At 37.1% G+C, this 72089-nt stretch overlaps 1 pseudogene; it reads right to left on the reverse strand.

Annotated features, from left to right (window-relative positions):
- Positions 1 to 32452: 32452 nt before the first annotated feature.
- Positions 32453 to 33078, reverse strand: LOC102900404 (annotated as a pseudogene).
- Between the last annotated feature and the right edge of the window lie 39011 nt (positions 33079 to 72089).

The raw sequence follows: 72089 nt of genomic DNA on the forward strand, positions 1-72089 counted from the left end.
GATGCATGGTATGACTTATCATTTTGAATTTATTGAGACTTGTTTTATTTTTATTTTTTTAATATATCAAATTTATTGTTAAATTAGTTTCCATACAACACCCAGAGCTAATCCCAAAAGATGCCCTCTTCAATACCTACCCTACACTCCCTCCCACCCCCCATAAACCCTCAGTTGGTTCTCAGTTTTTAAGAGTCTCTTATGCTTTGGCTCTCTCCAACTCTAATCTCTTTTTTTTTCCTTCCCCTCCCCCCAGGTGTTTCTGTTAAGTTTCTCAGGATCCACATAGGAGTGAAAACATATGGTATCTGTCTTACTCTATATGGCTTATTTCACTTAGCATCACACTCTCCATTTCCATCAACATTGCTACAAAGGGCCATATTTCATTCTTTCTCATTGCCACGTAGCACTCCATTGTGTATATAAGCCACAATTTCTTTACCCATTCATCAGTTGATGGACATTTAGGCTCTTTCCATAATTTGGCTATTGTTAAGAGTGCTGCTATACACATTGGGGTACGAGTGCCCCTATGCATCAGTACTCCTGTATCCTTTGGATTAATTCCTAGCAGTGCTATTGCTGAGTCATAGAGTAGATCTATTTTTTTTTTTTTAGTTTCTGAGGAACCTCCACACTGTTTTACAGAGTATATGCACTAGTTTGCATTCCCACCAACAGTGCAAGAGGGTTCCCGTTTCTCCACATCCTCTCCAGCATCTATAGTCTCATGATTTGTTCATTTTGCCAACTCTGACTGGCGTGAGGTGATATCTGAGTGTGGTTTTGATTTGTATTTCCCTGATAAGGAGAGACGCTGAACATCTTTTCATGTGCCTGTTGGCCATCCGGATGTCTTCTTTACAGAAGTGTCTATTCATATTTTCTAGGGATTTCCTCACTGGATTATTTGTTTTTTGGGTGTGGAGTTTAGTGAGTTCTTTATAGATTTTGGATACTAGCCCTTTGTCCGATATGTCATTTGTAAATATCTTTTCCCATTCCGTTGGTTGCCTTTTAGTTTTGTTGGTTGTTTCCTTTGCTGCACAGAAGCTTTTTATCTTCATGAGATCCCAATAGTTCATTTTTGCTTTTAATTCCCTTGCCTTTGGGGATGTGTCAAGTAAGAAACTGCTGTGGCTGAGGTCAGAGAGGTCTTTTCCTGCTTTCTCCTCTAAGGTTTTGATGGTTTCCTGTCTCACATTCACGTCCTTTATCCATTTTGAGTTTGTTTTTGTGAATGGTGTGAGAAAGTAGTCTAGTTTCATTCTTCTGCATGTTGCTGTCCAGTTCTCCCAGCACCATTTGTTAAAGAGGCTGTCTTTTTTCCATTGGATGTTCTTTCCTGCTTTGTCAAAGATGAGTTGGCCATACTTTTGTGGGTCTAGTTCTGGGGTTTCTATTCTATTCCATTGGTCGATGTGTCTGTTTTTGAGCCAATACCATGCTGTCTTGATGATTACAGCTTTGTAGTAGAGGCTAAAGTCTGGGATTGTGATACCTCCTGCTTTGGTCTTCTTTTTCAAAATTCCTTTGGCTATTTGGGGCCTTTTGTGGTTCCATATGAATTTTAGGATTGCTTGTTCTAGGTTCAAGAAGAATGCTAGTGCAATTTTGATTGGGATTGCATTGAATGTGTAGATAGCTTGGGGTAGTATTGACATTTTAACAATATTTATTCTTCCAACCCATGAGCACAGAATGTTTTTCCATTTCTTTATATATTTTTCAATTTCCTTCATAAGCTTTCTATAGTTTTCAGCATACAGATCTTGTACATCTTTGGTTAGACTTATTGCTAGGTATTTTATGCTTCTTCGTGCAATTGTGCACGGGATCAGTTTCTTTGTCTTTCTGTTGCTTCATTATTAGTGTATAAGAACCCAACTGATTTCTGTACATTGATTTTGTATCCTGCAACTTTGCCGAATTCATGTATCAGTTCCAGCAGACTTTTGGTGGAGTCTATCGGATTTTCCATGTATAATATCATGTCATCTGCAAAAAGTGAAAGCTTGACTGAATCTTTGCCAACTTTGATGCTTTTGATTTCCTTTTGTTGCCTGATTGCTGATCCTAGCACTTCCAACACTATGTTAAACAACAGCAGTGAGAGTGGACATCCCTGTCGTGTTCCTGATCTCAGGGGGAAAGCTCTCAGTTTTTCCCCATTGAGGATGATATTAACTCTGGGCTTTTCATAAATGGCTTTTATGATGTTTAAGTATGTTCCTTCTACCCTCACTTTCTCAAGGGTTTTTATTAAGAAAGGATGCTGAATTTTGTCAGATGCTTTCTCTGCATCGATTGACAGGATCATTTGGTTCTTATCTTTTCTTTTATTACTGTGATGTACCACATTGATTGATTTGCGAATGTTGAACCAGCCCTGCAGCCCAGGAATGAATCCCACATGATCATGATGAATAATTCTTTTTATAAGCTGTTGAATTTGATTTGCTAGTATCTTATTGACAATTTTTTCATCCATATTCATCAGGGATATTGGCCTGTAGTTCTCTTTTTTTACTGGGTCTCTGTCTGGTTTAGGAGTCAAAGTAATACAAAGTAATACTGGCTTCATAGAATGAGTCTGGAAGTTTTCCTTCCCTTTCTATTTTTTGGAATAGCTTGAGAAGGATAGGTATTATCTCTGCTTTAAATGTCTGGTAGAATTCCCCATGGAAGCCTTCTGGTCCTGGACTCTTATTTGTTGGGAGATTTTTGATGACTGATTCAATTTCTTCGCTGGTTATGGGACGGTTCAAGCTTTCTATTTCCTCCAGTTTGAGCTTTGGAAGTGTGTGCGTGTTTATGAATATGTCCTTGGCTTCCAGGTTGTCCAGTTTGTTGGCATATACTTTTTCATAGTATTCCCTGATAATTTTTTGTATTTCTGAGGGATTGGTTGTAATTAGTTAATTTTCATTCATGATTTTATCTTTTTGGATCATCTCCCTTTTCTTTTTGAGAAACCTGGCTAGAGGTTTGTCAATTTTGTTTATTTTTCCAAAAAACCAACTCTTGGTTTCATTGATCTGCTCTACAGTTTTGTAGATTCTACACTGTTTATTTCTGCTCTGATTTTCATTATTTCTCTTCTTCTGCTGGGTTTAGGCTGCCTTTGCTGTTCTGCTTCTATTTCCTCTGGGTGTGCTGTTAGATTTTGTATTTGGGATTTTTCTTGTTTCTTGAGATAGGCCTGGATTGCAATGTATTTTCCTCTCAGGACTGCTTTCACTGCATCCCAAAGCATTTGGATTGTTGCATTTTCATTTTCATTTCTCTCCATATATTTCTTAATTTCTTCTCTAATGCCTGGTTGACCCACTCATTCGTTAGTAGGGTGTTCTTTAACCTCCATGCTTTTGGAGGTTTTCCAGACTTTTTCCTGTGGTTGATTTCAAGCTTCATAGCATTGTGGTCCGAAAGTATGCATGGTATGATCTCAATTCTTGTATACTTATGAAGGGCTGTTTTGTGACCCAGTATGTGATCTATCTAGGCGAATGTTCCATGTGCACTCGAGAAGAAAGTATATTCTGTTGCTTTGGGATGCAGAGTTCTAAATACATCTGTCAAGCCCATCTGATCCAATGTATCATTCAGGGCCCTTGTTCCTTTATTGACCATGTGTCTAGATGATCTATCCATTGTTGTAAGTGAGGTATTAAAATCCCTTGCAATTACAACATTCCTGTCAATAAGTTTGCTTATGTTTGTGAGTAATTGTTTTTTATATTTGGGGGCTCCCATATTTGGCGCATAGACATTTACAATTGTTAGCTCTTCTTGATGGATAGACCCTGTATTTTTTTTTTAATTTTTTATTTATTTATTTTTTTTAATATATGAAATTTATTGAAAATTGGTTTCCATACAACACCCAGTGCTCATCCCAAAAGGTGCCCTCCTCAATACCCATCACCCACCCTCTCCTCCCTCCCACCCCCCATCAACCCTCAGTTTGTTCTCAGTTTTTAACAGTCTCTTATGCTTTGGCTCTCTCCCACTCTAACCTCTTTTTTTTTTCCTTCCCCTCCCCCATGGGTTCCTGTTAAGTTTCTCAGGATCCACATAAGAGTGAAACCATATGGTATCTGTCTTTCTCTGTATGGCTTATTTCACTTAGCATCACACTCTCCAGTTCCATCCACGTTGCTACAAAAGGCCATATTTCATTTTTTCTCATTGCCACGTAGTATTCCATTGTGTATATAAACCACAATTTCTTTATCCATTCATCAGTTGATGGACATTTAGGCTCTTTCCATAATTTGGCTATTGTTGAGAGTGCTGCTATGAACATTGGGGTACAAGTGGCCCTATGCATCAGTACTCCTGTATCCCTTGGATAAATTCCTAGCAGTGCTATTGCTGGGTCATAGGGTAGGTCTATTCTTAATTTTCTGAGGAACCTCCACACTGCTTTCCAGAGCGGCTGCACCAATTTGCATTCCCACCAACAGTGCAAGAGGGTTCCCGTTTCTCCACATCCTCTCCAGCATCTATAGTCTCCTGATTTGTTCATTTTGGCCACTATGACTGGCGTGAGGTAATACCTGAGTGTGGTTTTGATTTGTATTTCCCTGATAAGGAGCGATGCTGAACATCTTTTCATGTGCCTGTTGGCCATCCGGATGTCTTCTTTAGAGAAGTGTCTATTCATTTTTTCTGCCCATTTCTTCACTGGGTTATTTGTTTTTCGGGTGTGGAGTTTGGTGAGCTCTTTATAGATTTTGGATACTAGCCCTTTGTCCAATATGTCATTTGCGAATATCTTTTCCCGTTCCGTTGGTTGCCTTTTAGTTTTGTTGGTTGTTTCCTTTGCTGTGCAGAAGCTTTTTATCTTCATAAGGTCCCAGTAATTCACTTTTGCTTTTAATTCCCTTGCCTTTGGGGATGTGTCGAGTAGGAGATTGCTACGGCTGAGGTCAGAGAGGTCTTTTCCTGCTTTCTCCTCTAGGGCTTGATGGTTTCCTGTCTCACATTCAGGTCCTTTATCCTTTTTGAGTTTATTTTTGTGAATGGTGTGACAACGTGGTCTAATTTCAACCTTCTGCATGTTGCTGTCCAGTTCTCCCAGCACCATTTGTTAAAGAGGCTGTCTTTTTTCCATTGGATGTTCTTTCCTGCTTTGTCAAAGATGAGTTGGCCATACGTTTGTGGGTCTAGTTCTGGGGTTTCTATTCTATTCCATTGGTCTATGTGTTTGTTGTTGTGCCAATACCATGCTGTCTTGATGATGACAGCTTTGTAGTAGAGGCTAAAGTCTGGGATTGTGATGCCTCCTGCTTTGGTCTTCTTCTTCAAAATTCCTTTGGCTATTCGGGGCCTTTTGTGGTTCCATATGAATTTTAGGATTGCGTGTTCTAGTTTTGAGAAGAATGCTGCTGCAATTTTGATTGGGATTGCATTGAATGTGTAGATAGCTTTGGGTAGTATTGACATTTTGACAATATTTATTTTTCCAATCCATGAGCAGGGAATGTCTTTCCATTTCTTTAAATCTTCTTCAATTTCCTTCATAAGCTTTCTATAGTTTTCAGCATACAGATCTTTTACATCTTTGGTTAGATTTATTCCTAGATATTTTATGCTTCTTGGTGCAATTGTGAATGGGATCAGTTTCTTTATTTGTCTTTCTGTTGCTTCATTGTTAGTGTATAAGAATGCAATTGATTTCTCTACATTGATTTTGTATCCTGCAACTTTGCTGAATTCCTGTATCAGTTCTAGCAGACTTTTGGTGGAGTCTATCGGATTTTCCATGTACAATATCATGTCATCTGCAAAAAGCGAAAGCTTGACTTCATCTTTGCCAATTTGGATGCCTTTGATTTCCTTTTGTTGTCTGATTGCTGATGCTAGAACTTCCAGCACTATGTTAAACAACAGCGGTGAGAGTGGAATCCCTGTCGTGTTCCTGATCTCAGGGGAAAAGCTCTCAGTTTTTCCCCGTTGAGGATGATGTTAGCTGTGGGCTTTTCATAAATGGCTTTTATGATCTTTAAGCATGTTCCTTCTATCCCGAATTTCTCAAGGGTTTTTATTAAGACAGGGTGCTGGATTTTGTCAATGGCCTTTTCTGCATCGATTGACAGGATCATATGGTTCTTCTCTTTTTTTTTTTTTGTTAATATGATGTATCACGTTGATTGATTTGCAAATGTTGAACCAGGCCTGCATCCCAAGAATGAATCCCACTTGGTCATGGTGAATAATTCTTTTTATATGCCGTTGAATTCGATTTGCTAGTATTTTATTGAGAATTTTTGCATCCATATTCATCAGGGATATTGGCCTGTAGTTCTCTTTTTTACTGGGTCTCTGTCTGGTTTAGGAATCAAAGTAATCCTGGCTTCATAGAATGAGTCTGGAAGTTTTCCTTCCTTTTCTATTTCTTGGAATAGCTTGAGAAGGATAGGTATTATCTCTGCTTTAAACGTCTGGTAGAACTCCCCTGGGAAGCCATCTGGTCCTGGGCTCTTATTTGTTGGGAGATTTTTGAGAACCGATTCACTTTCTTCGCTGGTTATGGGTCTGTTCAAGCTTTCTATTTCCTCCTGATTGAGTTTTGGAAGAGTGTGGATGTTCAGGAATTTGTCCATTTCTTCCAGGTTGTCCAATTTGTTGGCATATAATTTTTCATAGTATTCCCTGATAATAGTTTGTATCTCTGAGGGATTGATTGTAATAATTCCATTTTCATTCATGATTTTATCTATTTGGGTCATCTCCCTTTTCTTTTTGAGAAGCCTGGCTAGAGGTTTATCAATTTTATATATTTTTTCAAAAAAACCACTCTTGGTTTCGTTGATCTGCTCTACAGTTTTTTTAGATTCTATATTGTTTATTTCTGCTCTGATCTTTATTATTTCTCTTCTGCTGCTGGGTTTAGGCTGCCTTTGCTGTTCTGCTTCTATTTCCTTTAGGTGTGCTGTTAGATTTTGTATTTGGGATTTTTCTTGTTTCTTGAGATAGGCCTGGATTGCAATGTATTTTCCTCTCAGGACTGCCTTCGCTGCGTCCCAAACGTTTGGATTGTTGTATTTTCATTTTCGTTTGTTTCCATATATATTGTTAATTTCTTCTCTAATTGCCTGGTTGACCCACTCATTCGTTAGTAGGGTGTTCTTTAACCTCCATGCTTTTGGAGGTTTTCCAGACTTTTTCCTGTGGTTGATTTCAAGCTTCATAGCATTGTGGTCTGAAAGTATGCATGGTATAATTTCAATTCTTGTAAACTTATGAAGGGCTGTTTTGTGACCCAGTATATGATCTATCTTGGAGAATGTTCCATGTGCAGTCGAGAAGAAAGTATATTCTGTTGCTTTGGGATGTAGAGTTCTAAATATATCTGTCAAGTCCATCTGATCCAATGTCTCATTCAGGGCCCTTGTTTCTTTATTGACCGTGTGTCTAGATGATCTGTCCATTTCTGTAAGTGGGGTGTTAAAGTCCCCTGCAATTCCCACATTCTTATCAATAAGGTTGCTTATGTTTATGAGTAATTGTTTTATATATTTGGGGGCTCCGGTATTCGGCGCATAGACATTTATAATTGTTAGCCCTTCCTGATGGATAGACCCTATAACTATTATATAATGTCCTTCTTCATCTCTTGTTACAGCCTTTAATTTAAAGTCTAGTTTGTCTGATATAAGTATGGCTACTCCAGCTTTCTTCATTTGGCTTCCAGTCGTATGATAAATAGTTCTCCATCCCCTCACTCTCAATCTAAAGGTGTCCTCAGGACTAAAACGAGTCTCTTGTAGACAGCACATAGATGGGTCTTGTTTTTTTATCCATTCTGATATCGTATGTCTTTTGGTTGGCGCATTTAATCCATTTACATTCAGTGTTATTATAGAAAGATACGGGTTTAGAGTCATTGTGATGTCTGTATGTTTTATGCTTGTAGTGATGTCTCTGGGACTTTGTCTCACAGGGTCCCCCTTAGGATCTCTTGTAGGAATGGTTTAGTGGTGACAAATTCCTTCAGTTTTTGTTTGTTTGGGAAGACCTTTATCTCTCCTTTTATTTTCAATGACAGACTTGCTGGATAAAGGATTCTCGACTGCATATTTTTTCTGTCTAGCACCCTGAAAATCTCGTGCCAATTCTTTCTGGCCTGCCAAGTTTCAAAAGAGAGATCAGTCAAGAGTCTTATAGGTCTCCCTTTATATGTGAGGGCACTTTTATCCCTTGCTGCTTTCAGAATTTTCTCTTTATCCTTGTATTTTGCCAGTTTCACTATGATATGTCGTGCAGAAGATTGATTCAAGTTACGTCTGAAGGGAGTTCTCTGTGCCTCTTGGATTTCAATGCCTTTTTCCTTCCCCAGTTCAGGGAAGTTCTCAGCTATTATTTCTTCAAGTACCCCTTCAGCACTTTTCCCTCTCTCTTCCTCCTCTGGGTTACCAATTATGCGTATATTATTTCTTTTTAGTGTATCACTTAGTTCTCTAATTTTCCCCTCATACTCCTGGATTTTTTTATCTTTTTCTCAGCTTCCTCTTTTTCCATAACTGTATCTTCTAGTTCACCTATTCTCTCCTCTGCCTCTTCAATCCGAGACTTGGTGGTTTCCATTTTGTTTTGCATTTCATTTAAAGCGTTTTTCAGCTCCTGGTGACTGTTCCTTAGTCCCTTGATCTCTGTAGCAAGAGATTCTCTGCTGTCCTCTATACTGTTTTCAAGCCCAGCGATTAATTTTATGACTATTATTCTAAATTCACTTTCTGTTATATTATTTAAATCCTTTTTGATCAGCTCATTAGCTGTTGTTATTTCCTGGAGATTCTTCTGAGGAGAATTCTTCCGCTTGGTGATTTTGGATAGTCCCTGGTGTGGTGAGGACCTGCAGGGCACTTCCCCTGTGCTGTGGTGTATAACCGGAGTTGGTGGGCGGGGCCGCAGTCAGACCTGATGTCTGCCCCCAGCCCACCACTGGGGCCACAGTCAGACTGGTGTGTGCCTTCTCTTCCCCTCTCCTAGGGGCGGGATTCACTGTGGGGTGGTGTGGCCCGTCTGGGCTACTTGCACACTGCCAGGCTTGTGATGCCTGGGATCTGGCGTATTAGCTGGGGTGGGTAGGCAAGGTGCACAGGGGCAGGAGGGGCAGGCTTAGCTCGCTTCTCCTTAGGTGATCCACTTCAGGAGGGGCCCTGTGGCAGCGGGAGGAAGTCAGATGCTGCCGGAGGTTTGGCTCTGCAGAAGCGCAGAGTTGGGTGTTTGCGTGGAGCGAGCAAGTTCCCTGGCAGGAACTGGTTCTCTTTGGGATTTTGGCTGGGGGATGGGCAGGGGAGATGGCGCTGGCGAGCGCCTTTGTTCCCCACCAAACTGAGCTCTGTCATCAGGGGGCTCAGCAGCTCTCCCTCCCTTTGTCCTCCAGCCTTCCCACTTTCTGAGCAGAGGTGTTAACTTATGACCTCCCAGACGCTAAGTTGCGCTTGTTGTTGGAACAGAGTCCTTCAGGCCCCTCCGCCTTTGCAAGCCAGACTCGGGGGCTCTGCTTGGCTGGTGAGCCGCCCCTCAACCCCTGCTCCCTCCTGCCAGTCCATGGAGTGCTCACCGCCTCGCCGCCCTTCCTACCCCCTTCCGTGGGCCTCTCCTCTGTGCTTGGCTCTGGCGACTCTGTTCTGCTAATCCTCTGGAGGTTTTCTGGGTTATTTAGGCAGGTGTAGGTGGAATCTAAGTGGTCAGCAGGACGCGCGGTGAGCCCAGCGTCCTCCTACACCGCCATCTTCTCTTCTCCCCCCTGTAATTATTATATAATGCCCTTCTTCATCTCTTGTTACAGCCTTTAATTTAAAGTCTAGTTTGTCTGATATAAGTATGGCTACTCCAGCTTTATTTTGACTTCCAGTAGCATGAAAAATAATTTTCCATCCCCTCACTTTCAATCTGAAAGTGTCCTTAGGTCTAAAATAAATCTCTTGTAGACAGCAAATAGATGGGTCTTATTTTTTTTTATCCATTCTGATACCCTATGTCTTTTGGTTGGCGCATTTAATCCATTTACATTCAGTGTTATTATAGAAAGATATAGGTTTAGAGTCATTGTGATGTCTGTAAGTTTCATGCTTGCAGCGATGTCTCTGGTACTTTGTCTCACAGGATTCCCCCTTAGGATCTCTTGTAGGGCTAGTTTAGTGGTGGTGAATTCCTTCAGTTTTTGTTTGTTTGGGAAGACCTTTATCTCTCCTTCTATTCTAAATGACAGATTTGCTGGATAGAGGATTCTTGGCTGCATATTTTTTTTTTTGTTCATCATATTGAAGATTTCCTGCCATTTATTTCTGGCCTGCCAAGTTTCAGTAGAGAGATCCATCACTATTCTTATCGGTCTCCCTTTATGTTAGAATACGTTTATCCTTAGGTGCTTTCAGAATTTTCTCTTTATCCTTGCATTTTGTCAGTTTCACTATGATATGTCATGCAGAAGATCGATTCAAGTTACATCTGAAGGGAGTTCTCTGTGCCTCTTGGATTTCAATGCCTTTTTCCTTCCCCAGATCAGGGAAGTCTCAGCTATGATTTCTTCAAGTATACCTTCAGCACCTTTCCCTCTCTCTTCCTCTTCTAGAATACCAATCATGCGTAGATTATTTCTCTTTAGTGCATCACTTAGTTCTCTAATTTTCCCCTCATACTCTTGGATTTTTTTATCTCTTTTTTTCTCAGATTCTTCTTTTTCCATAATTTTATCTTCTAGTTCACCTATTCTCTCCTCTGCCTCCTCAGTCTGAGCTGTGGTCATCTCCATTTTATTTTGCAGCTCATTAATAGCATTTTTTAGCTCCTCCTGGCTGTTCCTTAGTCCCTTGATCTCTGTAGCAAGAGATTCTCTGCTGTCCTTTATACTGTTTTCCAGCCCAGCGATTAGTTTTATGACTATTATTCTAAATTCACTTTCTGTTGTATTGTTTAAATCATTTTTGATCAGTTTGTTAGCTGCCATTATTTCCTGGAGGTTTTTTTGGGTTGAAATCTTCCGTTTGGTCATTTTGGATAGTCCCTGGAGTGGTGCGGAACTGCAGGGCACTTCCCCTGTGCTGTCTTGAATAACTTGTGTTGGTGGGCGGGGCCATAGGCAGACCTGATGTCTGCTCCCAGCCCACCGCTGGGGCCATAGTCACACTGGTGTGTACCTTCTTTTCCCCTCTCCTAGGGGCGGGATTCACTGTGGGGTGGCGTGGCCCTTCTGGGCTACTTGCACATTGCCAGGCTTGTGGTGCTGGGGATCTGGAGTATTAGGTGGGGTGGATCGGCAAGGTGCACAGGGGCGGGAGGGGCAGACTGAGCTCGCTTTTCCTTTGGTGATCTGCTTCGAGAGGGGCCCTGTGGCACCGGGAGGGAGTCAGAGCTGCCACTGGAGGGATGGATCCACAGAAGCACAGCGTTGGGTGTTTGCGCGGTGCAAGCAAGTTTCCTGACAGGAACTGGTTCCCTTTGGGATTTTGGCTGGGGGATGGGTAATGGATATGGTGTTGGCAAGCACCTTTGTTCCCCACCAAGCTGTGCTCTGTTGTCAGGGGCTCAACAACTCCCCCTCTGTTGTCCTCCAGCCCTCCTGCTCTCTGAGCAGAGCTGTTAAGGTTATAAGTTAACCTTATAGCCTTCCGGATGTCAAGTCCAGCTTGCTGTCCAAACACACTCCATCTGGCCACTCTGCTTTTGCAAGCCACACTCAGGGTCTCTGCTTTGCTGGTGGGCTGCTCCTCCTCCAGGCTCCCTCCAGCCAGTCCCTGTGGCTCGCATCGCCTCTCCACCCTTCCTACCCTCTTCTGTGGGCCTCTTGTCTACACTTGCCTCTGGAGAATCCATTCTGTTAGTCTTCTGGTGGTTTTCTGGGTTATTTAGGCAGGTGTGGGTGGAATCTAAGTGATCCGCAGGACGCAGTGAGCCCAGTGTCTTCCTATACCACCATCTTCAAGCCCTGAGATTTGTTTTATTGCCTAATATGTGATCTATGCTGAATAATATTCCATGTGCACTTGAAATCAATATGTAATATGCTGTTTTAGGATAGAATGTTGTGACTATAACTGTTCACTCCACCTGATCCAATATGTTTTTCAAAGCCACAGTTTCCTTGTGGATTTTCTTTCTAGAATATCTGTCCATTGGGCGCCTGGGTGGCGCAGTCGGTTAAGCGTCCAACTTCATCCAGGTCACAATCTCGCAGTCTGTGAGTTCAAGCCCCGCGTCAGGCTCTGGGCTGATGGCTCAGAGCCTGGAGCCTGTTTCCAATTCTGTGTCTCCCTCTCTCTCTGCCCCTCCCCCGTTCATGCTCTGTCTCTCTCTGTCCCAAAAATAAATAAATAAACGTTGAAAAAAAATAGAATATCTGTCCATTGATGTAAATAGGGTATTAAAATCCCATACCATTATTATATTTTTATCAACTATTTCCTTTATTTTTATTATTAACTGATGTATGTATTTTGGTGCTCTCGTGTTGGGTGCATAAATATTTATATTTGTGATATTTTCTTGTTGGATTGTCACTTATAAGATTATACACTGTCCTTCTTTGTCTTTAAGAGTGCTTGTTTTAAAGTTTATTTTGTCCAATATAAGTGTATCTACATTGGCTTTCTTTTGACATCCTTTCACATGATGAATAGTTCACAATCCTTCACTCTCAATTTTCATATATCTTGGTCTTAAATGATTCTCTTCGAGGCAGCATATAGATGGGTTTTGCTTTTATCTTTTCAATCACCCTATGTATTTTTATTGTAACATTTAGTTTATTTACATTCAAAGTAATTATTGATAGGTATTTACTTATTTTCATTTTGTTACTTGTTTCATGGTTGTTTTCATAATTTTTTTCTGTTACTTTCTTCTAGTGCCTTCTTTCCTTATGGTTAGTTGTCTTTTTTTAGTGATATACTTGGATACCTTTCTCTTTATTTTTTGCATATATGTTACTGATTTTTGATTTGTGGCTACCAGTTGGTTTCTAAATAACATCTTCTGCATATAAAAGTCTATATTAATTTGATGGTTGTTTAAATTGGAATCAATTTTTTACTCCCAACCCCATGTTTTAGGTCTATGATATCATACTTTACATCTTTTTATTTTTAGATTCCCTCGACTGATTTTTTTAATTTAATTTTATTTATTTTTTAATTTAATTTTATTTTAAATTTATATGCAAATTAGTTAACATATAGTGCAACAATGATTTTAGGAGTAGATTCCTTAATTCCCCTTACCCATTTAGCCCACCCCCCAAAAATCCCCTCCAGTAGCCCTCTCTTGGTTCTCCATATTTAAGACACTCTTATGTTTTGTGACCCTTCCTGTTTTTATACTCATTTTGCTTCCCTTCCCTTGTATTCATCTGTTTTGTATCCTAAAGTCCTCATATGAGTTTAGTCATAAGATAATTGTCTTTCTCTGACTGACTAATTTCACTTAGCATAATACCCTCTACTTCCATCCACATAGTTGCAAATGACAAGACTTCATTCTTTTTGATTGCCGAGTAATACTCCAATGTATATATGTACCACATCTTCTTTATCCATTCATCTGTCGATGGATATTTGGGCTCTTTCCATACTTTGGCTATTGTTGATAGTGCTGCTATAAACACTGGGGTGCACGTGACCCTTCAGAAGAGCATACCTGTATCCCTTGAAAAAATACCCAGTAGTGCACTGGCTGGGTCATAAGGTAGTTCTATTTTTAATTTTTTGAGGAACGTCCATACTGCTTTCCAGAGGGGCTGCACCAACTTGCATTCCCACCAAATTGCAAAAGAGATCCTATTTCTCCACATCCTCACCTACATCTCTTGTTGCCTGAATTGTTAATGTTAGCCATTCTGACAGGTGTAAGGTGATATCTCATTGTGGTTTTGATTTGTATTTCCATGATGATGAATGATTTGGAGCATTTTTTCATGTATCGGTTGGCCATCTGAATGTCTTCTTTGGAGAAGTGTCTATTCATGTCTTTTGCCCATTTCTTCACTGGATTATTTGTTTTTTGGGTGCTGAGTTTGATAAGTTCTTTATGGATTTTAAATAATAACCCTTTATCTGATATGTTGCTTACAAATATCTTCTCCCATTCTGTCAGTTGCCTTTTAGTTTTGCTGATTGTTTCCTTCGTTGTGCAGAAGCTTTTTATTCTGATGAGGTCCCAGTAGTTCATTTTTGCTTTTGTTTCCCTTGCCTCTGGAGACATGTGGAGTAAGAAGTTACTGTGGCCAAGATCAAAGAGGTTTTTGACTGCTTTCTCCTCAAGGATATTGGTGGCTTCCTGTCTTTCATTGAGGTCTTTCATCCATTTTGAGTTTATTTTTGTGTATAGTGTAAGTAAGTGGTTCAGGTTCATTCTTCTGCATGTCGCTGTCCAGTTTTCCCAGCACCACTTGCTGAAGAGACAGTTTTTACTCGATTGGATATTCTTCCCTGCTTCATCAAAGATTGGTTGGCCATACTTTTGTGGGTCCATTTCTGGGTTCTCTATCCTGTTCCATTGATCTGAGTGTCTGTTCTTATGCCAGTACCATACTGTCTTGATGATTACAGCTTGGTAGTAGAGACTGAAGTCCATTATTGTAATTCCTTCTGCTTTGATTTTCTTTTTCAAGATTCTTTTGACTATTTTGGATCTTTTCTCGTTCCATACAAATTTTAGGAATCTTTGCTCTAGCTCTGTGAAGAATGCTCGTGTTATTTTGATAGTAATTATATTTAATATGTAGATTTATTTGGGTAGTATTGACATTTTAACAATATTTGTTCTTCCTCTCCAGGAGAATGGAAATTTTTTCCATTTTTTGGGTCTTCTTCAATTTCTTTCATAAACTTTCTATAGTTTCAGTGTATAGTTTTTTCACCTCTTTGGTTAGATTTATTCCTAAGTATTTTATGGTTTTTGGTGCAATTATAAATGGCATCAATTCCTTGATTTCTCTTTCTGTTGTTTCATTGTTGGTGAAGAGGAATGCAACCGATTTCTGTGCATTGATTTTATATCCTGAAACTTTTCTGAATTCATGGATCATTTCTATCAGTTTTTGGTGAAATCTTTTGGATTTTCCATGTAGAGTATCATGTCATCTGCGAAGAGTGAAAGTTTGACCTCCACCTGGCTGATTTCGATTCCTTTTATTTCTTTGTGTTGTCTGACTGCAAAGGCTAATGCTTCCAATACTATGTTGAATAACAGTGGTGAGAGTGGACATCCCTGACTTGTTCCTGACCTGAGGGGAAAGCTCTCAGTTTTCCCCATGAGGATGATATTAGTGTTGGGTCTTTTGTGTATATGGTTTGATGATCTCGAGGTATGCTCCTTCTATCCCTACTTTCTGGAGGTTTTTTTTTTTTTTTTTTTTTTTTTTTTTAATCAAGAAAGGATGCTGTATTTTGGCAAATGCTTTATCTGCATCTATTGAGAGGATCATATGGTTCTTGTCCTTTCTTTTATTGACTTGATGAATCACGTTGATTGTTTTCTGGATATTGAACCATCTCTGCATCCCAGGTATAAATCCCACTTGGTCATGGTGAATAATTTTTTTAATGTATTTTTGGAGCTGGTTGGCTAATATCTTGTTGAGGATTTTTGCATCAATGTTCATCATGGAAATTGGTCTATAGTTCTCCTTTTTAGTGGGGTCTCTGTCTGGTTTCAGAATCAAGGAAATGCTAACTTCATAGAAAGAGTTTGGAAGTTTTCCTTTCATTTCTATTTTTTTAACAGCTTCAAGAGAATAGGTGTTAACTCTTTTTAAATGTTTGGCAATATTACCCTGGAAAGCCATCTGGCCCTAGACTCTTGTTTTTTGGGAGGTTTTTTATTACTAATTCGATATCTTACTGGTTATGGGTCTTTTCAAATTTTCTATTTCTTCCTGTTTCAGTTTTGTTAGTGTATATGTTTCTAGGAATTTGTCCATTTCTTCCTGATTGCCATTTTATTGGTGTATAATTGCTCATAATATTCGCTTACTGATGTCTTTATTTCTGCTCTGTTGGTTGTGATCTGTCCTCTTTTATTCTTTTTTTTTAATTTTTTTCAATGTTTATTTATTTTTGGGACAGAGAGAGACAGAGCATGAACGGGGGAGGGGCAGAGAGAGAGGGAGACACAGAATCGGAAACAGGCTCCAGGCTCTGAGCCATCAGCCCAGAGCCTGACGCGGGGCTCGAACTCACAGACCGCGAGATCGTGACCTGGCTGAAGTCGGACGCTTAACCGACTGGGCCACCCAGGCGCCCCTGTCCTCTTTTATTCTTGATTTTTTTTATTTGGGTCCTTTCCTTTTCCTTTTTGACCAAACTGGCTAGTAGTTTATCAGGTGTGTTAATTCTTTCAAAGAACCAGCTTCTGGCTTCATTGATCTGTTCTACTGTTTTGTCTTGTTTGCTTTGGTTTAGTTTGGTTTGTTTTTGATAGCATTGATTTCTGCTCTAATCTTTATTATTTCCTGTCTTCTGCTGGATTGGGTTTTAATTGCTGTTCTTTTTCCAGCTTTTTAAAGCATAAGGTTTGGTTGTGTATCTGAGATCTTTCTTCCTTCTTTTGGAAGACGTGGATTGCTATATACTTTCCTGTTATGACTGCCTTTGTTGCAAACCAGTGTTCTGGGGTTGTGGTGTTATCATTTTCATTGGCTTCCATGAAATATTTAATTTCCTCTTTAACCTTCTTGGTTAGCCCATTGATTCTTTAGTAGTATATTCTTCAGTCTCCAAGTATTTGTTACCTTTCGATTTTTTTCTTGTGGTTGATTTTGAGTTTCATAGAATTGTGATCTGAAAATTTGCACGGTATGATCTCGATCTTTTTGTACTTTTTGAGGGCTTCTTTGTGTTCCAGTATGTGGTCTATTCTGGAGAATGTTCCTTGTGCACTGGAGAAGAATGTATATTCTGCTGCTTTGGGATAAAATGTTCTGAATATATCTGTTAAGTCCATCTGGTCCAGTGTGTCCTTCAAAGCTATTGTTTCCTTGTTGATTTTCTGATTAGATAATCTGTCCATTGGATTAAGTGGGGTCTTAAAGTCCCCTACTGTTATGGTATCAGTATCAATGAGTTTATGCTTGTGATTGATTTATATATTTGGGTGTTTTCATATTTGGAACATAAATGTTTACAACTGTTTGGTCTTCATGTTGGATAGACCCCTTAATTTTGATATCATGACCTTCTTCATCACTTGTTACAGTCTTTATTTTAAAGTCTAGATTGTCTGATATAAGTGTGGTTACTCCAGCTTTGTTTTGTGGACCATTAGCATTATAGATGGTTCTCCATCCCCTTATTTTCAATCTGAAGGTGACTTTAGGTCTCAACTGTGTCTTTTGTAAACAGCATATAGATCGGTCTTGTTTTCTTACCATTCTGTTACCTTACCTGTGTCTTTTGATTGGATCACTTAGTCCATTGACATTTAGAGTGTGTACTGAACGATATGAATTTATTGCCATTTGTTGATTGTAGAGTTGGAGTTTCTGGTGGTGTTCTCTGGTCCTTTCTGATCTTTGTTGCTTTTGGTCTTTATTTATTTCTGTGTGTGTGTGTGTGTGTGTGTTTTCATCTTTTCTCCCCTCAGAGAGTCATCCTTAAAATTTCTTGCGTGGAAGATTTAGTGGTCACAAACTTCATTAATTTTTGTTTGTCTGGGAAACTTTGTATCTTTCCTTCTATTTTTAATGACAACCTTGATGGATAAAGAATTTTTGGCTGCATATTTTTCTGATTCATCACACTGACTCTATCCTGCCACTCCTTTCTGGCCTGCCAAGTTTCTCTGGATAGGTCTGCTGCAAATTTGATGTGTCTTCCCTTGTATGTTAGGGGCTTTTTTCCCCTTGCTGCTTTCATGATTCTCTCCTTGCCTGAGTATTTTGTGAATTTGACTATGATATGCCTTGTTGATGGTCGGTTTTTCTTGATTGTAATGGGAGTCCTCTGTGTTTCCTAAATTTTGATCTGTGTCTTTCCCCCAGTTAGGAAAGTTTACCACTATGATTTGCTCACATAACACTTCTACACTTATTTCTCTCTCTTCCTCTTCTGGGACCCCTATGATTCTCATGTTGTTCCTTTCTAATAAGTCACAATTTCCCTAATTCTTTATTTAATATGAAATTTATTATCAAACTGGTTTTTATACAACACCCAGTGATCATCGCAACAGGTGCCCTCCTCAATGTCCATAACCCATCCTCACCTCCCTCCCAATCCCCATCAACCCTCAGATTATTCTCAGTTTTTAAGAGTCTCTTATGGTTTGGCTCTCTCCCTCTCTAACATTTATTTTCATTCCCCTACCCATGGTCTTCTGTTAAGTTTCTCAGGATACACATAAGAGTGAAAACATGGAATCTGTACTTCTTTGTATGACTTATTTCACTTAGCATAACACTCTAATGTTCCATCCACGTGGCTACAAAAGGCCATACTTCAATCTTTCACATTGCCACGTAGTATTCCATTGTGTATATACACCACAATTTCTTTATCCATTCATCAGTTGGTGGACATTTATGCTCTTTTCATAATTTGGCTATTGATGAAAGTGCTGTTGTAAACATTGGGGTACAAGTGCGCCTATGCATCAGCACTCTTGTATCCCTTGGGTAAATTCCTAGCAGTGCTATTGCTGGGTCATAGGGTAGATCTATTTTTAACTGTTTTAGGAAGCTCCACACTGTTTTCCAAAACAGCTGAAACAGTTTGCAAACAGCTGAAACAGTTTGCAAGAGGGTTCCCGTTTCTTCACATCCTCACCAGCATCTATAGTCTCTTGATTTGTTTATTTTAGCCACTCTGACTGACGTGAGGTGGTATCTGAGTGCGGTTTTGATTTGTAATTCCCTGATGAGGAGTGAGGTTGAACATCTTTTCATGTGCCTGTTGGCCATCTGGATGTCTTCTTTTTTTTTTTTTCAACGTTTATTTATTTTTGGGACAGAGAGAGACAGAGCATGAATGGGGGAGGGGCAGAGAGAGAGGGAGACACAGAATCAGAAACAGGCTCCAGGCTCCGAGCCATCAGCCCAGAGCCCGATGTGGGGCTCGAACTCACGGACCGCGAGATCGTGACCTGGCTGAAGTCGGACGCTTAACCGACTGCGCCACCCAGGCGCCCCTGGATGTCTTCTTTAGAGAAGTGACTATTCATGTTTTCTTCCCATTTCTTCACTGGATTGTTTTTCAGATGTGGAGTTTGGCGAGTTCTTTATAGATTTTGGATACTAGCCCTTTGTCTGATATGTCGTTTGCAAGTATCTTTTCCCATTATGTCGGTTGCCTTTCAGTTTTGTTGATTGTTTCCTTTGCAGTGCAGAAGATTTTTATCTTCATGAGGTCCCAATAGTTCATTTTTGCTTTTAATTCCCTTGCCTTTGGAGATGTGTGAAGTAAGAAATTGTTACAGCTGAGGTTAGAGAGGTTTTTTCCTGCTTTCTCTTCTAGGGTTTTGATGGTTTCCTGTCTCACATTCAGGTCCTTTATCCATTTTGAGTTTATTTTTGTGAATGGTGTAAAAAATGTTCTATAGTTTTCATTCTTCTGCATGTTGCTGTCCAGTTCTCCCAGCACGATTTGTTAAAGAGACTGTCTTTTTCCCACTGGATATTCTTTCCTGCTTTGTCAAAGATTAGTTGGCCATACTTTTGTTGGTCCAATTCTGGAGTCTCTATTCTCTTCCATTGGTCAATGTGTTTTTGTGCCAATACCATGCTGTCTTGATGATTACAGATTGTAGTTGAGGCTAAAGTCTGAGATTGTGATGCCTCCTGCTTTGGTCATCTTCAATATTACTTTGGCTATTCAGGGTCTTTTGTGGTTCCATAAAAATTTTAGGATTGCTCGTTCTAGCTTCGTGAAGAATGCTAGTGCAATTTTGATTGGGATTGCATTGAATGTGTAGATAGCTTTGGGTAGTATTGACATTTTAACAATATTCATTCTTCAAATCCATGAGCATGGAATGTTTTCCAATTCTTTATATCTTCAATTTCCTTCAAAAGCTTTCTATAGTTTTCAGCATACAGATCTTTTACATCTTTGGTTAGTTTTTTTCCTAGGAATTTTATGATTCTTGGTGCAATTGTGAATGGGATCAGTTTCTCTATTTGTCTTTCTGTTGCTTCATTATTAGTGTATAAGAATGCAACTGATTTCTGTACATTGATTTTGTATCCTCTGACACTGATGATTTCATGTATTAGTACTAGCAGACTTTGGGTGGAGTCTATCGGGTTTTCCATGTATAGTATCATGTCATCAGGAAAAATTGAAAGCTTGACTTCATCTTTGTCAATTCCGATGCTTTTGATTTCCTTTTGTTGCCTGGTTGCTGATGCTAGTACTTCCAACACTGTGTTAAACAACAGCGTTGAGAGTGGACATCCCTGTCATGTTCCTGATCTCAAGGGCAAAGCTGTCAGTTTTTCACCATTGAGGATGATTTTAGCTGTGGGCTTTTCATAAGTGGCTTTTATGATGTTTAAGTATGTTCCTTCTATCCCGACTTTCTCGAAGGTTTTAATTAAGAAAGGATGCTATTTGTCAAATGCTTTTTCTGTATCGATTCACAGGAACATATGATTCTTATCTTTTCTTTTATTAATGTGATGTATAACATTGATTGATTGGTGAATGTTGAACCAGCCTTGCAGCCCAGGAATGAATCCCACCTCATCATGGTGAATAAATCTTTGTATATGCTGTTGAATTCGATTTGCTAGTATCTTGTTGAGAATTTTTGCATCAATATTTATCAGGGATATTGGCCTGTTGTTCTCTTTTTTTGCTGGGTCCTGTCTGGTTTGTCTGGGTCCTGCTGGCTTCCTAGAATCAGTCTGGAAATTTTCCTTCCCTTTCTATTTTTTTGGAACAGCTTGAGAAGAATAGGTATTATATCTGCTTTAAATATCTGGTAGAATTCCCCAGGGAAGCCATCTGGTCCTGGACTCTTATTTGTTGGGAGATTTTTGATAACTGATTCAATTTCTTCGCTGGTTATGGGTCTGTTCAAGTTTTCTATTTCTTCATGTTTGAGTTGGAACTGTATGGGTGCTTAGGAATTTGTCCATTTCTACCAGGTTGTCCAGTTTGTTGGCAAATAATTTTTCATAGTATTCCCTAACAATTGCTTGTCTTTCTGGGTGATTGGTTGTAATAATTCCATTTTCATTCATGATTTTATCTATTTGGGTCATTTCCCTTTTCTTTTTGAGAAGCCTAGCTAGAGATTTGTCAATTTTGTTTATTTTTTCAAAAAAAAACCAACTCTTGGTTTCATTGATCTGCTCTATAGGTTTTTAGATTCTATATATTTCTTTTCTGCTCTGATCTTTATTGTTTCTCTTCTTCTGCTGGGTTTGGGGTGTCTTTGCTGCTCTGCTTGTATTTCCTTTAGTTGTGCAATTATATTTTGTATTTGGGATTTTTCTTATTTCATGAGATAGGCCTGGCTTGCAATGTACTTTCCTCTCAGGACTGCCTTCGCTGCATCCCATAGTGTTTGCATTGTTGTACTTTCAATTTCATTTGTTTCCATATATTTTCAAATTTCTTCTCTGATTGTCTGATTGACCCATTCATTCTTTAGTAGGGTGTTCTTTAACCTCCATGCTTTTGGAAGTTTTCCAGACTTTTTCCTGTGGTTGATTTCAAGTTTCATAGCATTGTGGTCTGAAAGTGTGCATGGTATGATCTTAATTTTTTTGTACTTATGAAGGGCTGTTTTGTGACCCAGTATGTGATCTATCTTGGAGATTGTTCCATGTGCAAACCAGAAGAAAGTATATTCTGTTGCTTTGGGATGCAGAGTTCTAAATATCTCTGTTAGGTCCAACTGATCCAATGTATCTTTCAGGGCCCTTGTTTTTTTATTGATCCTGTGTCTCAATTATCTATCCATTGTTGTTAGTGGAGTATAAAGTCCTCTGCAATTACCACATTCTTATCAATAAAGTTGCTTGTGTTTGTGATTTTTTTTAATATTTCGGGGCTCCTGTATTCAGCACTTAGACATTTATAATTGTTAGCTCTTCCTGATGAATAGACTCTGTAATTATTATATAATACCCTTCTTCATCTCTTGTTACAGACTTCGACTTCGTCTAGTTTGTCTGATATATGTATGGCTACTCCAGCTTTCTTTTGACTTCCATTAGCATGATAGGTAATTCTCCATCGACTCACTTTCAATCTGAAGATGTCCTCATGCCTAAATTGAGTCTTTTGTAGACAGCAGATAGATGGGTCTTGTTTTTCTATCCATTCTGATACCCTATGTCTTTTGGTTGGAGCATTTAGTCCATTTACATTCAGTATTATTTTGGAAATATATGGGTTTAGAGTCATTGTGATGTGTGTATGTTTTATGCTTGCAGTGATGTCTCTGGTACTTTGTGGTCCTTGCAACATTTCACTCACACAATCCCCCTCAGGATCACTTGTAGGGCCAGTTTAGTGGTGATGAAGTCTTTCTGTTTTTGTTTTTTTGGGAAATCTTTATCTTTCCTTGTATTCTGAATGACAGACTTGCTGGATAAAGGATTCTTGGCTGCATATTTTTCCCGTTCATCACACTGAAGATTTCTTGCCATTCTTTTCTGGCATGCCAAGATTCAGTAAATAGGTCTGCAACTACTCTTATGTGTCTACCTTTGTAAGTTAGAGCCTGTTTATCCCTAGCTGCTTTCAGAATTTTCTCTTTATCCTTGTATTCTGCCAGTTTCACTATGATATGTCGAAGATTGAATCCAGTTACCTCTGAAAGGGGTTCTCTGTGCCTCTTGGATTTCAATGCCTTTTTCCTTCCCCAGATCAGGGAAATTCTCAGCTATGATTTGCTCAAGTACACCTTCAGTCCCTTTGTCTCTCTCTTCCTCTTCTGGAATTCCTATGATACAAATATTGATCTGTTTGATTGCATCACTTCGCTCTCTAGTCTCCCCTCATACTCTTGGAGATTTTTAGCTCTCTTTTTCTCAGCTTTCTCTTTTTCCATAATTGTATCTTCTAATTCACCTATTCTCTCCTCTGGCTCTTCAGTCCTTGCTATGGCCACTTCCATTTTATTTTGCCCCTCATTTATAGCATTTTTGTAGCTCCTCATGAGTATTTCTTAGTCTCTTGATCTCTCTAAGCAATAGATTCTCTGCTGCCCTCTATGCTTTTTGATGCCCAGCGATTAATTTTATGACTATGATTCTAAATTCTTGTTCCATTATATTGCTTAAATCATTTTTGATCAATTCGTTATCTGTCACTACTTCCTGGAGTTTCTTTTGAGGAGAATGATTCCATTTTCTCATTTTGGGTAGTCCCTGTGGTGGCTCCAAATTGTAGGGCACTTCCCCTGTGCTGTCTGGAGTAACTTGTGTTGGTTGGAGGGGCCGCAGTCAGATGTGATGTCTGCCCCCAGCCTACAACTGGGGCTGCACAGACTGGTGTGTTCCTTATCTTCCCCTTTCCCAGGGGCCGGACTCACTGTGGAGTGGTGTGGCCCTTGTCTGGGCTACTTGCACAGTGCCAGGCTTGTGGTACTGCTTTGATGGGTTCTGGCATATTAGCCGGGGTGGATCCACAAGGTGCACAGGGGTACAATGGACAGGCTTAGCTGGCTTTGCCATAGGTAGTCACCTGTGGGAGGGGCCCTGAGGCACAGGGAGGGAGGCAGTCCCTTTGGAGGGATGGATCCACAGAAGCACAGCAATGGGCCTTTGTGTGGTGCAAGCATGTTCGGTGACTGGAACTGGTTCCCTTTAGAATTTCTGCTTGGGGATGGGAGAGGGAGATCAGGCTTGCCAGTGCCTTTGTTCCCCTGCCAAGCTGAACTCTGTCCTCCGCTACTCAACAACTCTCTCTCCTGATGTCCTCTCACCCTCCACACTCTCCAAGAGCAGAGATGTTTACTTTAACATTCCAGTTTTTTAGTCCCACTGGCTGTCAGAACTCACGGAGGTCAGCCCCTCTGCTTTTGCAAGCCAGACTTCAGGGGCTCTGCCTTGTTGGGCAGTGTGCCTCTTCACTGCCCCGCTCCCTCCCGCCTGTCCTTGTAGTACACACCATCTCTCCCTCCTTCCTACTCTTTTCCTTGGGCCCCTTATCTATGCTTGGCACTTCAGAATCCATTCTGCTAGTCTTCTGGTGGTTTTCTGGGTTATTTAGGCAGATGTGGGTTGAATCTAAGCAATAAGCAGGATGAGGTGAGCCTAGCTTCCTCCTACACCGCCATTTTCCAAAAATGGTCCTGATTGCTCTAATTCTTAAATTGTGCTCTCTTTCCTTAGGCTCACTCTTTTTTTTCTGTATTTTTTCTGCAAACTCATTCTCCATAAGTTTGCTCTCTATATCACTGATTCTTTTCTGCTTCATCCATCCTTGCCACTGTGGTATCCATTAGAGATCACAGCTCAGTTATAACATTTTTTATTTCATCTTGACTAGATATTACTTCTTTTATCTTCACAGAAAGGCATTCTAATCTATTTTCAACTCCAGCTAGTATTCTTATTCTCGTGATTCTAAATTCTGTTTCAGACATCTTGCTTTTATCTGTGTTGCTTAAGTCCTTGGCAGTCGTTTCTTCCTGCTCTTTCCTTTAGGGTGAATTCCTTCATTTCATAATTTTGAAGGGAGAAAAGGTATTAATGAGGTATTAAAAAATTAAAAGTAAAAAAATTAAAATTAAAAAAATATATTAACATTAAAAAATTAACAACACACACACACACACACACACACAAATCAGATAAATGATGCTAGATCCTAGGTGTGTTTTGGTCAGGTGCTGAAAGTGGATTGATATATTAGAGAAAAAAAAAGTGGGAAAAAACAGGAAATATTTTGAAAATTTGAAAGAATGGATACACTGAAGTAGACCAAAATGAAATGATTGTAGTAAAATAGAATTTGAAAATTTTACACAAAAGTAAAAATATAGTAGACAAAAATTAAAGAAAAATATTTGTAATAAAAATTGAGAATAAAAATTATTTTTTCTCTTCTGTATTCAAGAAAAAGAAAAGAAACAAAAAAGAGAAAAAAGTGAAAAAAAAGAAAACTGAATACATGGACCAGCTAACAGACTGAAATACACCTGAAATTATTTTGTTTTCCACTAGAAGTCAAAGTATGAAGTGCTTTATAGTCCATAAACTAAGCAGGTGGTGAGACTTTTGCTCTTGAAGAGATACGTCTCACCATTGAGTGGGGCTTGGTGTAATGGCTCTGTTCTCCACTAGGTTGCGTTGCTTAGTTTACTGGGGTGGAATGTTGTTGCGCTTGTAGGTGCATACGTTCATGTGCAGGAGCAGTGAAAATGGCATCACCCAGCTACCCAGTCTCTAGTATTGAAACTCTGTTCTCCCCACTCAGCAACTGCACACCTGTCATTTGTGTTCAGCTTCCTTCCACCCCCTGCTTATACAGTCTGTGATCAAGCCCCAAGAAGTACCCCCCTCCCGAATTTTGTCTCAGGTGCGGCTGTTTTTCCTGACCCCTTTCTTCTGAGGGACTGCAGGTTTGACCTGTCCTGCCCCTCTGTGGAAGGTCTTACTGATAAATGGCCGGGTGCCGGCAGTACCCAGGAACATTTGTGGGACCGTGCTGCTGCCGATGCCCAGAGACTGTGGCTGGGTGCCAGCCCACCCCAGAAAAATTTTGCAAGACACTGTAGCAGCAGTGTTTTCAGGGATTATGGACAATCACAACACACATCTGGCACCAGGTTTCATCCTTAATGTCCTTTTTTCAGCACCAACGAATGTGGCTATTCTCTGGGGTATGCTGGAACCAGGATTCTCATAGCCTTTACCAAACGTCCTTCCAGCAGTGGAACCGCTTCTCCCTGTGTGGCTCTAGAGCCTCCTGGCCCTCACTCTGCTTCTGGGAATTGCCCTTCCCACCAAAGCACTGCCAGGTATTGAGCTGTGTGCGAAGTTTCAGATTCTGTGCTCCCCTCTGTTTATATTCTGAATAGAATTTAAACCCTCTCCTTTCTGCTTTTTCCCTTTTTAGTTCTGTCCCTGTGGCTGTTCCCAATTTTCCACTTTCTCTCCAGCTGCTTTTGGGGGGGTGCTTTTCCCATATTCTCCCCCACCATCTCCATCCTCTCTCCACACCCAAAAGTGGCTCCCTGCCCTCTGCAGCTTCTCTCTCCCCAAGTTCACCTCTCCGTGCCATGTACCTGCTGAATTCTGTGGTTCAGGTTGTGCAGATTGTTGTGTTAATCCTCAGGTCAGTTTTCTATGTGTTCAGGATGGTTTAGTGTTGTTCTGGCTGTATTTCATGGATGTGAGACACACAAAAAACTTCCATGGTGTTTGGCCATCTTGGCTCCTCACAGCTCCTTGACTGATTTTTACAGATATACTTATTTTGACTGTTTTTTTTTTAATTCCTTCTCTCATTCTTAGTGATGGTCTTTCCTTTCCATGCAAAATTCCCTTTAACATTTATTGTTGGATAGTTTTAGTGCTTATGCATTCTTTCAACATTTGTTTCTCTGGGATGCTCTTTATGTCTCCTTCTATTTTAATGATAGCCTTGTTGGATTGAGTATTCTTGGCCGTAGATTTTTTTTTCCTTTTCAGAACCCTGAATATATCATGTCACTCCTTTCTGGCATGCAATGTTTCTGTTGAAAACTCAGCTGATAGCCCAATGGGTTTCCCTTGTATGTAGCTGTTTTCTTTTCTCTTGTTTTTTTTTTTTTTTCAACGTTTATTTATTTTTGGGACAGAGAGAGACAGAGCATGAACGGGGGAGGGGCAGAGAGAGAAGGAGACACAGAATCGGAAACAGGCTCCAGGCTCCGAGCCATCAGCCCAGAGCCCGATGCGGGGCTCGAACTCCCAGACCACGAGATCGTGACCTGGCTGAAGTCAGACGCTTAACCGCTTAACAAGCCCCGTCTTGTTGTTTTTTAAAGTCTCTCTTTATAACACCCTTTTGCCATTCTAATTACTATATTTATTGGTTTGGAGCTCTTTGTATTGATTTTGGGGGGAGGGTTGGCTCTCTGTGCCTCCTGCATCTGGATTTCTGTTTTCTTACTCAAATTTGGAAAGTGTTCAGCTATTACTCTTCAAATACATTTTCTGCCCCTTTTCTTTCTTTTCTCCTTTTGTGATCCCTGTCATGCAAATGTTAGTTCACTTAATAGTGTCACAGAATTCCCTAGGTCTATTTTCATTTTGTATTTTTTTTATCTCACCTGCTCAGTTTGATTATTTTACATTACTCTATCCTCCATGTTGCTGAATTTTTCTTCTATTGCTCTAGTCTTCTATTTATTCCATCTATGTATTTTTAATTTTTAATTTTATTTACACTTTTTAATTTTATTTATTATATTATTTATCTCTGATTGGTTCTTTATGTTTTCTATCTCTTTGTTAAGGGTCTCAGTCATGTCCTCCACTTTTTTTCTCAAGACTGGTGAGTATCTTTATGATTATTACTTTAAATTCTCTCAGGCATCTGATCTCTGTTTTGTTTAGGTCTCTTGCTGTAATTTTGTCCTCTTCTTTCATTTGGGATATATTCCTCTGTCTTTTCATTTTATAACTATGTGCATTATTGAACGTTAGGAAAGTCAGCTATGACTCCTGATTTCAACAGTAGTGGCCTTATGAAGAAGTGGACTTATAGTGTCCTGCAGTGCAATGTCCACTGTTCACCAGGACCTGGTGTTTTAGCGGTGTTTCCTATGTGTTTTGTTTGTGCTCTGCTGTTGTGGCTAAGCCACTTTTTCCTTCATTCTAGTCATCTGCAGTGGTTCTTATTGCCTGTTGTGAGCAGTGTTTCTTCCCTGTTGTGTTAGTTGGCCAGTCTGGGGTTGAGTTCTCAGACCAAACATTTTCCAGAGATACAGTAGCAGCAAACTTCAGGGTACTTTCCCTGTGTTTTCCCCTATGGAGCTTTCATTGGTAGCTGGGGCTTGCAATCAGACCAGCTGTCTTCTCCCAGCGCACTGCTGAGAGTGCAGTTTTCTGGTGTGTGTGGTTATCTTCCCTTCTCCCTGGAGCAAGAGTCACTTTGGAGTGGTGCTGACCCTTGTCAGGGTTGCTTGCACACTACCAGGCTTGTGACCTCACTCTGGGTGGGCTCTGGTCAAGAGGGCATTGAAGGGGGTGGATCTGCCAAAGTGTTGGGAGAGGGGAAGGATGCACAATGTTTGCAAGTTAGGTAGTAAGTGTTGGCATGTGCCAGTTCCTACAGGTGGCCATGTGTTTATGCTGGGGGGTCAAGAGAGGGAAATGGTACCTACCAGCTCCTTTGCTCCTGGAGAAGTATCTCAAGGATCTTTGCCCCTCCAGCACACACTCTGAGATTAGTACACAAATCACTCTCCCATAGTCCCTAGTAACTTTTCAAATTGCTCTTTCTATGCTGTATCTCCTCAGGCTGTTTACTGTCCTATCTCTTTAATTGGGAATTCTGTTTCCTCTCACCCTTCCATCTCTTTATGGAGCTGAGTCTGCTGATTTTTAAAGTTCCAGGCTTTTAATACTTCTGCTTATAAAAACTCACATAATTCAGTCCTCTGGTTTTTGAAGACAAATGTTATGGGGATTCATCTTCCCTAGTGGGCTTTCTGGTATGAGGTTCTGTTTCTGTCCCCTCTCCTGACCAATGGTTCCCCTCCCTCCATTTAACTCCTAACCAGATCTTCACCTTTCCTGCCATCTTCAATGTGCCCTCTTCTCTACATTTAGTTGTGGAGTTTGTTTGCCAGTCTTTGGGTCATTTTCTTAGTTATTTATAATGATGTGAATGTTATCTAGTTGTATCTGTGGGATGAGATAAGTTTAGGGTCCTCCTACTTCACCATCTTTCCTAGAAGTCTTCTAAATGCTTAATATTTTTAATCGAAGGAGGATCATACAAGTTATTAAACTTGAGATTAATCAGTCCTATAGTATTTTAGTGGTCTAATCAATGTATCTTACTCCTTTGGCCCATTACTTTGGAAAGTTTAAGTTAGGCTTTAAAGTTGCATTAAGAAACCATCATATGATTACAAAGAAGATTTGATATTATAAGATACAGAACTAATAAAATATAAATTTTAGAGGCTACTTCATAATGCTTTACTAATTTAATTTCTTGAAAGTTTTCATATAACAAAACTACTTTATTATATTAGTACTATAATGCTTTTAGCTAAAAAAGTTTTATCTTTATTCCACTTCAGTTGTCATCTTAGACTTTATCCTTGCATGGAATTTCCTTGTTTCCTTAATTGTGCTCCTTCTAGTTCTATGATTGTTATATTATTACATTTTAATAAATTGCTCAATGCCTTATTGGTCTGGCTATACTAGGATTCTATTCCAAATGTTTCAATTACATTCTTACCAATTCCCTGAGCTTCCTAACTTCTTTGACCTTGCACTATACCTACCGTGCTGAATCCCTACCCTGAATTAATCCAAGAAACAATTTTAAAAATCTCTTTCCTGATTTGTGCATGTTGCTTCAAGAAAGACTTATCAACATTCTGATTTGATAAACTGAGTATCCATGATATAAAATTTCAACTGTGCCCCCACTTTGAATTCTTCCTTTCATTTCTAAATAATTCTCTTTACTGAATCCACTGCAGCGACTATATAAAAACTTTTCTGAACCCTTCAATCCCTTTAATCCTTCACAGTTATTGTCAAATTTCTTCAATAATAAATCTATATTTGCTGCATATTTACATTTTGTTTTTTTCCCAACGCTTTTCATTCGGAGTTCAACATCTAGCATGCTATAAAAAACAAAAAGTCATTACAAAACACCACTTACCATAACCCTCCCAATTATCATCCTAATTGATTATCTGCATAATTAATTATCCTTGAGAACACTTTATTCTTACATTTTATTTTTCAATAATTTCTGTGATGTTCTTCTCATCTTTTTTCTTCTTCTCTTTTCTCCTTGAATATTCTACTGTCTTTTTCAGGGAGTCCTCTTCTGTGCCCTTATTTTATTTATTTAAATTCAACTTATTTAACATACAGTGTAGTCTTGGCTTCAGGAGTTGAAACCAGTGATTCACCTCTTACATATGACACCCAGTGCTCATCCAAAAAAGTCCCCTCCCTAATGCTCTTCACCCATTTAACCCATCCTCCCACCCACCACACTTCCAGCAGCCATCAGTTTTTTTCTCTGTATTTAAGAGTTTCTTATGGGTTGCCTCCCTCTCTTTTTTTATCTTATTTTTCCTTCCTTTCCTCTATGTTAATGTTGTGTTTCTCACATCCCACATATGAGTGAAATCATATGATATCTGTCTTTCTCTGACTGACTTATTTTGTTTAGCATAATACACTCTAGTTCCATCCATGTTGCTGCAAATGGCAAAATTTCATTCTTTTTCATCACTGAGTAGTATTCCATTGTGTGTGTGTTTGTGTGTGTGTGTGTGTGTGTGTGTGTGTGTGTATACCACGTTTTTATCCATTCATCAGTCGATGGACATTTGGGCTCTTTCCATAATTTGGCTATTGTTGATAGCACTGCTATAAACATTGGGGTGTATGTGCCCCTTTGAATCAGCATTTTTGTATCCTTTGGATAAATACTTAGTAGTGCAATTGCTGGGTCATAGGGTAGTTCTATTTTTAATTTTTTGAGGAAACTCCATACTGTTTTCTAGAGTGGCTGCACCAATTTGCATCCCCATCAACAGTGAAAAATGGTTCCCCTTTCTCTGCATCCTTGTCAACATCTATTGTTGCCTAAGTCATTAATTTTAGCCATTCTAACTAGTGTGAGGTGATATCTCATTGTGATTTTGATTTTGATTTCCCTGATGATCAGCAATGTTGAACATTTTTTCATGTGTGTTAGCCATCTGGATATCCTCTTTGGATAAGTGTCTATTCATGTCCTCTGCCCATTTCTTCACTGGATTATTTGTTTTCTGGGTGTTGAGTTTGATAAGTTCTCTATAGATTTTGGATACAAACCATTTATCCAATATGTCATTTGCAAATACTTCCTCCCATTCCGTTGGTTGCCTTTGAGTTTTGTTGATTGTTTCCTTTGCTGTGCAGAAGCTTTTTATCTTGATGAGGTCCCAATAATTCCTTTTTACTTTTATTCCCTTACATCTGGAGACATGTCAAGTAAGAAGTTGCTGTGGTTGAGGTTTTCTCCTATAGGATTTTGATGGTTTCCTGTATCACATTTAGGTCTTACATCCATTTTGAATTTATTTTTGTGCATGGTGTAAGATAGTGGTCCAGGTTCATTCTTATGCCTGTCACTGTCCAGTTATCCTAGCAGCATTTGCTGAAGAGACTGTTTTCTATTGGACATTCTTTCCTGCTTTGTCAAAGATTAGTTGGCCATACAGTTGTGGATCCATTTCTGGGTTCTCTATTCTATTGCACTGGTCTATGTGTCTGTTTTTGTGCCAATACCACACTGTCTTCATGATTACAGCTTTGTAATACTGGCTAAAGTCCAGCATTGTGATGCCTCCAGCGTTGGTTTTCTTCTTCAACATTACTTTGGGTATTTGGGGGTCTTTTATGGTTCCATACAAATTTTAAGATCATTTTCTCTAGTGCTGTGAAGAATACTGGTTTTATTTTGATTAGGATTGCATTTAATATGTAGATTACTTTGGGTAGTATCGACATTTGTTTTTTTTTTTTTAATTTTATGGTTTTCCTTTTTATTTAATCACAGACGGGTGGGGTAAACATAAACACAGCACAATTACTCCAGATAATTCTTCATATTGTGTACACACCCAGACTGGTGAATGCTACTGAAAGAAGCCTGCGGTCAGCAATGAAATGCATACAGCTGTTCCTTCCCTCACTCAAAAAATTCAAAAACACACAAGCTTAGAATCTCATCAGCACACACTATCCTGTGACAAATGATTCAGACATAAATAGTGGGTGCAAAGAAAGTATATGCTAACACAGGTATAACCTTTGTTAATGAAACAACAAAAGCAGCCATAATGAGTAAGATATATTCAGTTACTGGTAACTAGTTGTGTCCTAACGGGCATTATCAAAAGAGAAATCATGTGCAGAGAAAAGTTCTATATACACACACAATGAGAAAAATAAACTACAATATCAACGCATACATGTTTAATACTGGAAAAATCACAGCCCTCCAAAAGGTCTCCACGTTTGTTATAAAAGTCCTCTGTGCTCAACTAAAATTAAAATGATCTTAAAAGGATAATACTTGTAAAGTTCACTTAAGTTTTTTCAGCCACAGAAACTGCAATGGAAATAAATGTTCAGAGTCATTTTCAAAACAAAGCCAAAAATCTATTCTTCTGGTTGACATGCATGATTAAAAGGTCTGTGTAACGCACAATGCTCTATGCTCCCCAGGACTAGGAAAAGAGACCTCAAGTCAACTTTTAGTTTGCAAATGGTCAGAGGAGTTTGTATTCCAGCAGGAGTTCAAATCTTCTGGATCTTTTCACCAACTACTGAGTTTTTCTTTTCTGATTTTCTCCGCAGCATCAGCTTTGTAATTGTACGAGCAATTGTGCACGTCTGAGTAACCGCGTACGCCACAATACACATGTCCACACCGGCATTCAAACCCAGTAAGTCCTACTTTCTTCCTGCACATGAAACAGCCGTTCTTTTTCTATTTTGGTTTTTCACGAGACTTGCTTTGCTCTTCAGATGGCTGCTGTGCCATATCTGATACTGAAGTTTGCAGGTCTTCCGTGTCAGGGATTGCTTTGTCCACAGACATACTGTCCACTTGGGAAGATGCTACAGATTCTGATAAAAGTGACTGATTTGATACAGGGCTTGGCTGCCCGGATGCAGATGTGGAGTCTAGAGGTAACTGCGCGTGTCGGGGACGCTGTCCTCTGCGCACTGGACCGGAAAAGACTGGGACAGAGTACTGACAGAAGCCGAAGGTGGGCTGATTCTACAATTACTACTATTCTATCTTTGAAGATGCCTTTATAGCACACTGAACACATGCCATTTGTACAAGGGTTCCCATAAAATCCGCAGCCAGTAGAACAAAGCATAAGAACTTGTCTGTGATTAGTTTCTTAAGCCATGTTTCTCTGTTGCACACCCACAAAACCTGCACAATTTTCTCAGGTAGTATTGACATTTTAACAATGTTTTCTTCCGATCCATGAGCATGAAATGTTTTTCCATTTATTTATTTGTGCTTCACTTTCTTTCATGAGCTCTCTACAGTTTTCAGTGTACATATTTTTTTATCTCTTTGGTTAAGCTTATTCCTAGGTATCTTATGGTTTTTGGTGCAATTGTCTTCTGCGCACTTCTTGACTAAGGTATACACCAATGTTCTGTTATTAATCCTATTTTCATGCTATTCATTCTATTTTTTAGTTGTATCTACTCCCTTAACTTCAACAACAAATTGCTCAAACCCTAATTCTCTTCTGAAGCACTGTACCAAATTTATATCTGTCTGATTAGTATTTATTAATACCCCAGAAACATCTCAAACATAACATATAGAAAGCATAGCACCTCATCAGACTTCCAACTTTTCCATTCCTTTCGCATTCTCTAAGGACATTTATTTCTCCAGGCACTCGAAATTAAAAATTTAGCATCGATATTTACCATTCCATATTCTTCATCATTACCTATATTTAAGCATGCATTACATTCTGTGACTTCTACTTCTACAATATATTTTTTTGTAATTTATTACCTAGCTCAAGCCTCATTATCACAAGTTTTCACTATTATAACTTCTGAACTAGGGTCCCTAACTTCAGTCCATCACTCTGTTCTCTTAAATCACAGATGTAATTATATCATTTCACTACCCAAAGACTTTTGTGGCCTCTCACTACTCACAGAAATAGTCAAGCCCATAAAAAAAGCTGAAGCCTTCTATAGTCATCTCCTATTCTACACTTCTAATCTTACCTATCACTCATTTGACCCCACAAATATTAAGAAAATTTGGTGGTAGCCTCTGTTTGACTTGTTGAAACTTCTTTCCCATATCATAACCCTAGCCTCTGAATCCCGGGCCTACTAAATGAGTGAAAACTCATTCATTCAATAACCACTTAGGTACTGAACACTATAATGGAAAATTAGGGGGAAATGGAAAAAAGAGTCCTTATTTTCAAAGATTTCATAGTCCAATGAAGAAAGAGATGAATACATCAAATTACAACATAGTGCTATAAGTATGAAGGAATAAAGACCTGCTTGGGTGATCTGGAGATGGCTTCACATTACCTAATATTTGAACAAGGTCACTGAGTTGGCCTATCTCTCAACTCTCTAAATACTTCAAAATCACTTTATTTCTACCTCTATTCTAACAATACAGTCTTTATAGTACTCATTCATCCATTCACTGATTCAACAATTTTTATTTTCTACCGTATTCCAGACACTTTTCTAAGCAGTAAGCACAAAGAAAACAGACAAAAGCTTCCCATCTTCCTGGAGTTATAATTTTAGTGTAGATAGGGAAAAATGTAAATTATATGGAATATAATAATTTAATAAATACTATGAAAAGTGAATCAAGATAGAGAGCCAAGAAGTACTGATGTAAGGCTGCACTTTCATAGAAATTATTTATTTATTTTTGTAATTCTCCTGTTGGGTTTTTAGTTTTTCAGGGGCAAGAATTGTGGCTTATTTGGCTTCCTATTATGAATGTTTGATCATTGTTGAATTGAACAGATTGTGACAAATTTCCTTGAAATTTCTATAGATTTTTTTCTTTTATAGAAATCTCAGAATCAGTATCCCAAACAAAAATTACACTGTTTGCATGGCAATAGGGAAGATGATTGCTGAGACATTCTACATGATCTCTTCAGTTCATATTCTGTCATAAAGGAGCAATTTCCCTATAAATTCCCTTACTTAAATTTCTCAAATTAAATTATAGATTTCAGGAACAATAGCAAAAACAGCAACAACAACAATTGTGGATATTAATGGAGGTGTGTTTTTTTTGTAATAGGACGTGCTTTATGTGTATAGCAACCCAAAAACATAATAAAAAAATTAAATAGTTTGTGCTTCATAACTAGGTCAATTAATTTTAAAAGGGAATTTAGAATGAAAGAATAATGATAACAGTTTCAAAATTACAAGTCTTAATCTGTGAATGCTGAACTATAATTATAAACTACACAACTACAAAAAGAATTTAAAGGTCTTGACAGTTTCTCTGGATAACCATTTTTGACATAACATTCACTATAGAGAATCATCGATACAATTTTTTTCAAATGAGATTTTATTAGCTTGTGCATATTATAACTCAATAAAGATGATGTTTGAGTCTGGGAAAATCTTTAACTCAATTATAAGCTTTCACAATTAACCACCTAACTTTTGTTTAAATAATATCAAATCCATCTGCTTAGTGTCTTTATACTAAAATCAATTATATCAGTTCGTTTAGGATATGAAAAGTGGAGCCAATGCTGAATAACAACCCCCAGTGATTAATTGATGTCAGAGTAATAATCTGCACTGCAGTTTTCCCCAGAATCGTTGAGGCATTAAACCACTCAATGCTTTGGAGAGGGAGGAGACACTATGTAGAACTTCAAGATGAGTTATATAAACTTTACCATTAGTAACACGTTCTGGAAGAACAGCAATGTGTGTCACTTATGGTAGCATGAAAGTAAAGGTCATAGCATTTCTAACTGCAATGATATACAAACAAAAGCCCTCACAACTTTAGAAAGATGGGTTATGTGAAACATTCCTTATTTTCTTCCCACTATAAGTTTGGTTACAATTTGGTAGGCAGAATCTCATAAAGCTTTCAGATTCATATCCCATGTAATTTCAAATTTGCAAAATTTTGTAAAGTAAACTAACTGAAAAATGACCAGGAACTTCCAATGTACCAGTTATTTTTTTTCTTTTTTTAATTTTTTATTCCCTCTTTTCATTTTTACATAGTACATATTATCCCTGTGAAAAGTGAACAAGAGATCAAATGCTCTCTCTGCAACCTTACCAGGAGAAGGAAAGGTATTTTTTTACCTTATTTCCTATTTCATCCAGACAACCCCCAGGACCCCATAAACCCATCAGAAAATTCTCTCTGACAGTTGACAACAAACCAGCCTCTCACCTGAGGTCAGAGAATAGGGTTGGATAAAAAAATTGTCTGGTAATTAACATATACTACTAAATATTGATAACACTTTCCAGAGACAGTTTTGGAATTCATCTCAATAACCCAGAATAAGAACAGGCAAAGTCTGTATCAGTCAGACTGAGCTATTCCTCAGGAGCTGTGCATATTTCAGTTGCTTTGATGATTTCAAAGAACAAATTGTGTGTGTAAGCAGTTTTCCTTGTTGGAATTCTGTATACAGCACATGACAACCTAGTTTCCCCTTTATTTCATTTTTCAGACATGTAATTAGATGTTTCCATCTAATTCATGTATATACTATATAACTGCACATATAGTTACATTCAATTTTCTTACCTTCAGAGTGCCCAGCAACATGTCTCCCACTTGGTATCACCCACCTCATAGATATGTAAAAAGTGTTAACACTGAAAGTAAGCTTAATACAGTCAATGTCTTCCTCCCATTTATTATACATTCACCAGCAAAGTCATTTATTATTAAAATGTTTTTACTGGAAAAATGCCGTCGTATTTGAATGATTGGGGAAAAATAAATTCTTTGTATGAAAAAATAGGTCATTTGAGATTTCACCTGAAAAACAAATTGATGAAGAATATGGAAATGCATTTGAATTAGACTGAAAGGCTCCAAGAGTACACTCTGTAGTGAAATTAGTTTCTTCAACAGACAATATGTCTCATTAGCAATAGGAATCTAACTTTTATTATACTTTTCTTATATTTTTCACTTCATGTTGTAATAGTTAAAATATGCGTTAATGACCAGATGAATGAATCTATTTGCTGTGGCTATTCTGAGCCCCTTGAATGAGCAAAACATCTAGCCTGAACCTTTGAAAGAAGGTAGAATTAACTTGATGATGTATAATCTGGTCTCAGATAATGATCTGATGGGAAGGGTCACCTTTATAGAAAGCACAAAGGATATTAACAATTAGATGAAGGCCCACTACTGTGCATGTTAAGTCATTTAGTATCTTTCAAATGAAGGCATAATGTTGTTTATATTGGTTCTGTGTCTCTGATAGTGATGTGGTTCAGAGTTTATCAGAAATTTTATGGGAAGATCTAGAATTGAAGATCCAAGAACTATACTAAAATTATTTATGGGAAGTAAGTAAACCTGAAGTCTGTTTAATAGCACACCTTTATCATTCTGGAAAGAGGAGCTTAAATAATTACTTTAATTTTAAAACTTAAGAGAAACTGAGGTGTTTTTTAAGAAACTACATATAACGTTCTTACTTGCAAAAGAGTACTTCCTCACTACACTTTATTTTTTATTTTTTAAGACTGACAAGTTTTAAATACAATAAAATAATGAACTAGTGTTTAGAATCTATAATTTTACTATTGTAAGGATTTTAATCTAATTCAAAGTTAGTTCAAAATATTTTAATCTAACTTAAAGTTAGTTCAACTGGTTGGAGACTTGAAGGTGGAGATAAAACAAATTGCGGTCACTGTGTTTTCACTTACTTAATAAGTCCAAGCAAAATGAACAAGGATAATTATAAGGGAAAACAGCCAGGTACAACATGAATTATCTCTTGAAGCAATGGAATGTTTGAATCCAATTTCCAGATGACAAATTTTTACTGTAATAAGATTCTTAAATCCAGGAATAACATTCTGAGGAAAGAGATAAAAATAACACTGTGTACAATTAAGTCAAGAAATATTTTGCTTTGGTAATTCCTAGTTATTTTTAACCAACTTATATGCTCAGTATAAGGCAACTCATTCAGATGTAATGATTCAAACATTATGTCTTTAGAAAATATGGACTAGGCTATAGTCCTGCAAAAGTTTCACAGAGAATGGGCCATGTAGCTTCTCTTACATGTGAGATGAAGTACCTCCTCCAAATCACTCTGGTTGGCTCTCAGTTGTAGGAGGAGGTGGGGAGGGGACAGTTCCATTTGTTAAATGCAATGTTTTGACCTTAAGCGTTGTGCTTGACAAATTGAGCAAAGATAATTAACATTAAAAAAGTCAAACATTCTATAACTAGAGAAATGAAAAAAACATTTGTTTCTAATATATTTTCTGACAACCAATGAATAACAGAGAAAATGTTATTAAACTGAATTATTGTTCATTAGGAAATGAATGGAATAATTTTATCCTAATAAACATCAGGTTGGATAAGGAGCAGGAAGTTACATGAAGGGAAAGTATTATCTGTAATTTTTTCCAGGGTTTTTGTTGCCAAAACCCTACTCCTTGTTAATTCTTTAGTGTTTATTTTATTCCCTGGAGATTCCTTCATATGCATGTGTACAAGGAACTATTTTCTAAGTTAATCTGATGACTTATTTATTTCATTTCAATTTTACAGAATGATTTCAGAACTCAAAAAAAAAATGAAGGGGCACCTGGGTGGCTCAGTAGGTTGAGTGCCCTACTTTGGCTTAGGTCATGATCTCATGGATTGTGAGTTTGAGCCTCACATCAGGCTTGCTGCTGTCAGTGCAGAGCCTGCTTCGGATCCTTTGTCCCCCGCTCTTTCTGCCCCTCCCTGCTCGCTTGCTCTCTCTTTCAAAAATAAATAAACATTATAAAAAAAAGGAAATAGCTGTCCAACATTACTCTGGCTTTTTCCAAATTGCATGAGTTAGAATAAATCATCAAAGCAGAAGGAAGTGAATCAAATTTCAGGAATCATAAAAATTATTTCAACAGAACACAGGCAGCAGTCCATCACAGGCTGAGTACTTTCAACAGTGGGATACTTTGACAATTGCAGGCACCTAAATTATTAGGTGGGAGATGGGGAGATTTAAAGATTTTGACACGGGGTGCCTGGGTGGCTCAGTCAGGGTAGCATTTGACTCTTGGTTTTGGCTCAGGTCATGATCTCACAGTTTTGTGAGTTCAAGGCCCACATTGGACTCCAAGGTGACAGTGCAGAACCTGCTTGGGATTCTCTGTCTCCCTCTCTTCCTCTCTGCCCTCCCCCACTTGCACTGTCTCTGTCTCTTTCAAAATAAATAAGTAAACTTAAAGTATAAAGTTTTTTTGAGACAAGTCAGGCTAAAATGTTATTGTTTCTGAACATCTATATTTCATTTAATACTTATAACCTAATGACCCATGATGATCCATATTTCCAGCCCCAAATTTATCCCTGAGCTGCAGAGTAATAAATAGTAAACATTTATACTTCAATGTCCCAAATGGCACAAAAATTACCAATTTTGATCCTCATGACGTGTTCTTTATTGCAAGTCAGAAGCATCCCCTGCTCAATCCTGAAGCCTGACATCATTGCTTTTAACTCATCACTTCCCAAATTGAAGTGCTCCTCCTCTAAACCAAAACTATCAGAAAAACTTCTAAGTCTATATTTTTTCCCCAGGTTGCATCATGACTATTTGCCCAGTAGCACAAGCAAGAAACTTGACAGTAGTCAAAGATTTCTGCCTCTTCCTGCCTCTGGCCCCTATTCAATGCGTGCACGTGTGTACACACACACACACACACACACACACACACACAGTCACTATGAGAATTCTATCGGAAGATAGAATCCAATCCTTACTTCTTATCTCCACAGCCACTAATCTAGGCCAGACCTTCAATGTCCCTCTCCATAACAGTTTTCAAACTTTACCATTGACATCAGAAATATATTTCTATCACAAAATGTTATATCACTCCTTCCAAAACGAGATGGAAAAAAAAAGGATTGTGAGAAGTAACTGTGAGGGAGAAAGAAACTGTGAAACACTTTCCAATTGTATTAATTGTATTATAACTTTTAGAGTCTGAGTGTCATTGTTGAGTTCTCCCTTTCCCCATCCTCCTACAATTCCTGTTCATTCTAAGTCCAGAATGTCTCTAATATTTACCATTTGTTTTCTGTACCTACTGTCACTACCTTAATTCAGGTTCTTATTTTTATTTTTTTTACATTTTTAATTTATTTTTGAGAGAGAGAGAGACTGAGCACAAGTGGGGGAGGAGCAGAGAGAGAGGGAGACACAGACTCCGAAGCAGGCTCCAGCCTCCGAGCTGTCAGCACAGAGCCCAATGCAGGGCTCAAACTCACAGACCATGAGATCACGACCTGAGCTGAAGTCAGATGCTCAATGGACTGAGCCACCCAGGAGACCCAGGTTCTTCTTATTTTTTATAGCCTTTCCTTTTGTCAAAATATAAATGCTTTGTGGTTTTTTTGTTTTGTTTTGTTTTTGTTTTTGTTTTTGTTTTTGTTTTTGCTTATAAAGATAACACAAAGGCGCCTCAGTGGCTCAGTCAGTTTAAGCTTCTGACTCTTGATCTCAGCTCAGGTCTTAATCCCCGGGTTTTGAGTTCAAGCCCTATTATGGGCTCCATGCTGAGAGTGAAGGCTACTTTAAAAAAAAATAAAAAGTAACACAAACTAATTACATCAAAAACTTTTCAGAAAAAGCAGAGAAGTCTATTGAAAAAAATTAAAATCATCTGCTATCTCACTTTTAAGAAATTGTCATTGTCCGTATTTTGATGTAAATCCAGACTTTTTCCATATGAATTTTCCTTCTTCCCTCTTATGTTCTTCTCTCTTTTCTTTTTTCTTTCCTTTTTTCCCTTCCTTTTACCTCTTAACTTTTTATGAAACTTCTATTATGCACCAGGCACTGTGTTAATTGTTAGGGATACCCGTGAACAAGACAAATTTACTTTCACCAAACTTACCTTCTAGTGGAAGAAATAGGCAACAAAAAATAATTACAGATTGTGATTAGTGCTATGAGAGATATAATAAATATTATACTGTGATGAGGCATGACAGAGGGAACTTAATATAGATGTAATCAGGAAAGGCCTCTCTGAGGAGGTGAAATTTAAACTAAGACCTTAAGTATAAGAAGGAGCCATTTTGGAAAAAAAAATGAAAGTGGCTTCCCACAAAGATCCATTTTCAAAGTCCATGTTCAAGGATCTTGAGGTGAAGCAGAAGGAAACATCAAAGATGGGCTTATCCTAAATATATTTTTCTGTAACCTGTTTTTCTTCATTTAATATATGGTGAATACCAATAAATGTACGTCAACATTTTTCATAACAGTAATAGAGATGTAGATTTTCCCCCATTTTTAAATTTTATTTTCATTTCAATATAGTTAGCATATCATCAGTTTGTTCTCTATAGTTAAGAAACTGTTTCTTGGTTTGTGCCTCTCTCCCTCTCTCTTTCTCTTTTGCATGTTTATTTTCTTTCTTAAATTCCACATATGAGTACAATCTTATGGCATTTGCTTTATTTCACTTAGCATAATATACTCTAGGTATATCCATTTTGTTTTACCTTGGGAAACTGTGGCCACTTGTAAACCATACAACAGTCTTCTTGAATAGCATATGTGCATATCACATTTTATACATATCTGAGAATATTTCTAGGCATAAAATTTCTATTTTGAAATTTACATACAATGTTAAGGATTTTGATATATATTACCACAATTTCTTTCAGAATTGTGGTACCAATTACACTCTCAGGGGTAATTATTGAAAGTTTATCATTTTCTTGTCAACACTGTGTATTATATTTTTTCTTATGACATTCTGGATATGGGGTCTGATATCTTGTTTTAATGTTCATTCCCTTGATAACTATTGACATAAAGTATTTTTAATATGCCAATTTTCCATCCTTCTACTGGGTATTTTTCTTTCTCTTTTTGATTTAAGAATTCCTTACATGTTAATATTATTAACAATCATATATGCAAAGTAGTCTCCTAATTCTTTCTTTTTTAAAGTTTATTTTGATGTACTTTTAATTACTGTACAGTCAAATCTGTCATTCTTTTTCATTATAATTTCTGTGTTTTTTTAAACATTCTTAGAAAGGCTTTCCCCATGGCAGATATTTTATAAACATTGACCTATATTTTCTTATAGTACGATTTTAAATTTTTCCTTTAAATATTTTTCCATCTTCAAGATTTGGATAAGGTGTGATATAGAGATCTATGGCAGAGATAATAGTGATTACCAATACTTCAGCTATTTTCTTGCATTTTACAAACCCTTCACTGTTAGGAAGGAGCATATGACTAGTTATGGTGGGTTATGGAAAAAAAAGAATCAACTCACAGCACTACGGCTATGTCTTTCCCTTCTGCAATGTCTAAAGAAGTCATGTGTTCCAGGAACTACAACCATCAGGTATTTATCCCCCTGTCAACAGCCAGTTGGCATGTATTGAAGTGAGAATTAAGCCTTAGTTTTTCTAAGCCACTGACATCTCAGGGTTGATTTGTGACTGTAGCATCACATAACTTAGTGGTTCCCAAACTTTAACATGCATCATAATTGCTTTGATAGTTTGTTACAACACAGGTTGTAGAGCCCACCCTCAGAATTTCTGATTCTGTGTTTCTAGCATGGGGCCTGATAATTTGCATTGGAACAAATTCTCAAGTGATACTGATGATAATGATCCATGAACCACACCTTGAGAAACACTGCTCTAGCTCACAAATAACTAACATATAGTTGGGCCGGTTTTTATTACTTGATTGATTTTCTCACAGTGACTTACTTTCCTATCAAAACACTAGTTTACACTTTTAATTATTATAACTATATATTTTAGTATGTGGTAGGAAAAGTCCCATCTCTAATTACTCTTATTTCAAATGCTCATCTTCCAAGGGTATTTTTATTTTCAGATAAAGTTCAGAATCATTTTACTAAGATATAAAGTAACAAATTCTACTGGAAATTTCCTGAGTTTGTGTTAAATTTAAATATTAATTTTGAGGGATGCCTGAGTGGTGCTGTCAGTTAGCATCCAACTCTTGACCTTGGCTCAGGTCATGATCTCCTTATTTCTGAGTTCAAGCCCTGCATTGGGCTCTGTGTTGATGGTGAGGAGCCTGCTTGGGATTCTCTCTCTCCCTCTTCCCATCCCCTGCTGGTGCACACACACAAACACACACACAAACACTCTCTCTCTCTCTCAAAATAAATAAAATTAAAAAAATTAAAAATAAAAAAATTAAATATTAATTTAGAGAGAATTATATTTCAAATCATTCAATGCAGGAATATGAGATTTTCACTTATTCAAAACTGCTTATATGTACTTTAGTAAAGTTTGATTATTATCTCTTGCCTGGACTATTGCAATAATCTCTTATAACTCTCCTACCAATTCCAGTCTGATATTACAACCTTCCCAGATCAGTCTGCCAAGAGAAGGGCCCCCCAACATGAAATTCTACTATTTTAACACTCCTGGTGTTATCTCACTCCTAAGCAAATAAGATAAAAACTCCTTAGCCCATGTTCTAGTCTTTAGCTAAAATATCATGATTAAGAGAAATCTAATGCTATTGGTAGTCAATATATATAATGACAAAGACTTTTTAAATTTTGGAATTTAGAGCTAGGTGGAGGGACATAAATGTTAACTTCTGAATTTAATATATCATTTATTAAACAAGTTAAATAATTTTCAGTTTAAATAAATAAAGACTACCCTTCCAAATTACTCAGAATATATTTAGATTCCAGACTTGGGATTTTCTCTAATCTGTTTTACTAATTTATCCAAGTTCAACTGTTGAATTTAGCCAGCTTCAAAATAATTTAAAATGAATAAAAAGACTGAAGGGTTAAGTGGATAATCAGTGTTTCCTCCTTTTTTTTTTGACTCACTTATTATTAAGTAAAAATAAATGGGGGAGGTACTAATGCATTTCCTAATTATATTGAATAATTGAGCATGGGAATCAGTAAGCAATTAAATCCCAGGCTATTGTGAGATGGCTTGTTTGTGAAGACTCTTGTAAAACTTAATGCTGATATTATTTAGGGTAATATTAATTGCTGTAACAACACAACAACAAAACCTGAAAGTTCCAATGGTTCAACAAATAAAAGTTTATTATTAATGAAAATGTAAAATTCAGTTATTATTGGTCAGTGTATATCTTTCTTCCATATGGTGATACAGGGACCTAGGTACCTTTCTAGGTCCTTGGAATGCTTTGTATTCAGCTGGCAGATTGAAGAACTGAGCTCAGCAAAAGCATACCAGCTGTATCAAGATAACCTATTCCCCAAGTGACCTGCATATTTCTGTTGATGTTTCATTAGGGAAAACTAGTCATATGGGCACAACAGAATGCAAAGTTCATGGTAGGGAGGTGTTGTATTTGGCTGGACAGCTATTTTTAGGTGGCAGTTCCACACTATGGAAATGGAAGAGCATAGACTTTTGGTGAAAGATCAGCCATTTCTATTACATGGTGTTTTTCACCATGTTTACAAAGTGATTGAATATCTGGGTAGGATATTATGGCTAATAACTTTTTGCCCCTCACCACCTTCTAACCCATGCCATATTGTAGTATTCATTATCTGACATTCATACTTTCACATTAGATCATCTGTTTTGTGCACTAATTGTTTCATGTGCAGATTTTTTGTCTCCTCAAACATATTATAAATTTATCCAAGACAGATAATATGTAACACAGAATGAGTGTTAAATATTACTAAATTCAACTGAATGCTACCACACTTCTGCAAACTTTGTAAGAGGTTTTCATAATTCTCCACATCAAAATTAAGCTCCTTACCCTTCGCTGTTATTCTTTCAACCACTTGGTAACCTGTCTCTCCCCTCATACAGCCTAAATCAACTTAATCAACTCTCTGAAAATCATTGAAAAGCTTAAGGCTCTTCAAAGGCAACAAATTAAGATAAGCAAAATTCTTCATATGCTTTAATTCAAGGCCTAGATTATAAATTATTCTAAATTTATGTGGAATAGAAACGTATAAATAATTCATGGCTAAAAATAAATGTCCTGGAAAATAATTGACTAAGAGGAAGTAGGAATGGGGACTGGTTTTATTGACTTCTAAGTGCCCATATCAAAAGTTGATATGGTGACAGTACTTGTGTATGATTTAGCCAGACACATATTAAGCCAGCAAAAACCTGGATAATGGCTATAATGTTTGTTCATTCAGAGCCTCAATCCAGAGAAGTTATTTGTCCTCCAATCCAGGAGTATAATATGCTCCAGTTAGCCCAGGAAGTTTTAGTTCATGTCTGTTGTACTGACATAATTATTAATATGCTCCTTCCAGTCTTAAAAAGTACCCCACTTTAAAGAATAAATTATATGGTCATCCTAGCCAAGATTCCTTAAATCTTCTTGATACTGCCTCGATGACTGCTGAAGCTTTTCTGAAGCTTTCCAACTTCCCTATTATTATTATTTCACACTACTTCTCTTGTAGGTGACCTTTTCGGATGCTACATTGTTGGCTATTCCCAAGATAGCTAACAAAATGTGAGCAGTACTACTGCTGATGGAATCTTCATTACATCAAAGATACAGCTCTAGTCATTGGCTACTTTGTCTCCATTTTCAGTGTTCACTATTTCAGGAGACCTTGAAGTTGGGAAAGGTTGTCTCTACAACCAGTAAGTACAATCAGTAGCTTATTTTTATGAATTCTGTGCTCTTGAACAGAGCTAACCCAAAGATTATTTGAATGGACCGCTTATTGTCACATGAAAAAAAATCCTCTCTCCACCATTCATAAGTCCTTCACAAATGATTCTGTACTCCTAAAAACTGAAGATGGTATTTCTCTTCCTGTTTTGTCAGAATTATAAGTCCTAATGCTTTGAGGAATGTAACTTACAGTCTTCAAAATCTGTTCCAACATTTTCCCCAGAAGGCAAGAGATATACATTCAAACAAGTCCCCTTGATTAACTCTTTTGATGTCCCATTGTTGGACAAAGTTGGAATGAAAATTAGAGCCCCATTCAGAAGCAATGTCTTTTTGTAACTATGATTCCATGATGTTTTATAAAAATACTTCTTCTGATCTTTAAATTAGATTATTACAAAAAAAATTTAATGTTTATTTATTTTTGACACACACACAAAGAGAGAGAGAGAGAGAGAGAGAGAGAGAGCACGAGTGGGGGAGGGGCAGAGAGAGAGGGAGACACAGAATCCGAAGCAGGCTCCAGGCTCTAGGCTCCAGGCTCCAGGCTCCGAGCTGACAGCACAGAACCAGACACTGGGCTCGAACTCACAGACCATGAGATCATGACCTGAGTGGAAGTCAGATGCTCAACCAACTGAGCCACCCAGGCGCCCCATTTATTTTTAGAATTGAGATCTTCTTATGTACTTCCCAATATCTTCTTTTTCTTGTTCTGTTGCCATTTTGTTTGTTAGTTTAGGTTTTGTAATATGATGTTAAAAATGGAAATATTTAAGTCTGAATTTGGGGTTAATCTTTAAAATATTTGGTACCACATCTGACAGATGGAAGTCCACCAGGTGGAATTTATAAAGGTGGCTGAATACTGGTTTCAAGATCTTAGTTAAATTCTCTGTTTTCAGCTTATAAAAGAGTTTGGAGAATTTGATAGAAGATTGGGAGTTTAGGGGAGATTTTTGGAAAGAACTGTTGGTGTGCTCTAAGTGCTATTTTCTCAAAGTACGGATAGTGAGAAATGTTCACCCTTAATCACAAGTTGAAGAAAGAATTATCCAACAGAAACAAGTGGAGAGGTTAAAATATGCCCATATCATATATTCAATCTAAAGGGCAAGATTGTTGGCTATTTGCTCTTAGAGCAGAAAAAAATGTTGTATTTGAGTGATGCCTGCACTCCCAGAATTTGTTGTGACAAAGGATACATGAGTGTATCTTCTAAAGAATAGGTAAGCCACAGACAAGAAAGAGCCAGCATGGAGTTCCTTAGAGCCTGACCTAGAAAGGTCATGGGAGAGATGTCCTAAATAGGAGGGTGAATTGTTAGATTCTTATATGATGAAGAAGGAACCATAAAGCAAAAGCCAGAAGAGATACATTCACAAGCATCAGGAGAAATGTGAGTTATTTCCAGCAATAAGGTGTTCTCTGAAGAAGGTAATAAAGTGTTCCATGAAAGAAAGAATCAAGCTCAAACATCTACCAAACCCAGGGAATAACTGTTCCTTCTCATAGCAGTGTAGTAAATTAACTCCTTTACTGTCCTTTTGCTCTTCTCATTATGCTTTTCCCTTACTATGAAGAAGTCAAAAATTAACAAGATAGAAGAAGAAATGGAAAATAAAAGGTACACAAAACATGTCTCCCTTCCTGTTTAAGTTAGTGACCCTGGCAGCAGGCCTGATTTTGGATATGAGTGAGGCTTTGAATAAAGTTTATAGTTTTATTATTACACTGCTGAAGATATATCATTTACTGAAATGAGACTCTTATTACTTAAAAGTAATTGAAAAAGTTATAGAAATTTCCTTGATTTGTATTCAGAGGCAAGAGAAGAACTCATTTCACAGAATAAATTTAAAGAAGTCATAGTAAATTAAAATAAAGCTGCCTTCTCATTATATCTTACAAGTTGTGTTTGATAAATGCATCAGTTACATGGTAATTATCTCCAAGTTGACTTTATTCATTCCTGAATAAAAATAAATCTATCTAGATCCAAAAACTTCTAACAGATTGTGTATGTGGAATTCCCTTGACTTTGTTCTCTATCCATTTGTCAGTTGAACGAATAACTTGTCAACTATTTTATATGAAGTGTTAGAAAGTAGTAGTTAAAAGTGACTTTGAAATAAGAAACACTGGGGCTCATACCCTGGCTCCACCACTTGCCATATGGCCTTGGGAAGTTATTTCAATTTCCTCATCTGTCAGACTAGAATGCTAATACTTAACCTATAAAACTGTGAAGATAAAGTTAGGTGACAAATGTTGCAGAATACACGAGATTCATATACTATTATATACTGAACATGGGTTGCTGTGCCTAATTTCTAGCCCAAATCCAAGAATCTATTTTTTTAAAATTTATGTTCTACTCGACTGAGAGGAGATCTTCTATTGTCCCCACAACTTCATACTCTAAAATTCTTATTATATAGAGTATAGATTTTAGGACCACTACACCAACACATATTACTTAAAAATACCCTAATCTGTCCACCCATGCTCTATTACTTATAGTAGTGCTAGCTTCTGTAACAAACTAAAATTTCAGTGGCTCATGACAGTTTATGTCTTGCTGGAACAGTTGTTCAATGAATATTCCATGTGTAAACTTCTGTGTGGAGATTTAGAAACTCAGTCTCCCTTATTTGATAGCTCTGTCATTTCCTAGGGCCTAAAAGTCCACCTTAAGCTAGAAGATAGAAAAAATCACAGTGGAAAGAAATGCCTACTTTTGAACCACTTCTGCCTGGAAGTGGCACAATTTACTTTCATTCACCTTCTTTAGGCAAAGAACAAAGCTATATCCAGATATGAGGAAGACAGGGAATATAATTTTTAGATGGACAGTTGTTTCCCAAACACAACTCTACAATATAAAAAGATCATGGATTTTCAGAAGATAGCTAGTTGTCTGCCATGCTGGCTAATAGTGTTTTCCTTCAGGAAACTACATACTCCAGAATGAATATATAACTCTTTCACTATATCATCGATTCATTTTGGGAATTTCAGTTTCTAACAAGATTTAGAAATGAGTTACTAATAGAAACTGAATGAACATGGTGGGAAGAGGGATAAAAAATCACTACCCATGCAATAAAAAAAATTGTATCCTATTTTATGGTTAGTACAAAATTTGAAATTCTGGATGAAAGAATAAATGAAAAAAAAAGATAAAAAAATAGTTCTCCCATTTTCCTCAAGTTTAACAAATTTGTTCTATTCCTAGCAACTTAGAATATATTGGCCACCAATTTTGTTTATAGATGCAATTCTAACAGCCTATTAGTAGACATTTCCCCATATTTTTGGCAAGTGACTGATAATTGGTACCAGGTTTCAGTGTTGTTATGAAGTTTTGTGTGTATGTGTGTGTCTCAAAAGATTTTAGCAGGAAGTTGGGAAAGGCTATATCTGGTAAAATTAGTTATATATGAATTAATACTAATAAACTATATTTTAAAGTACTTTATTATCTGACCCCAATTGACCTAACTTATTTCGTGGTATTTCCTCGTTCTCTAGTCAGATATTTATTCTCACTGTACTACAGGTAAACCAAATTAATCCCTACCTATGTGATTCTATTTTATTATCTTCCATTGTTGTTCAAAATGCCATACTGTATCCCTTCCAGCTCTCTAAATATTATTCATTTTTCAAAACCAACTCAACCATAATTTTTCCCATAAGATTATCCCCTGTAACTTCACTTTCACTAATATCGATTTCCTTTGAACTACACAGTGGTAATGTTTGGCACATACGGTATTAAGTTTTCTTTCTTCATCCTCTGTGTTATTGTTGTCTACTAACAAGTTTATAAGTTCTTTGGAGGCAAGAACTATATACTTTCACAGCATCAAAAAAAATTTGAAATGTAATTGTGAAAAACAACGTGAGCTTTGCCTTCAAGGAAATGGATTCTAACATACCAATTTCTGCTTCTATGTAAAATTTATAATGCCAATGTGACATGGAATTTTCTGCTTACTTAGAGAATGCTTGGGAAAACATTTTTTAATTAAAAAATTCTTGGGGTGTCTGGTTGGCTCAGTCATTTGAGCATTTGATTCTTGATTCTGTCTCAGGTCATGATCCCAGGATCATGGGATCGAGCCCCGTATTGGTCCTTGTGCTGAGTGTGGAGCCTGTTTCAGATTCTCTCTCCTTCTCCCTCTGTCCTTTCCCCCACTTGTGATTTCTCTCTCTCTCTCTTTCTCTCTCTCTCTCTCTCTCTCACACACACACACACACACACACATAAAAAATTCTTATCATGGTAAAAAATATATAACATAAAATTTGCCATTTTAACCATTTTTAAGTACACGCTTCAGTCGCATTAAGTACATTCACATTGTTGTGCAGCCATCATCACCATCCATCTACAGACTGTTTCATTATCTCAAACTGAAACTTCATAGTCATTAAATAATAACTCCACATTCCCCCTCTCTTTAGCCACTGGAAAATGCTATATTTATTAATTTGACTGCTCTGCATACTTCATATAAGTGGAACCATACAGTATGTTTCCTCTTGTTTAGCTTATTTCACTTAGCATGTCTTTAAGATTCACCCACATAGTAGCATGTGTAAAAATTTTATATTTTTAATGCTGAGTGATATTCTATTGTATGTACAGTGATACCTCAATTTATCACACTTTGTTTTATTGCACTTCAGACATTGCATTTTTTACAAATTGTAAGTTTGCAACAACTCTGCATTGAATAAGTCAATTGGACCCATTTCCCCAACAGCATGTGCTCAATTTGTGTCTCTGTGACACACTTTGGTAATTCTCAAAATATTTCAAATTTTTAAAATTATTGTTATATTTGTTATGGTGAACTGTGATCTGTAATCTTCAATTTTATTATTATAATAAGGGGCACCATGAAGTGTGCCCATGTAAGATGGTGAACTTAATCAATAAATGTTGTGTGTTCTGATGGTGCCACCAACTGGCTATTTCTCCATCTTTCTTCCTCTACTCAGGCCTGCATATTCCCTGACACACAGAAATACTGAAATTAGGCCAATTAATAACCCTAAAATGGCTTCTAAGTGTTAAAGAGAAAGAAAGAGCCACATGCCTCTCACTTTAAATCAAGAGCTAGAAATTAAGGTTAGTGAAGAAGGCATGTCAAAAGCCAAGATAGACTGAAAGAAACACTTCTTCCACCAGTTATCCAAGTTGTGAATGTAAGGGAAAAACTCTTGAAGGTAATCAAAAGTGCTACTCCAGTGAACATGTGAATGATACAAAAGTGAAAAAGTCTTATTACTGATATGGAGAAAGTTTAGTGGTCTAGATAGAAGATTGAAACTCACAATATTCTCTTAAACCAAACCTAATCCAGGGAAAGCCCCTAACTATCTTCAATTTTATAAAGACAGAGAGGGGAGGAAGCTGCACAAGAAAATTTTGAAGGTAGTTGAGGTTGATTCATGAGGTTTAAAGGGAAAAACCATTTCCAAAACATAAAAGTGCAAGGTAAAGCAGCAAGTGCTGATATAAAGCTTTAGCAAGTTATCCAGAAAATCTAGTTAAGGTAATTAATGAAAGTGGCTACACAAACAACAGATTTTTAATATAGATGAATGAAACAACTTTCTATTGGAAGAAGATGTCATCTAGGACTTTCATAGCTAGTAGGAGAGGTCTTGCTTCAAATCTCAGGTTGCCTTGCTTTTGTGAACCAACACAGTTGGTGACTTTAAATTGAAGCAATGTTTATTTAACAGTCTGAAAATCCTAGGGCCCTTACAAAGTATGCAAAATTTATTCTGCTTGTGCTCTATCAATGGAACAACAAAGCCTGGATAACAGCACATCTGTTTATAATATGGTTACTGAATATTTGAAGCCCACTGTTGAGACCTACTGCTCAGGAAAAAAAAAATTCCTCTCAAAATTTTACTGCAAAAATTGACAATGTACCTATACATCACCCACAAACTCTGACAGAGGTGTACAATGAAATTAACGTTGTTTCCATGCCTGCTAACACAACATCCATTCTGCAGCCCATGAGTCAAGGAGTCATTTCAACTTTCAGGCTTATTATTTTAAAAATACATTATGTAAGGATATAGTGACATAGATCATGATTCCTTTGATGGATCTGGGCAAATTAAATTGAAAACCTCCTGGTAAGGATTTACTATTCTAGATGCCATTAAGAACATTCATGATTCATGTAAAGAGGTCAAAATATCAACATTACCAGGAATTTGGAAGAAGTTGATTCCAGTCTTCATGGGTGACTTGGAGGGGTTCAAGACTTCAGTGGAGGAAGTAACTACCTATGTGGTAGAAACAGCAAGAGAATGATAATTAGAAGTGGAGCCTGAGGATGTGACTAAATTGCTACAATCTCATGATAAAACTTTAACAGGTGAAGACTTGCTTCTTATGGGTGATCACAGAAAGTAGTTTATTGTGATAAAATGTACTCTTGGTGAAGATGCTGTGAAGATTGTTGAAATGACAACAAATGATGTAGAATATTACATAAACTTAGCTGATACAGCAATGGCAGGGTTTGAGAAGATTGACTCTAATTTTGAAAGAAATTCAAGTGTGGGTAAAATCTATCAAACAACATTGCATACCATAGAGAAATTTTTCAAGAAAGGGAGAGTCAATTGATGCAGCAAATTTTGCTGCTGTCTTACTTTTAAAAAATGCCACCAGGACACCTAGGTGGCTCCCTTGCTTGAGCATACAACTCTTGATTTCAGCTCAAGTCATGATACTAGGGTCTTGGGATCAGGCCCCATGTGGGGCTCCTCACTGAGCATGAAGCCTGCTTAAGATTCTCTCTCCCCTCCTCTGCCTCTCTCCTCCACTGTAAATAAATAAATAAATAGGAATTGCCACAGTCACCTCAACTTCAGCAACCACCACCCTCATTAGTCAACAGCCATCAACATCAACACACGACACTCAATCAGCAAAAAATTACAACTAGCTGAAAGATTAGATGATGGTTAATATGTTTAGTACTAAAGTGCTTTTTTAATTAAGGTATATGCATTGTCTTTTACATACAATGTTATTGCATACTTAATGGGCTACAGTATAGTATAAACATAACTTTTATTTACACTGGTAAACCAAAAAGTTTATTTGACTCATTTTATTGTGATATTTGCTTTATTGTCGTGGTCTAGAATTGAACCTGCAATAACTCCACATTTCATTTATCCATCATCTGTTGGTCACCATTTTACTTGTTTCCAATTTTTTGCTATTATAAATAATGCCCCTATGAACATTGGTATACAACTATCTGTTCAAGCCTCTGGTTTTTTTAAGTCATGTACATACCCAAAAGTAGAATTGCTGGATAGTATGGTAATTCTAACTTTTTGAGGAGCCAGCATATTTTTTTTGTCAGAGGATATGCCACATATTTCCATTGGAAACATATTTTTAAGTAGAAGAATTCTAGAGTTTGGTAGAGGTTAGCAGGATGTCCCTGGAATGTAGAATAAATGGAAAGAAATCAAATACAATCCAAATCATATTTAAAGTTTTATTTTCCTACTTCTTTCTCACTAATATCAGTATATACAGCATATTCTTCACTTCATCCACCACCTGGCCTTGTATAAAGTTTATTAGTGAGGCAGAAGTAACAAGAAATATGTGATCATGTGCAACAGCCCTTACAACTAGAGCAAATGCTTGGAAAATTGTAATGTTGTACTGGGGGTTCATTCTCTCTTCATTAGGATAACACACCACACACACACACACACACACACACACACACACACACGAGTGTTACCCTATACCATAATACCGTCCCTCTATTGCCTACTCTCAGCCTTCTCCAAAGAAGTAGTCCATTCAGTCTTATCCATGTTATTGCTCAAGATTATAGTCATAATGTCTGGAGTTATTTTCTCAATTAAGTCCCTTGAGTACTGACATTCTGTCTTTTCTTTTTTAATATGTCTTTCACCCCTACATCAACAAGACATGTACATTACCATATAGTAGGTGTTCCAACATTGCACTGATAAAAGATGAAGAAAGTTAATGTCTTGTAATAACTCACCCTACCCATACGGCATTTGCTTTTGAAAAAAAAAAAAAACTTCTTTAACACTCAACCCAAAAGAATTGCTAAAGAAAACAGTCACCATATCTTGACAAAGAGAGCTATTTAGGCAGAAGAGTTTTAATATCTGTAAAACACATCTGGCATTCAGTTACCTTTACAATGAGTGAGTACTCCCCACAGTAAGAAATGGTAAGGAAGTAGGGACAGGGCAGGAGGTACTATGGTTCTAGCTAAACTGAGAACCAGGTTGAATTATATGGAAATACCCAGGAGTGGAAAGAGGAAGCTTTCAAAACATGAAATGTCTTACTTATTTTTTTTTCATGTTTTACAAAACATCTATCAGGAATAAGAGACAAAATTTTGCTTGGTGATGGATGAAAGCAAATTATGCAGGAAGACATCACCATTTCCTATGTAATCTCTCACAAAAGGAATTTTCATTTCGGCAAGCACAATGCTGTATTGAACAGATAATAATATACCTGAAATAAATCATTTAAGTAAGGACAACATGGCCATAGCTACTTGTTTGCCTTTCTCAGTAGATTTCTAAGAGGCGATAAATTTGTCTATTATTTATTGATCTATTATCTATTTCACAAATAAAAATGACATAGGTCTATGTTGAATAAAAGTGGTGAGAGTGGACATCCTTGTCTTGTTCCTGACCTTAGGGGAAAGGCTTTCAGTTTTTCCCCATTTAGGATGATGTTAACTGTGGGTTTTTCAAATATGGTCTTTATTATGTGGAAGTATATTCCCTGTAAACTACTTTTTTTTTTAATGAACATACAAATTTTACCTTTTGGGTTTTTTTTGAACATACTAATTTTGGAAATGTGAGCAGATATAGCCTTTTGGGGGAGCAGTTTGGCAATATGTTCATACGTTTGATTAGTAATTATTATTTTTTATTTATTAAATATAACTTATGGTCAAATCGGTTTCCATAAGACACCCAGTGCTCATCCCAACAGGTGCCCTCCTCAGTGCCCATCACCCACTTTCCTCCTCTCTCCCCCATTCCCCATCAACCCTCAGTTTGTTCTCAGTATTTAAGAACCTCTTATGGTTTGCCTCCCTCCCTCTCTGTAACTTTTTTTGCCCTTCCCCTCCCCCACGGTCTTCTATTAAGTTTCTCAGGATACACATATGGGAGACCTCTAAATACTTTGTTGAGGGTTTTTTATGATGAATGGATGTTGTACTTTGTCAATTTTTTTTTTTGGCATCTCTTACAATTATCTCTTATAAATGTGATGTATCATGTTGATTGATGGGCGAATATTGAACTACCCTTGTATCCTGGGAATAAATTTCAGTTGATCATGGTGAATGATTTTTTAAATATATTGTTGGATTTGGTTTGCCAAAATTTTATTGAGGACTTTTACATCCATGGTCATCAGGGATTTTGGCCTGTAGATCTCTTTCTTTTGTGGTGTCTTTATGTGATTTTGGTGTCGGGGTAATGCTAGCCTCAAGAGTGATTTTGGAAATTTTTTCTTGCTGAAAATGACAAGTCCAATAAAGGGTTAGTATCCAAAATATATAAAGAACCTATAGGGGCGCCTGGGTGGCGCAGTCGGTTAAGCGTCCGACTTCAGCCAGGTCACGATCTTGCGGTCTGTGAGTTCGAGCCCCGCGTCAGGCTCTGGGCTGATGGCTCGGAGCCTGGAGCCTGTTTCCGATTCTGTGTCTCCCTCTCTCTGTCCCTCCCCCGTTCATGCTCTGTCTCTCTCTGTCCCAAAAATAAATAAAAAACGTTGAAAAAAAAATTAAAAAAAAAAAAGAACCTATACAACTCAACACCACAAAACAAGCAATCCAATTGAAAAATTGTTATAAGACATTATATATAATGGAGACATTCCAAAGAAGATACAGATGGCCAACAGACACATGAAAATGTACTCAACATCACTTACCATCAGGGAAATGTAAATCAAAACCACAGTTAGATATCACCTCACCCTCACACTTGTAAAATGGCTAAAATCAAAAACAGACGAAACAACATTGTTGATGAGGATGTGGAGAAAAAGGAACCCTCATGCATTGTTGGTGGGAATGCAAACTGGTGAAGCCACTGTGCAAGACAATATGGAGGTTTCTCAAAATGTAAAAACAGAACTACCTTATGATCCAGTAATCACACTACTGGGTATTTACCCAAAGAATACAAAATTACTAATTTAAAGGGATTTATGCATACCTGTGTTTATTGCAGAATTATTTATAATAACCAAACTATGGAAGCAGCCCATGTGTCCACCAACAGATGAATAGATAAAGAAGATGTGAAATAATGGAATATTATTCAGCCATAAAAATAATGAAATCTAACCATTTGCAGCAGCATGGATGGAGCTAGAGACTTTTATGCTAAGAAAATAAGTCTATCAGAGAAAGACAAATACCGTATGATTTCACTCATAGGTGAAGTTTAAGAAAAAAAAAATAAGCAAAGGGGAAAGAGAGAGAGAGAAAGACTAAGAAACAGACTCTTAACTATAGGGAACAAACTGATGGTTAACAGAAGGGAGATGGGTTGGGGGATAGGTGAAATAAGTGATGGTGATCAAGGAGTACCCTTGTTGTCATGAGCACTGGGTGTTGTATGGAAGTGTTGAATCACTATGTTGTACACCTGAAGCTAATATTACACTGTATGTTAACTAACTATAATTTAAATAAAAACTTAATGACGAAATTTTTCATTCAAATGAACTTAATGACATATAACAAAATTCCTAGATGTGATACTACAGTCCTTATCTCCTTTTCCCCAATTTCACAATCAAGAGACCACAAAAACGAAACAAGCACAAAAAAATTTTAGTTTATGAAAAATAAACAGTAGTTTTAACTTTGATGATAAATGATTGTTCAGTTTTCAAGGACCAAAGCAGCTAGCTTTCTCAAAGAAAATAACCCAGGCATATGAAGAACACACGTCTTGAATTCTTCGGGACTTTTCTCATTTAATGTAATCTAAGGAGGGGTGCCTGGGTGGCTCAGTCAGATGAGTGTCCAACTTCAACTCAAGTCATGATCTCAGGGCTCATGAGTTTGAGCCCCATATCAAGCTTGCTGCTGTCAGCACAGAGCCCACGCCAGTTTCTCTGTCCTCGTCTCTCTCTGCCCCCAACCCGCTCATGCTCTCTCTTTCAAAAATGAACAGGCATTTAAAAAAATCTAAAGAAGAAATATATGTAATGAAAAAGAGCAGATTTTGGAACCATATATAGCTGAGTTAAAATTCTGGGTCCATTGCATATTATCCATATGAACTTGGATAAATTGCAAAACCTCTAAAAACCTCAATTTTATTACCTTTAAAATAGGTATAATATTTTTCACACAGGCTGCTGTGAGGTTTAGATGACTTATTATTAGGAAATCACCTACAATAGAATAGGCATCCAATAGATAATCACTATTATAATTTTTGCAAAGCTATATGCCACCCTTTTTTGTGTCAAAAGTGTAATAACAAACACAAGAAATATCTCCAATTTATTATTATTTTATAAATGTATATTGTATAACTCAGAGTAAACTATAGATGGGAGAATTGCTCACTGAACTTACATATAACTGAACACTTAATTATTATGGACAGTATCTGTAGATTTTTTACAAAGTATGTTAGTAAAAAAAATATTTTAGTGATGTTACAGACATTGTGTATTTTTAGTTTAGAATGACACTGCTCACGACTCAGGAATCACTGATGTTAGTTCAATAACACTAAGATATCTTATAAACATTCTTTTAAAAAATGCTTATTTTTTGAGAGAGAGAGAGAGAGAGAGTGTGTGTGTGTGAGTAGGGGAGGGGCAGAGAGAGAAGGAGACACAGAATCTGAAGCAGACTTCAGGCTCTGAGGTGTCAGAGCCTGATACAGGGCTCAAACTCATGGACAGTGAGATCATGACCTGTGCTAAAGTTAGACGCTTAACCACCTGAGCCACCCAGGTGCCCCTACACTAAGATATCTTACAAACTGTAGGAAAACTTTTTAAAGCTAAGATAAATTTTGATATTTATAACAAATTAAATATCAAGTGTTAGAAAAAGTAATTCAGACTGACTCAAGTATAGATCAAACATGATTTATCAAAATAATGTATAATATTCAGTTGATTGAATTTCAAACTCAGAGTAAAAGTTGGTGGGTTTTCTTCCTATTTTGTTTTTAGGAAGAGACAACAAAATCTCATCTCACCAAATGTGTATGTGATAATCTTCCTAAGTTTTTAATTCTGAGGATGGAATGGAAATTATATTGATATTGGAACTGTTAAAATTCTGGATTGCCTTCTCGAAACTCCAAACCTGTGGATAATTGACACAACTGCTAGGTGACTCCTATACAAATACTTTCTTTGGAAAAACAAGATGGTAGTCTATTGAGGCTACCACTAATTTTGAACATTTTTATATTTATCTTCTTGATTTCAAAGAACCTAACAATGTAGACTCAAAGAACAGTTTCAAAAATAACCACAACACTACACTTGGAATCAATAAAGATGTAGAAAACCCAAGCATTTATTTTTTCATAAGTAAATTGTAGTATCTATACTAAGAATATTGATGTTCCTCTACAAATTTTCTTCCTATAGCATATATATCCCCAGGGGAAAAAGTGATTGTCAATATTGTGGTCAGTGACATATTTGCTTTAAAAAATTAAATAAATACCCAAAGTATTGTAATGGTAAAGTTAAAACCTTCAGAGGCTGATTACAAAGGCACTTGAACTTTAGGCAGAGAATATTCACCTACATCTATGTGATCACATTCCACTCTCAGCCTGATCCAACTTTGAGAAACTTTTTTCAAATTGTCAACAAACTGGGAACCAGTGCAGAAATTCAGAATGCCAAAGATAAATTGGGAAAGTTTCTCCTGAAATAGAACAAACTGATGTAGCACCTGTCATAGACAATAGAAGAAAATGATTTAATAGATAGAGAACACTTTAGTGGTGTGGAAGAACCAGAAATGAAAACCTATGGGTATTACTTTTATCTAATTTATCACTTCACTACTAGATCATTAAAACCTTATGAGAAATAAAATAGACCACCTGACAATGTTTATCTGATCTACAAAGTGATAGCCATAATGGTAGTACAATATAACAGAAAAGACATAGGTTTGAAATTGAATAGGCATGTGTTCAAATACCATATTTGCTGCTTACTAACTTTGTGATCATGGATATATCACTTAACCTCTCTGAGTCTATTTCACATCAGTAAAATAGAGTTATTAAGACTGAACTCACAGGACTGTTGTGAAAATCAAGCAAGAAGTCATTCAAAGTGCCTAATTAGATACCAGACACATATTATTAAGTAATGGAACAGAGAGGAAACTCTAGGTCTGCCTGATTTCAAAATTCCCTTTTTTACCACCTTGTTATACTAACAATGAATTAAGTATGCTATTTGCATTAAATTAGCTTTATATTCTTATGAATTAAATTTGTGTAGGTTATAATATTTTATGAATTATTTAAAGTTGTTTATAGATATGTTGTGGAAAATTGCAAGGCAATCAACACTGAGCATTTTCCAGGTAGAATTCTGAACCCTCATATTAATGTTTATGTTGAATTTTCTCAAAGTTGTAATATAAGTAGTGATATAAGTAACTCATTTTTACAGTCTATGGAACCAAGACTCAAATTAACTTATCTGATTCTTGCAACTGGTAGGAGGTAAATGTAGTGGTCACCTTCAAGTCAATCTTATTCTAGACCTTTGTGTCCCTGCTTAGTACTGCCCATATTTCTTCATCCCTCCATAATCAAATATAAAAAGATAGTGTTTGGCTTTAAAAAAGTATTTGCATAAATTACATAAAACATATTTTTATAAGTATTTTTATAAATAAGTATATAAGCAGAAAAATTGTAAAATACATCTGAACAGTATCTGAGGAACTAAACTAGGTTGTAAAGACAACAGGTGATAAGACCTGAGTATAGATCTACTCTTTGGTTTGGCTTGACACTTGGTTTCTATGCAAAGTGTAATTTTCCCATCTTCCCTTTCATTTTCTTCCATTATGAGATTATAATCCCATAAATTGATATTTATGATAGCAACATTTTGAAGGGTAAATATATGTATATATAGATCTCTCTATATATTTACTCTTCAAAAGGTTATATATATATATATATATATATATATATATATATATATATGGTTTTTTTACTCAAATTTTCCATGATAGCTCTGTAACCGCCAGCCCCACCCCAACCTGGATCTTTCTAACACCATTATCCAGGTTTATTTTTTCCCTACAACATTTAGGAACTGGTACAATGTATATCTAATTTTATTTTTGCTTATTGACTGTCTCTCCTTATTAGAATGTAAACTTAATGAGACCATGCACCTTATCAGTTTTTTTTTCAATTTTTTTTGAGAGAGAGAGTGAGAGAGAACATATGACCAGGGGAGGGGCAGAGAGATAAGGAGGCAGAGGATCCAAAGTGGATTATATACTGTCAATGCAGAGCCTAATGTGGGTCTTGGACTCACTAACCATGAGATAATGACCTAAGCCAAAGCCTGATGTTTACCAGCTGACCCACCCAGGTGCCCCTTTACCAGTTTTCTTTAATCCTCTATTCCCCATACCTAGAATAGTGATTATTATTTTTTTGTCTTGAATGAATGAATATAACAGGCAATCAGTAAATGTCATTTTTATTATTTCCCTCTTTTATGTTGGATCAGAAGTTTACTTTTAAGATTATTTTAAATGCAAATGTTTCCTAACTTACTATGGTTTAACTTACAATTTTTCACCTTTACAATGGTGTGAAATCAATACATATTCAGTATTGCTCATAAAGGCAAACAACCAATACACTTACAATAATTCTGTACCCACACAATTATTCTGTTTTTCACTTTGAGTACAGTATTCAATAAACTAATAAAATATGCAGCCTTTTATTATAAAATAGGCTCTGTATAGATTATTTTGCTCAACTGTAGGCTAATGTAAGTGTTCTAAGCACAATTAAGATAGGCTAGGCTAAGCTATGATGTTTGTAAGGTTAGGTATATTAAATGCATTTTCGATTTATAATATTTTCAACTTGTGATAAATTTATCAGTATATAACCCCATCATAAGTCAAGAAAGTCAAGGGATAATTCAGTTGTCATCTATGAACATGTGAATAAACTGGTCAGTTCATTGAACTATCAGTTAAGTGAAATAGCTGTTCCATTCATAAATATCAATTTCATACTTCCATGCTTTTGCTCAGGGTGTTTATAACTTCTGCCCCAAACAATTTGATCTTTTCTATGGATGAGTAACTTATGTGTTTCCCATTCTTCCCTTTTCTAAAAGGAAGTTATTGTTCCAACTATGCTGTTTCTTCTCTACAATTGTATACTAGGTGGATGAATGGGATGGCAGGTACTTGTCTCCTAGTTTACAGGTGACCAAAGCACAACCAACTTGTTTCTTAGTTTGTAGGTGGGGACAGAACACAATGAATCACATATGAACATAAATTTTAAAGGTGTGTCACCAGATATCTTATACTTTTAGATGAACACAGTAACTGGATGCGACACTGGGTCTTCTTTCTTGGGAAGCAGTGAAATGTGTTTTGTGTTTGAAAGGGTAAGCAATGTTATTTGGATAGCCAATAAGGCAGTGTATCAGAGGTTACTACTTCTTTCCCTATTCAGTACCCATTTTGTTCATACTAATAAACTTTTAGCTGAACTATATATTATACTCCCAATCTTCCTTACAGATAGATGTAGCCATGAGTCATAGTTATGTGTAATGCTACATAAATAGAAATGTCATGTAGCAGCTTCTAGGATTTTTTCCTCCATTGACAAATTTGCCTGCTCGGTTTCAAATCCTCCTCCATCTTCCTGTCTGGAATACTGATGCCACAATCTTGAAACACAAAGTTAAGGGCCAAATATTTAACATGGCAGAGTGATAGATTGAAAGGAACTAGGGTCTCAAATGAATGCCATGGACCAGAGATGCCAAGGACAGCTCTGTACTGCTTAAAACCTGAACTTTTATACAACAGACAAATAGTCTACCTTCATAAAACCACTGTTATTTAAAGTTTTATGGTCCTCAAAACTGAACCTAACCCTAACTGATAGATATTGTAAATATTTAGTTATGCTAACTGTGTTAGTTTTCCAGGGCTGCCATTAAAGAATGCCACAAACTAGGTAGCTTAACCACAGAAATTCATTTACTCAGTTTGGAGACAGGAAGTGAAAGAACAAGGTGTTCTCAGGCTTATTTTTTTTTCTTATTTCAAGTTTTTATTTAAATTCCAGTCAGTAAAGACACAGTGTAACATTAGTTTCAGGGGTAGATCTAGTGATTCATCACTTATAAACAACACCCAGTGCTCATCACAAGTGCCCTCCATCACCCAATTTTCCCATTCCTCCACCAACCTCCCCTCCAATAATCCTCGGTTTGTTTTCTATAGTGAAGACTCTATTTTCTGGTTTGCCTCTCTTTTTTCCCCTTATGTTCATGTTTTACTTCTTAAATTCCACATGAATGAAATTATATGGTATTTGTCTTTCTCTGACTGACTTATTTCACTTAGCAAAATACTCTGTGGCTCCATCCATGTTGTAGCAAATAGCAAGATTTCATTCTTTTTTATGGCTGAGTAATATTCCATTGTATACATATACCACATCTTTTTTATCCATCATCAGTCCATGGTCATTTGGGCACTTTCCTTACTTTGATTATTGTTGATAATGCTGCTATAAACATAGGGGTGCATGTATCCCTTCAAAACAGTATTTTTGTACCCTTTGGGTAAATAACTAGTACCATAATTGCTGGGTCATAGAGTAGTTCCATTTTTAACTTTTTCAGGAACCTTCATACCGTTTCCCAGAGTGGCTGCACCAGTTTGCATTCCCAAAAGTGCAAGAGGGCTACCCTTTCTCAGCATCCATACCAACACCTGTTGTTTCCCATGTTGTTAATTTTAGCCATTCTGACAGGTGTGAGATGACATCTTATTGTAGTTTTGATTTGTATTTCCCTGATGGTGAATGATGTTGACAATTTTTAATGTGTCTATTAACCATCTGTATGTCTTATTTGGAATGTCTATTCATGTCTTCTGCCAATTTTTAAACTGGCATGTTTATTTTTGAGGTGTTGGGTTTCCTGAGTTCTTTATAGATTTGGGGTACTAACCCTTTATCAGATATGTCATTTGCAAATATTCTTACTCATTCTGCAGGTTGTCTTTTAGTTTTGCTGACTGTTTCCTTCACTGTGCATAAGGTTTTTATCTTGAAGTCCCAATAGTTTATTTTTGCTTTTGTTTCCCCTGTCTCCAGAGATATATCTAGTAAGAAGTTGTTATAGTTGATGTTAAAGAGGTTATTGCCTTTATTCTACTCTAGGATTATGATGGATTCCTGTCTCACATTTAGACTTTTCATCATTTTTAATTTATTTTTTGTATATGTTTTAAGAAAGTGATACAGTTTCATTCTTCTACATGTTGTCCACTTTTCTCAATAACACTTGTTGAAGAGATTTTCTTTTTTCCATTGCATAGTATTTCCTCCTTTGTCAAAAATTAGTTGACAATATAGTTGTGAGTCAATTTCTGGATTTCTTATTTTGTTCCATTGACCTATGTGTCTGTTTTTGTGCCAGAACCATACTGTCTTGATAATTACAGCTTTATAATATAGCTTGAAGCCCAGAATTGTGATGGATCCAGCTTTTTATCTTTCAACATTGCTTTAGCTATTTGGAGTCTTTTGTGGTTCCATACAAATTTTAGGATTGTTTGTTCTAGCTCTGTGAAAAATGCTGTTGGCATTTTGAATAAGCATTGCATTGAATGTGTAGATTGCTTTGGTTAGTATAGATATTTTAACAATATTTGTTCTTCCAGTCTATGAGCATTGAATTTCTTTCTATTTCTTTGTGTCCTCTTCAATTTTTCATCAGTGTTTAATAGTTTTCAAAATACAGATTTTTTCTACCTTTTTGGTTTGATTTATTACTAGGCATCTTCTGGTTTGTGATGAAATTGTAATACATTTTTATTTTAGAGAGAGATCAAAGGAGCAAGTGGGGGAGGGGCAGTAGAAGAGGAGAGGGAGAGAGAGAGAGAGAGAGAGAGAGAGAGAGAGAGAGAGAGAGAGAGAATCTCAAGCAGGTTCTTTGCCCAGCATGGAGCCCTATGTGGGGCTCAATTTCACAACTGTAAGATCATGACCTGAACCACTCAAGAGCTGTACACTCAACCAACTGAGCCACCCAGGCACCCCTGTAGAGCAACTATAAATGGGATAAATTCCTTGATTCCTCTTTCTACTTCTTATTGATGTACAGAAAGGCAATAGATTTCTGTACGTTGATTTTGTATCCTGCTAATTTACTGAATTCATGTATTAGTTCTAACAATTTTTGGGTGGAGTCTTTCAGGTTTTCTACATAGAATGTCATGTCATCTGTGAATAGTGAAAGTTTGACTTCTTCTTACCAATTTGGATGTATTTTATTTTTGTTGTCTGATTGCTCAGGCTAGGACTTCTAGTACTATGTTCAACAGCAATGGTGAGAGTGGACATCCCTGTCTTGTTCCTGACCAAACGGGAAAAGCTCTAAGTCTTTCCCCACTGATGATGATATTAGCTGTGAGTCTGTCATAATATAGCCTTCATGATTTTCAGGAACATTCCCTATATCCCTAATTATTTTAAAATTTTTCAAATGTTTATTTACTATTGAGAGAGATAGCATGAACTGGAGAGGGGCTGAGAGAAGGGGGGTGGGACAGAGGATCTGAGGCAGGCGCTGTGCTGTCAGTAAAGAACCACATGCAGACTCAAAATCACAAACCATGAGATCATGACCTGAGCCGAAGTAGGACGCTTAACCAACTGAGCCACCATCTCTCTATCCTTACTTTGTTGAGGGTTTTTTTTTGTCATGAATGGATGTTGTCCTTTGTCAAATATTTTTCTGCATCTATTGAGAGAAACATATGGTTCTTATAATTTCTTTTATTAATGTAGTGTATCATGCTGATTGATTTGTGAATATTGAACCACCCTTGTAGCCCAGGAATAAATCCCATTTAATCGTGGTGAATGATTTTTTTAACCTACTGTTGTATTCGGTTTGCTTGTATTTTGTTGAGAATTTTTGCACCCATGTTCAACAGAGATATTGGCCTATAGTTTGCTTTTTTACTAGAGTCTTTGTCTGGTTTTGGTATCAGGGCAATGCTGGCCTCATAGTATAAGTTTGGAAATTTTCCTTCAATTTCCATTTTTTGGAATGGTTTGAGAATAGGTATAAACTCTTCTTTAATTGCATGGTAGTATTCCCCTGGGAAGCCATATGGCACTGGACTTTTGCTTATTGGAAGATTTTTTTTTTCAACGTATTTTATTTTTGGGACAGAGAGAGACAGAGCATGAACAGGGGAAGGGCAGAGAGAGAGGGAGACACAGAATCGGAAACAGGCTCCAGGCTCCGAGCCATCAGCCCAGAGCCTGACGCGGGGCTCGAACTCACGGACCGCGAGATCGTGACCTGGCTGAAGTCGGACGCTTAACCGACTGCGCCACCCAGGCGCCCCAAGGAAGATTTTTGATTACCAATTCAATTTCTTTGCTCATTATTGGCCTGTTCCAGTCATCTATTTTTTCCTGTTTCAGTTTAGGTAGTTTATATATTTCTAGGAATTCATCCATTTCTTCCAGATTACCTGATTTTTTGGCATATATTTTTTCATAATATTATTTTATAATTGTATGTTTTTGGTGTTGGTTGTTATTTCCTTTCTTGTGATTTTATTTATTTGGGACTTTTTTTTCTTTTTGATAAGTCTGGATAAGAGTTTATCAATTTTATTAATATTTTCACTAAACCAGCTCCTGGTTTCATTGATCTTTTCTACCATTTTCTTTAGTTTCTACATAATTTATTTCTGCTTTAATCTTTATTATTTCCCGTTTTCTGGCTTTAGACTTTGTTGTTCTTTTTATAGCCCCTTTAAGTGTAATGTCAGGTTGTTGATTTGAGATTTTTCTTGCTTCTTGATTTAGGCCTGTATTGCTATATACTTCCCTCTTAGGACCACTTTTGCTGCATCTCAAAGGTTTTGACTGCTGTGTTTTCGTTTTTATTGGCTTCCATGTATTTTTTTAAAATTTATTTTTTAATTTCCTAGTTGACCCATTCATTCCTTAGGAGAATGTTCTTTAACCTCCATGCATTTGTCATCTTTACAATTTTTATCTTGTGGTTTGACTTCATGTTTCATGATGCTGTGGTCAGAAAAGATTCATGGTATGATCTCATTCATTTTGTACTTGTTGAGGTCTTATTTATGACCTAGTGTGTCATCTATTCTGGAGAATGCCCCATGTACACTTGAAAAGAAAGTGTATTCTGCTGCTTTAGGATGAAATATTCTGGATATATCTGTTAAGTTCATCTAGCCCTATGTGTTTTTCAAAGCCATTGTTTCCCTGCTGACTTTCTGCTTAGATTATCTGTTAATTGATACATGTGGAGTTGTAAAAGTCTCCTTCTATTATTGTATTATGATCAATGAGTTCCTTTATTTTTTTAATTGTTTTATATACTTGGGTTCTCTCAGGTTGGGGACATAAATATTTACAATTGTTAGATCTTCTTGATGGATGGACCCCTTAATTATGATATAATGCCCTTATTCATCTCTTGTTACCATCTTTGGTTGAAAATCTAGTTTTCTGATATAAGTATTCCAAGTCTGACTTTCTTTTGACATCTACTGGCATGATATATGTTTCTTCATCCCTTCATTTTCAATCTGAAGGTGTCTTTAAGCCTAAAATGAGTTTCTTGTAGGCAGCATATAGATGGGTCTTGTTTTTTTTTTATCCATTTTGACACCCTATGTCTTTTTATTGGAGCATTTAGTCCATTTACACTCAGAGTAGTTACTGATAGGTAAGCACTTAGTGACATTTTATTACTTGTTTTGTCATTGTTTTCGTAGATTTTTCTCTGTTCCTTTCTAGTCTTTGTCACTCTTGGTCTTTCCTTTGCACTCAAAGAGTCACCATTAATGATTTTTGCAAGAATGGTTTAGGGGTTACAAGATGCTTTTGTTTTTGTTTGTCTGGGAAACTTTATTTCTTTTTTCTATTCTGAATGATTGCCTTGCTGGATAGAGTATTTTTTTGGCTACATATTTTTCACATTCAACACATTGAATATATTATGCCACTCCCTTCTGGTCTGCCAAGTTTCTGTAGAGAGATCTGCTGCTAAATTTATTGTTCTTCCCTTATAGTTATAGACTTCTTTCATTTTGATGTTTTAGGATTTTTTCTTTATCTTTATATTTGGCAAATTTAAGCACAACATGTCTTAATGTTGGCCTGCTTTTGTTAATTTTGATGGCAGCTCTTTTTGCCTCCTGGTTTGGACATCAGTTTCCTTCCCCAGATTAGGGAAGTTTTCAGCTATAATTTTCTTAAATAAAACTGTCCCCTTTTCTCTCTCTTTTTCTACTGGGACACTGATGATACAAATGTTATTACATTTGGTAGAGTCACTGAGTTCCCTCAGTCTATATTCATGTGATTCAAAATTTTTCTTTCTCTTTTTTGTTCAGCTTTATTATTTTCCATATTTCTATCTCCTATATCACTTATATGGTTTTCTTCTTCTTTTATCCTTGTGGTTATTCCATCCAGTCAGTTTAGAGTATCAGTTATTGAATTTTTCACTTTGGCCTGATTGTTTTTTAGCTCTTTTATCTCTATAGTAAGGGTCTCCCTGATGCTTTCCATGCTTTACTCAAGCCCAGTTAGTATCCTAATGATTGTTTCTTTAAATTCTGGACCAGGAATATTACTTATATGTGTTCGGGTTAGATCCCTCGCCATGATCTTTTCCTGTTCTTTCTTTTGGGATCAATTACTCTTTCTTGGCATCTTGCCTATGCTTCTGCCTTTTTTTGTGTTAGGAAAGCCTGTTATCTTTCCTGTTCCTGAGAGTAATGGTTTTATGAAGAAGAGGTCATATAATATCCAGGTCCTAATGCTTCAGGAAGTGTCTGTGGTGTGTCCTATGTGTACTGTACTGCTGTATTCTGGCTTCTCTGTTTCTCAGGTCAGTCATCTGCAGAGTTTCTCCTTGACTACAGTTGCCAGTGTTTGGACCTTGGTCAGAGTGTGGAGAGTTTTAACTAGGTGTGCTCTGGTATTCTTGTTAAAAGAGACTTGATGCTATTTCCACTAGAGCTGAAGCTTTGCAAAACACAATGGTCAGTAGACATGGTGTGTGTGGGAGATTGTTCTGGTCTTCTCAGAGAGGGGCCCACTGAGCTGGTCCTAAGGAACACTTGCTTGAGAAAAGCAGTACTAGCAGAGCACAGGGTGGGTGGAACTTTGTGTAAGCAGGTTAGGCAACCAATGTTGGCACTGTGATGTTTGCTTAAGTTAGTTTATTCTGAGTGGCAGTAAGGGGAAATTGCACCAGCTTGCTTCTTTGTCCCTGGAGAGGGGAGTCTTTCTTGTTGCTCTCAGGGAAGCACTTTCAGAGAGCAAATAATTTCCCCTCATGCATCACAGGCATCTTTCAGATCACTGACTTCACACTGTCTGTCTCTAGGTCACTTGCCTGCCTGGATCAGTGCAGCACACCTTGACCTCTACCTTGGCCAGGTCTGCTGAGTTTTAATATTCCAAACTTCAGGGACCTGGTGTGGCAGGGACTTGCACTTGTCCTCTTGGAGAGGGTCTTGCCAAACTGGAACTGATGTAGGTTTGACAGAGAAGTGCAGTTCCACCAGAGTGCAGGAACATGAGATTTAGAACAAGCAGGCTAAACAGCCAGTGTCCAGGTTAGTCGCTCTCAGCAGGTGTCGCTGTGCCTATGCTAAAGGGGAGGGGAGGGAAATGGCACCCTCCAGTTCTTTTATCTCCAGAGAGTCAATGCCACCTCTCACAGATGTGCTCCAAAAAAAATATGAACAGTCTTTCCACATGACCTTTACACAATCCTTAGATAACACAGTCTGCCTACGGGTTGTTTGTCTGCCTCATCTCTAGGAGTAAGGCAGCACCCTCATGACTATGCCACCTATGCCATGGACCTCTAAAACTCCAGTCTTTGAGCCCTGCTCGTTGCAAAAAATCACAATATTCATCCCCTCTCACTTTATCATCCAAATGTCGTTGGGGGAAATGTTCTCCTTGTGTGTATTCCTGTGCACTCCACTCTCCCTTGGCTTTCTCTACAACCAGGGCTCCCTCCCCTATGCAGCACCCATGATCTGTTTCTCTCCCAAACCACATCTCTGCACTTTCTATCTTCCTCAAAGTAGCCTCTTCTCTCCCTCTAGTTGTACAGTTTGTTCTTTCAGTCTTCAGGTAGATTTCTTGAGTATTCAGAATGATTTTGGAGTTATCTAGCTGTGTTTAAGTGACAAGGCAAGACTACGGCCCTCCTACTACTCTGCCATATTAGCTGCCCACCCTCAAGCTTGCTTTTATCTTTCCTGAGGCCTATTTCCTTGGCTTTCATATTGACCACCTCCTCATTTTCTCCTTACATCACCTTTTCTTTGTGTGTCCTCATCCCTGATGTCTCTTTCTACGTCCAAATTTCCTCTTCTTATGAAAATTCCAAACAGATTCAATTAGTGCCCACTATAATGGCATCAGTTTAACTTAATCACCTCCTTAAAGGCCCTGTCTCAAATACAATCACGTTGTGAGGTACTGGACATTAGAACATCACCATGTAAATTTGGGGGACACTATTCAATCCATAACAGTAATTAGCTTATTGACAACATGATGAGCATGAACACTGCAAATCAGGGTCAGCACCTTCTTCATTTTTATATTGTCAAGTGGTTAGCACACTGCCAGTCAGAGAAGAGGCACCCTCAAAATGATGACTGCCTTTGTGAATCAAATCCAATCATTTCTCAGCCTTTTGGCTAAGATCAAGTGGAGAATTCACTCCATTTTCCTGAATGCTTAGACTGAAATGACTGGCCAATTTAGTTAAATGGCTACAATGATGTGCACAAAAATATAGCCTTAAAATTCCATTCTAAAACAATAGATTTGGATATTTTAGAATATTTAAACCAGGATAAAAGAAGGCAACATTGAAAAAGGCCAAGCCCTAGGAAGATATTAATAATTAAACATTTCCAGAGACTATAAATGTATATTGTATTTATTACTGAAATTATGATGGAAATATTTAATGTAAAGCATTGTTATCATGGTGAAATTAGTTCAGTGCATCTCAGCTAGGCCTTTTATGAAAGCATCCCTTTCTGCCTCAACCACTACATATAAAATTACATAACCTATTTCAGAGAGCATGTGCATTGTACGGTGTGCTAGGGCTGCTTACTACTAGACCATATGAGCTGATTATTATATTTTCTTTTTTTTAATTTTTTTTACATGTATTTATTTTTGAGAGACAGAGAGAGACAGAGCACAAGTGGGGGAGGGGCAGAGAAAGAAGGAGACACAGAATCCGAAGCAGGCTCAGGCTCTGAGCTGTCAGCACAGAGCCCGATGCAGGGATGGAACCCACAAACCGTGAGATCATGACCTGAGCCAAAGTCAGACGCTTAACCTACTGAACCACCCATAAACCCTACCATTTTGATTATTTTTTATAATTATTGGAAGAGATGGTATTATAATGCTATTTCAAAGGATCAATCTCTAGAAAGTTCAGAAGTTTTCTTTAACTCATACACTAATCTTGTAGCTTATAGTGGATTACAGAAGTTCTATATTGGTTTATCTGGACTACTAGTGTACTTTTATACCTTTTGTGTGTCTCTCTGATGCAAAGTCCTGTAATGCAAGTTCTCATTCCTACGCGCGCACGCACACACACACACACACACACACACACACAGTCTTTTACAGAAATGAGGTTTATTTTTGGCCACAACAGCACACTTTCAATATATTAGTAACCTACTATGTATTGAGGCACTATTCAAGGTAATGTTACAAGGCAATTTTCCTAGTGATCCAATTAGTTAGATATAATTATGACATTTTTCAGGTGAGGAAAAAGACCAACAAAAATTAACTTACCAAAGTAGGTGGCAAAGCCTTATGGACCATAATAAAAATAATTTTTAAAATGATCTGAAATTAAAATTAATGGTTAATATGGAACATAGCTCTCCAGTAACTTGTATATATACGATCTAAGTCAATACTCACTGTAGTCCACCAGGCTATTACTATTCCCCCTTTTAAAGTGGCAGAAACAAGATCCAAGAGATCATGTTATTTGCTTAGAGCCACTCAACTAGTATGTAACTGAGCTAGGATTCAAACCAAGATCATCTGATTTCCCAACTAGTATGTAACTGAGCTAGGATTCAAACCAAGATCATCTGATTTCCAAACCAGAGTCCTTCCCACTTTAACTTAGAAAGACTATGTAAATAATCAGTTTTTATCTGTTTTATTCCTCTTTAGTACATAGACTGCTTAATGACTGCATTTCTCTCTTTGTCTCTCTTTTTTGCTCCCCTCTTTCTTGTTCCCTTCCAGTTCATTTTGCACTATTTCTGTGGTAGCATTGATTTACTGGCAACATGTGGTACTTAGCTCCACTGAATATTACATGTTAATAAAACAAATTGAAAATGGGCTACATATGCTTAAGGGACTCAGTGAAACAGTGAAACTGCATTACTTGAGTTGGCACTCTGGAGAAAGAGATTCAGCCTTTGTTTAAGCAACAATAGTAAATAAAATGTAGTATCATCCTGACTAACAAGTTTAGTATTAACATCACTGCACAGAGGAGATAGCTCTAACCTACTTACGTCACATTCAAAAGTCTGATAATCAAACTTTTACTGAATACCTACTTTTTTGTTAAGTATAAGGGTTACTATAAAGAATTATAATAATCTTCATTTGTTCCATTGAAATTTACTGGATGTCAACTATGTGCCAGACTATGTTACAAGTACTAAGAATATAGTAAATATGTCTAGCACATGCCCTACCTCATGAAGCTTATATTGTGGCAGAGGCAAGAGAAAGGAAAAATCAAATAAGTAGAAAATAAATAAAATAATTGAAAATTATGATAACTGCCATGAAATAAACAAAGAATGTATATAAAGAATGGTAGGAAGGAATGCAGCTCACTTTGGATGGTTAGTGAAGAACTCTGTACGGACTATTTAATCACAAATACTACATTCCAGGGGCTTATATATTAATTGTCCACATACATACATAGTGAGAAAGAAAAATATTTT

This window comes from Felis catus, chromosome X (genome assembly GCF_018350175.1).
Source record: "Felis catus isolate Fca126 chromosome X, F.catus_Fca126_mat1.0, whole genome shotgun sequence".
Lineage (NCBI taxonomy): Eukaryota > Metazoa > Chordata > Mammalia > Carnivora > Felidae > Felis > Felis catus.